The 72,089-nt window shown below is 35.2% G+C and overlaps 3 protein-coding genes and 1 non-coding gene across 5 annotated transcripts in view; 1 reads left to right on the top strand and 3 right to left on the bottom strand.

The window, feature by feature from the left end:
• LOC121425946 (probable hydrolase PNKD) overlaps positions 1-14,999 on the top strand; it is a 21,123-nt gene extending 6,124 nt beyond the window's left edge. The window contains exons 2-11 of the mRNA XM_041622068.1: positions 102-217; positions 1,468-1,580; positions 1,936-1,994; positions 3,767-3,859; positions 5,032-5,108; positions 9,262-9,339; positions 9,779-9,865; positions 10,456-10,523; positions 11,087-11,134; positions 12,375-14,999. Coding sequence (XP_041478002.1) covers positions 102-217; positions 1,468-1,580; positions 1,936-1,994; positions 3,767-3,859; positions 5,032-5,108; positions 9,262-9,339; positions 9,779-9,865; positions 10,456-10,523; positions 11,087-11,134; positions 12,375-12,551 — 916 coding nt within the window. The 3' untranslated portion in view covers positions 12,552-14,999. The remainder of the gene's footprint in view (positions 1-101; positions 218-1,467; positions 1,581-1,935; positions 1,995-3,766; positions 3,860-5,031; positions 5,109-9,261; positions 9,340-9,778; positions 9,866-10,455; positions 10,524-11,086; positions 11,135-12,374) is intronic.
• A 1,940-nt stretch (positions 15,000-16,939) lies between these two features.
• LOC121425945 (dual specificity protein phosphatase 19-like) lies at positions 16,940-27,660 on the bottom strand. Of its 2 annotated transcripts, XM_041622066.1 has the most exons (5): positions 27,584-27,647; positions 27,511-27,526; positions 22,995-23,243; positions 22,388-22,538; positions 16,940-21,730 (listed from the first exon to the last, which is right to left on the bottom strand). In XM_041622066.1, exons 3-5 carry the CDS (start codon positions 23,230-23,232, stop codon positions 21,463-21,465), a joined length of 657 nt encoding a protein of 218 aa, XP_041478000.1. In that variant the 5' UTR covers positions 23,233-23,243; positions 27,511-27,526; positions 27,584-27,647; the 3' UTR covers positions 16,940-21,462. The 2 variants fall into 2 exon arrangements, with proteins under 2 accessions (XP_041478000.1, XP_041478001.1); XM_041622067.1 differs by having other exon boundaries at positions 27,511-27,660.
• A 13,601-nt stretch (positions 27,661-41,261) lies between these two features.
• On the bottom strand, positions 41,262-57,146 carry LOC121425944 (ELL-associated factor 2-like). Its single transcript, XM_041622064.1, has 8 exons — positions 56,619-57,146; positions 50,608-50,741; positions 49,932-50,026; positions 48,820-48,950; positions 47,736-47,875; positions 45,668-45,901; positions 43,429-43,506; positions 41,262-42,099 (listed from the first exon to the last, which is right to left on the bottom strand). The coding sequence occupies exons 2-8, from the start codon at positions 50,726-50,728 to the stop codon at positions 42,050-42,052; spliced, it is 849 nt and encodes a 282-aa protein (XP_041477998.1). The 5' UTR covers positions 50,729-50,741; positions 56,619-57,146; the 3' UTR covers positions 41,262-42,049.
• Positions 56,989-57,061, bottom strand: TRNAK-UUU. Its single transcript has one exon. It is a non-coding gene; the product is annotated as a tRNA-Lys (tRNA).
• Positions 57,147-72,089: the final 14,943 nt, after the last annotated feature.

Genomic DNA, 72,089 nt, shown 5'->3' with positions numbered 1-72,089 from the left:
TCTCTATCATCTCACATGCCTATGAGTGTACATGTAAATGTCATTAAAGATATTTGAAGAGAGTCCTAAGTGAATAGTTCAAACTTTCTTTTTATCTGTAGGTACACTGTGTATGCAAAGACAAGAGTTGGGAATTATTTAAACAGGCGAGACCTCACTAAGAACAGATTGCAATTCCCAGATGGACATTCTCTGGTGGAACAGACTGAATTACAAGGTAACCCATTAGTTCTGATTCTGGTCTGTCACAACCTCTTCATCATTAGTCAAATGCACTTACCTTAGACCATGAGACCCCTCCCCCATTTTTTTTCTTCCAGTTGACACAGACTGCCATTTGTACTTTATCATATCTGTGCTTGTGAAAATCACTTTAGGGTAAATAGTGCAAAAGCGCAACTTCTGTGTTATGTGCCAAGAAGAAGCTACACTGTATGAGACTTATAATAGCTGTATTGTTCTGCTTTAAATAATATCTGATAAACTCCACATGTAAAGGATGTATTGTTGGTTTACTACATGTAGGGGAGGGAGGCTCATAAAACTTCTTTTTAACCTTCCAATATCTTTTCTCATATTCTGTAACTTTTTAGTCAGACTTTGTTTTATAGGTCATTCATATATTATGGATTTTATGTTTACAAGGCATTCTTACATAAACAACAAATTTACCCTCTAGATAGGTTTTGGTGCATATTAATTATGGAGTGCATATCAAGTTATCAACCAAAGGGATGGCAGAAAACTCTTTTAAAATAAGAAGGATGATCAGGATAGGATACAAATTGTATTTCATAGCGGATATATATCTTGCTTGACATTAGGGTGATTGCTAGATATTTAGGGTTATTTGTTTCATTTCAAGTGCAATTTTTATGTGGAACAAGCAATGTGGTTTATGGAAATAATTATTATTTGGTACAAGTTTATAGAATATTGATTTTTCCATTGTTAATAAATGTTCAGTTGTTTGGGGACATCTAGAGAAGATAGTCGCCCCAACGCATGCAATATTGGAATGTTATTGGCATTTTAGGCCGTGATAAGAGCGAAATCATCCAACACCCTCATGGATTTCTAAGTTGATAAAGGATGTGTAGAAGAAAATATGGTAGGATTCTCTACTTCACTCTATAATACAGGTGTAATATTTCTTGCTGTCCCCTACCTTATAATAATTAAGCAGTATACCTGTGGGGTGATTCACAAAGATTGGAGTGTAACTTTATAGAGTCACAGTTAAATTGCCAGTTACATGCATTATAATGCATCACGGCATTGGTCAGATCATGTGCATAGGATGGGCCCTGCCAATCAATCAGATTTCTTGTTAAATAAGATGTGCTCGTTGCCAGCGTTAAAACATGACTCTAAGTCACTAATTACTCAAATAATTGCTCTTTTTGAAACCTTCCCCAGGTCATCAATATGAGTCATAACAACATTCACTTTATCTTTATCATACAGGTGTGATAATTCTTCCTATCCCCTACCTGAAGGATAACTATGCATACTTGATCATTGATAAAAGATCAAATGTAGCTGTTGTGATAGACCCTGGTGATGCAGAAGCTGTGCAGGTATAGTCTATTCACTTGTTCAGTGAAGACATGACAAATCTCCATGTCAAACACCAACATTGTTGTCTGAAATACTGTAACGAGATTAATGCAAAACAAAATAACTTGATTTGAAATAATGATTTGCGTTCTCAACTAAAACATCAGAAATTCTATCAAATTGTCAATTTTTTTATTGTTGGTATGCCTTGTAATATTTCTATAAGGCTTTATTCTGTATAAACATCAATATATTTGGCTAAATCAGGTTCTATGCATGTATACTGCTTGTACTCTTGTATTTGAAAGCGACTTTATTGTATCAAAGTGTTTTTTTTATTTTCTTATTTGATTACTTTCGATTTCTTTGAAATAGAAGGTGATTGAAGAACAGAATGTACAGCTAACAGCTATCCTGACAACACATAAACATTGGTAAGATATTTTATGTATATGTTAGTCATTCAGAAATATGATGTGACTCAACCCAATGTACTTTTCAAATTTTTAAATTATACTTTTGAAAATTTAAAAATCAGAATAATAGACAGGGGCTATGTAAATCATGTGTGAAATATTTCTAAAAATAATTTATCACCTCTTTATTTCATATTAACTGAGGTAGAACACAGAAACATCTAAACCGAGGATAATGGTTCTAAGCTAACAAGATACAGGTTAACAATACATGACATATATGTGAGCAGAACAATACAACAAATGTACATCATCATCATCGCTGTATGGAAGAAGTAGGTAGTCCTGTAGTGCTTGCGATCATTCCCTCGAAGGTTACTTAAACTGGTCTTAAAAAGAACTAAACGTGTGTTGGGGGCAGATATTTATGGAAGAATTTGGTGCATAGAGGACCAGTGTTTGTCCAGTCTAGTTTTGAAAATGTTTAAAGTGGATGCCGAGATTTCAGAAGAAGGAAGACTGTTCCAGGAGTCGATCACTCTCTGACTAAAGCTGTTTTTTCTTAGTGATGAGTTGCTTCTATATTTGTACAGCTTCATGTGATGACCTCGAGTGCTACTTTGGACTACGGGTGTAAAGTAGAGATCTGGATCAAAGTCAACCAGTCCATTCATAATTCTATAAACTTCAATCATATCAACTCTGATTCTTTTGTATTGTAGAGAGATTATGTTGAGTTCCTTCAGTCTTGTTTCATACGTTAGATGCTTCAATTCAGGCAATAGCTTGGTGGCTCTTCTCTGGATCTTCTCTATCTTGATGGCATCCAATTTGAATCTTGGATACCAAATAACATTGCAGTATTCAAGTAGAGGACGAACTATTGACTTAAACAAGACAGGTAACGTTTCTCTAGATAGGCATGTAAATGTTCTCTTTATGAGTCCCAGCATCTGGTTAGCTCGATTTACTGCTTGAGCTACATGTGCATGATAGTTAAGTTCATTATCAACAAGTACTCCTATGTCTCTCTCAGCCTTGGTCTCTTCAAGTATCTGGTCGTCGATGTAGTATGTAGAGTTTTTGTTGTTGCGACCCATATGCATAACTTTGCAGGAGTTTGCCCATTTTGTGGCTTCATACAGATCTTCTTGTAGTGATAGATGTTGGCTATTTGAAGATACCTCTCCATAAATCTTGGTATCGTCAGCATAGATCTGAATATCGTTGAAAACTCTGTACGGAAGATCATTGACATAGAGGATGAAAAGCTGGGGCCCGAGGATGCTACCTTGCGCTACTCCACTGACTACCTGAGACCAGTCAGAATACTCTCCTCTTAGGGCGACTCTCTGGATTCTTCCTACAAGAAAGGCCTCAATCCATTTCAAGACATGACCATCTATTCCATATGCTTTCAATTTCATGAGTAAACATTGATGAGGGACTGTATCAAACGCTTTTCTAACGTCAAGGTACAGTATATCAATCAGTCTTCCATGGTCAAGGAGATCAGTCCATTTTTCCATTTACATCATGAGAAAACAGTCAATTGAATAAGTTTAACAATTAATTGATTAATATATCTTGTTTGAGGCAAATAAATTTAAGTATGCAATTATGGTTATCAAACAAGAGGTTATCCTTAGAAAAGAAAAAAGGGAAACTTTGAACACAAATAGAACCAAAATAAGAACTCAAGTCCCATTTTTATACATGGATTCAATCAATTAAAAAATGATAACTTTCTATGAATATATCTTTTATCATTAATTTCTTTGCACAAATAGGGATCACTCAGGAGGCAACAGGAAGCTCAAATCTTCATATTCAAACCTTTCTGTTTATGGAGGTGAGAGAGATGGTGTTCCTGGTGCTACTCAGTGAGTATCAAATCTTAGCAGACCATTCTGAATTTGAAAAGAGAATCTGAATTTTGACCATTCTAAGCACTAAGTTCAAGACGATTTTCCTACATTTCCTGTTCAATTTATCATACACTTTTATGTATTGTTTTCACTGAGATATTTGATTTTATCATGTTTCCTATATAATGGGAGTTCAAGGAGGGAGAGGGGGGGGGGGTGAACTTGTTGGTTTTCAGAGATTAATCAGTAAAAAAATATCTGACTTGAACCATAATTACATGTTTGTTGGTCATAATTAGAGGGGGGGTCCCTTTGAATTTCAAAATTAATAGAGAGACCGAAAAATCTTACAAAATTACTGTGCATGTAAAGAATTATCACACTTGATGTATATAAAGGATGATGATGATTCAGTTCACAGGTTGATGGTATGATTGCATTCCTTATTGTTTGTGCTATGAGCACTGTGCAGAGTGGGTTTGATGCATTCAAAATCCCAATGTATTACCGGTATTATGATTTATTATTACAAGGAGATGGATATTTACATGATCAAACATCAATTGTTATAGTGGAAATGTAGGCATTTCCTAGATCTAAACAGGAGGACAGATTAGCTCTGTTTTTGTTAAAAGAAAAATAGTATTACTGACCTATGCTTACTGTATGTATATAATCACAAAAGCCCGTATTCTGAAGTCGGGTTTAACTTAAACTCAAGTTTAAAGTTGTGGTTTAAGTATGGAAAGCCAATTGCTACATAAATCACTAATAATAAAGATATCATAATCAGCTCATTCGGCTCTCAAATCATTTATATTTGTCTAGGAAGTATAAATAGATAATTGTCTTCACCATCGATGAATCAGGAAAGAGCACAGTGAAAAATTAGAAACATACAACTTAATAAAAATTTTGACACTTTTGGCTTCCCATAATTTTAGCACAGAGTTAGACCATGGTCTAAGTTAAACCTGACTTCAGAATACGGGCCAAGGAATTTTGAAAAATGCAAATATCCAATTGGTGACTATTTCATCACTATGTGATATGTATCACCCCCCCCCCCCCTCCCCCAAAAAGTTATTTTTCTATTTTATTTGAATTTGGTGATGAGACAAAAGCAAGAAAGAAAAAATGAAATAAGCTTGTATTTTCCTCAACATTTTTGTTCTTTTTTTTTGCAGTAATTTAAAAGATGGAGAATGTATTCAATTTGGAGATTTAAAGTTCACTGCACTATTTACACCAGGACATACTGTAGGTAGGTCATTTTCAGAGAGCTGTCTTATTATTATCGGCAGCTATTCTTTGTCTAGCATTTTTTCCATTTTCTGAGTTCGTACAAATGAAAAGATTCCACCTATTTAAAAAAAAAATGTTTTATTTCTGAAGTAAAAGAAGGGCTGGCATCCAAGAACACAGTGGGATGCAATAGACTCATACTATGTAAGCCTGTATTCTGTACTCGGGTTTGAATTAAATTGTGGTTTAAAGTTATGGTTTAACTATTGAGAGCCAATAGGGGTACGAATCCCTAACAGGACACATCCAATTTATTAACTCGTTTGACTCTCAAATTATTCATATTGTCTGTGGAAGAAAACTAAAGTATTTTGAAATATTTCCTTCATAATGAAAGCAAAGGGAAACAAAAAAGTAAGCAAAAGAAATATACATTATAAAGAGAATTTTTGGCTCCCTATAATTTTAGCATAGAGTTAGACTGTGGTATAAGTTAAACCTGACTTCAGAATACGGGCCTTTATTCTAGACTCTGGTTTAATTCAATCTTTGGTCCAAATTTGTGGTTAACTATAGATAACCAAATGTAACACATATTTCTAACAATATTTGAGTCTTGATTTATCAGCTCAATTAACATCCAAACCACTATTAACTGTCTGGGAATAATAGCGTAAATAGCTTTTTCTTCACCATTGAAGCACTAAGAAACATGAAACTAAAAACAAGAAATGTACATTGCAAACAAAGTTTTAAACTTCCCATGATTAAGTACAGACTTAGGTTATGGCAGCATGGCCTAAGTTTAAACCAGAGTTTAGAATACAGTCCATACTCTGTATGGTACTCTCATGACATATATCCTTTGGCAAAACAATTGAAAATGAAATATAACGTTGATTGAAAATATTTGATCTGCTTTGGAAAATTGGGTTGTTAAGAGGACTAAGTCAAAATGTTAAAAATACTGTTCAGACAACTCCAACGACTGTTCAAAAGCATATGCCCTTCCCTAAAAGTTACTGAAATTTCACATTTAATATCTTTACATTCTTGAAATAGACATTACTAGATCTAGTAGCAAACATATGGGACTAGAATGCATGAATTTTGGCCATTTGGTGGCCGAAAAGATCTGAAATTTAAGCAAATCTTGATGAAGTTTTTTTTCTTTCTTTTTTCCTTGTCTTGTCTACATAGCAGAGGGAAACATTTGGTGCCCCAGCTGCGGCGATAGCGGCGTTATCAACATGGAAATCTTATTGCCAAGGTTTAAGTTTTTTGAAATGTCATCAATACTGAAATTATTGGGCCTTTTTCATGAAAATTAAACATGGTAATCAAGTATCACTGATCATCCTGCATAAGTCACATGATTGTTATTTAGGATCATTGAAATCTTAAGCATGGTTAAGTTTTTAAAATGTCATCATAACAGGAGTAGGAGTGGGCTATAAATGGGTGATTTTTGGTTTTACTGTGGCAACAATTTTTTTGTATTCATTTTAATATCTCAACATGAAATGACATTATTTGTTGTCTTGGGTCCGAGAAAAAAGTGTGCCGGGCCAAAATCCCCCCAAAATCATATTTTTGGCCACAACTTCTTTATTTGGTGGTCCTTATCTTTGGATTTGGTGTCTATTCATATGTTTTTGGATTTGGGGGCAGGCATTTTGTTTTTCCTAAAGTTAGTACTTTTAAACCATTATTTGTAGAGTTAAAAGGTGAATTTACTTAACTTTTCCAATTTTTAGAGCCTTTTTTTCAATCAAAAAGTCGGTTTCATCGTCTTGTGGTTCTTGGATATTAGACGATACCAGTTGAACAGTAGTAAGCAGCTTCATATAGCTATATTGCTTTTATGCAAGTTACCCATGCAAGTTACCATTGAATGGCAAAGTTACCATAATGGTAAATTTTATGCAACGGGGCCCAGAATAGCTACAATGTAAATGCCATAATATGGGGTTGACTATAATCCATTGTTAATAATATTTACCTCTCTTCGACCCCTGAATATGCATATTTGACAAGAGATATCTTCAATTTCTGAAACAAACCATATCTTTAATTTCTGAGGCATCTAATTTTAAACCTAAGAGCTCATTTCTATGACACTATAGTTTATTGTCTCACCTGCGAAGCAAAGTGAGACTAAAGGCGCCGCTTTTCCGACGGCGGCGGCGTCAACATCAAATCTTAACCTGAGGTTTAGTTTTTGAAATGACGTCATAACTTAGAAAGTATATGGACCTAATTAATAAAACTTGGCCATAAGGTTAATCAAGTATTACTGAACATCCTATTAGAGTTTCATGTCACATGACCAAGGTCAAAGGTCATTTAGGGTCAATGAACTTAGACCATGTTGGAGGAATCAACATCGAAATCTTAACCTTAGGTTAAGTTTTTGAAATGTCATCATAACTTAGAAAAGGTATGGACCTTGTTCATGAAACTTGGACATAAGGTTAATCAAGTATCACTGAACATCCTGCATGAGTTTCACGTCACATGACCAAGGTCAAAGGTCATTTAGGGTCAATGAACTTTGGCCGAATTGGGGATATCTGTTGAATTCCCATCATAACTTTGAAAGTTTATGGATCTGATTCATGAAACTTGGACATAATAGTAATCAAGCATCACTGAAAATTTTGTGCAAGTTTCAGGTCTCATGATCAAGGTCAAAGGTCATTTAGGGTCAATGAACTTTGGCCGAATCGGGGGTATCTGTTGAATTACCATCATAACTTTGAAAGTTTATTGGTCTAGTTCATTAAACTTGGACATTAGAGTAATCAAGTATTACTGAACATCCTGTGCACGTTTCAGGTCACATGACCAAGGTCAAAGGTCAATGAACTTTGGCCGAATTGGGTGTATCTGTTGAATTACCATCATAACTGAAAGTTTATGGATCTGATTCATGAAACTTGTACATAAGAGTAATCAAGTATCACTGAACATCCTGTTTGAGTTTCAGGTCACATGATCAAGGTCAAAGGTCATGTAAGGTCAAAGAACTTTGGCCATTTGGGTTTTTTTGTTGAATAACCATCATATCTCTGTAAGTTTATTGGTCTAGTTCATAAAAAGTGGACATAAGAGTAACCATGTATCACTGAACATCTTGTGCGAGTTAGAGTAGTATTCAAAGTCAGCACTGCTGCTATATTGAACCCCTGATGCAGGTGAGACGGCCAGAGGCATTCCACTTGTATACAGACCTTGTCATGGTGGTCTATGCATGGACATACATGTGTATGCAGTGCAGTATGTACAGTGCATTGTATACTGTATAGCCCCTTTGGATAATTGACATTTTTTAGAATTTATAGATATATTTCGCAAATATTCGTAGAACCCAAAGTAGAGGAATAAAAGCAATATTGCTATAAGAATCTGCTTGCAATTGTCTAAAATCCAAGAACCAAAAGACGATGAAACATCCTTTTTGGCTGAAAAAAGGGTCTAAAAATTGGAAAATTTAGGTAAAATCACCTTTTAACTCTACAAATAATTGTTTAAAAGTACTAATATTAGGAAAAACAAATTGCCTGCCCCCCAAAAAACATATGTATAGACACCAAAACCAGAGAAAAAGACCACTTAATAAAGAAGTTGTGGCCAAAACTGTGATTTTGGGCACATTTTTTCTCAGAACCGAGACAAAAGATATTGTCATTTCATGTTGAGATACATTACAAGGATTAAATAAAAACTGTTGTCACATTAAAATGACCAAAAAAGTATTTTTGACCCATGAATAGCCCACTCCTTATAACAGTGAAAGCATAATGACCCACTTTATGAAACCTAGACATAAGCATAATCAAGTATTACTGTCTGACATGAGTTGCAGGTCACATGATCAAGGTCTTGGTATCAAGGCCTCATCTGGAGCAGAACACCAATAGTTGATACAATTTAATTTGAATGATTATATTCTTTTTTTTTGTTACTTAAGATTTATATTTGTTTTTTATTGCTGACAATTGTAAGCGCTGTGATACTTAGTCAAAGTCAGATCTTTCATAATTAAAGATTGACTCAAATCTGTTGCAACTCTTTGTAATATGGGTCTCTTATAGATGCTTTCAATGTGTGTTATGGTGTACTGCCTTAAATGTATCAATAATGTGGCCTCATTCTTTGTATTTCTGCAGGTCACATGGTTTATCTACTTGATAGATCAGATAAGAGCTCTCTCTTCACAGGTGATATTCTTTTCTTAGGTGGAAATGGTAAGTTCAATATCTTGATTTTTCAGAAGCACTTGTACATTGAGCGTAATGATAATTTTCCACTTATACCGCACACAATTGAAAGATGGCTTAGTGCACATTTTGAATTTCCCTACGCCCACACTCAAATTTCCATTTGCTTTTGTAGAATGTCACCCTTTGAAGCACATATCAAGTTCCTCCTTTCACAATCAGTAAAGAATAATTGAAGAATTTCTAACAATTAAGTTCAAATATGTTTACAATATTTAATTTCAAGGTTTTGAACAAATTTCAAATACAAATTGCCATTTAAAACAATTCAACTTGTAGGGCAAAAACTATAGAATTTTAAATGAAATTCTCAAATACTCAAATTTTTGAAGGGGTTAAGGTATTGAAAAAATCTGCAATTCTGATGATACCATAAATATATTTGAATACTTTCTTTGTCTTATAGGTCGAATGTTTGAAGGGGCTCCATCTATCATGCTTAGTAGTCTTGATAAAATCTGCAGTCTTTCTGATGATATACTGATATGGCCAGGTAAGGACAATTGTTTGTAAGTTTGTTTTTTTTTCATTCCACCAAGATAGAATTAATGAAGTATTTTTAAAAAATCATTGAAATCACTTGAAGTATAAAAAAAGCAGGTCAAAGTGAGATCAAATGAATAATTAACAAGAAAGTTGTGAGCATTTAAATGTTATTTACACTATGGAGATCCCATTGGCATTGGGACAAGGATGTGTGAGGTCCCACATGAACAACTTTGCTATTGTTTGTACTTTTGTAAATCACTTCAGTTGTCTCTTTTATCAAGTCTCATCTGACCAAGTTTTTTTTAGAGGACATGTAATGAAGATTTCACAAAATATATTAATTGACAAAGAATTTACATGCTATCATAAAAAATGAGCACAAAGTGATGTTTGGGGTATATTTTCAGTTTCCAAAGGGGAGAGATGTTAAGGGTGAGAGGGGTGAGTATGGGGGCACTTTAATAGAAATAGGGAAAACCTTGACATGCAAAAAAAAATGCACAAAAAAGTAATCTCCATTCTCAGGGAGTATTTTCCAAGGGTAAGAGCTCATATTAATACATTGTATTTGTTTCACTTTATCTTCATGAATAGGTCATGAATATGCATTAGATAACCTCCAGTTTGCTCATAACTTTGATGCAGAAAATGAAGATGTCACAGTAAGTAATAGCAGGGTTTTTGTTACCAAAAAATGACAAGTGAGGGGAATATAGCAATCCTCATTTTGTGTTTAAAAATTTTTTACTGAGGAAGAATATCATTAGATCATGTACAATGGACTGTTGTTGAGATGCCCGTACAATCATATCACAAATTATAGCTGAAATGGGTTGGCTGATCATTCAGTGGGGGGGGGGGGGGAAGGGGCCACTTATCCAGTTAAAAAATCTGACAGACCCCCCCCCCAAAAAAAAAAAGTTCACCGCTTCTTAGGGCAACTATCTTCCCAGTCAGTCCCCCCCCTCCCGTAATGTTGTTGAAATTAATTAAACTGATCATATCAATTGAATGCAGCAAATTAAATATGCTGTACACGTTGGGTTGGCAGTTCAGGTTTTAAAGTAAAGTAGATAAATTGTAGAAATCCTATGTGATACATAAACAATCAATCAATCAATCAATGTAGTGAATTTTTATCTAGTATGTATAAAGAAGAAGAGAGATAATTTAATGAAAGTGATGTCCATGTGTTAGTTTATTTTTTATGTTATATCTTTTGCAGAGAAAACTACATTGGGTGGAGGAGAGGAGAAAAGAAAGGAAAATTACAGTGAGTTGTTGTGACATAAGTGAAATGAACATTGATATTAAAGAAAAGAATAATTGTTATTGATTTTACTCTTTTCCTAGGTTTTAATGGTCTAGTGTTCATGATCCATACCTTACACATATTTCACTGAGATGAAAAGATTGCGTGCATTCTGCCTGGAGATATTTTCCTTATGAATGGTCTAGGGCTTGGATGGATTTTTTAGCCTTAACATTTCCATCTCTTCTTAAATAAATCAGTCAATCAATCACCTTAATGCATTGAATTCAAATTCTAAGCATTTTTATTTTTTTTAGAATAGAGGTTGTCTACATCAAAGCTCCCCAGTAATAAATCCATATAAATTATCATTGTTCATTCTGAAAGTGGCGCCCGGGGCATGTGCCCCCTGCAAGATATGCCACTGTTCCTCTGTATTCTTTCTAAACTTGAAAGTCTTGTGAATTATCAAAATCAAGGAGTTTTCTTTAGTCTGCATTTTATTCCAGAATAAAGAACAATTGATTTGTTGTTTCACATTTGGAATTCTTTTCCTTGATTTATTACGGCATGTACAAGAATGTAGTCTATTCAAATATTTTTATTATGAGTTCAGGGGTTATGCAGTTTTGATGGACCCCATTATGATGAAAAGTCAGAATTTGTATTTGAAACTGGAAGATTACTTACAAATGTATTAACTGATTAAACCATGAATTTTAACATGCTGTTTGCCTACATTCAAAATTATGTCAAGAATAATTATATTTGTTTCAAATGAAAATACAGCTTCCCATGAAACGATTCTTTCCTCCACCTACTCTGTTTCTGTTCATATTAATAGAATGTAATGAGTTGAACAAACAGGCCCACAGATGACTATCCAATGTTTCTTGTCACCAGTCATATGGATAGTTATAAAAATAAGAAATGCATTAGATATTCAGTGTCAAAAGCCTTGAAAATCAACCAGCTGAACAATATTTCATCAAATTAAGTAGGACTATGAACAAACAATTTAATTCCAAGCAGGCATATTATTTGTTTTGTTTCACTTGAATTTATCGGCCTGTGACTTTATCATCCTGTATCATGGACACTGCCATATTGTTCTGTCTGTTTGCAACTTTTAAATAATCCACTGGAATTCTACTGTGAATTAGCAATATGTGTCTAAGCACTGAATGCTATTTCCTTGGCTATTTACCCTGATTATGTACTCTAGCATTCAAAGAATTCATACAATTTCTCTGTATTCCAGAGCCCATCAACCCTTGGTGAGGAGAAAACCTACAACCCATTCTTGAGGACTTCAGAAGACAGTATCCTACAGAAGGTTGATCCCGGACACCAGACCACATCTGACAGACAAGCCTTGAGGGCTAAAGCTCTGGCTTTCCTTCGCAAGAGCAAAGATTCTTTTAGCTACAAACTATAAGTAAGCATTAGTTAAATTATGAAACTCATGAACTGAGAGGTTTCGCATGATTTGACGAGTCAAAATCGGTGCCTTCCTCTCAGCTGTAAAGTGCAGTTCTCATTGACTTCAGGTTGGCAATTCATGTCAGATAGACATGCTTCAAGGGAAAAAGTCATTGCTTTCATCTGCAAAGACTATTACAAATTATAGGATCTATTAATTTCAAGGTTAATGAGCATTATAAATTTGGAGGTTTATCTTGTACTTTCTAAAGTTGATCTCAAGTACCTTGTAACTTCATGGCTGAAGCTCTCACTTTCCATCTAAGAGCAAAATCTTTCACAAGAATTTAGTAATCATAAACTTTTAAAATTTCAAATATCAGCAAGTGGTGTTTGTATTGTACATGTACAATAAAATTTTGAAGGAGTAAACAAATGTTATTCATTTTTTATTATGGTGATTGGTAATGAATTTGTATAGGACTGCTTACATTCCACATCAGAAAGAAGACGAATAATTACACATCCATTAGAAGTAGGAATAATCAGGCTTGCCAGACATAGCAACAAGTATGAAAACTGAACTGTAATATTCAATTCTTTATATTCATTGATGAATGGTATGAACCACAGGTACCTAATTTATTCTAAAATATATGTTGGGATAATACCAGTCAACATGTAACAATGTCACACATGTTATGAATTATCACCATCATCATCTGTTATAGAATAGTGCTAAATTTATCGATCTTTGAGTTTGATCTCTACTATATGTATTAGTGCCAGAATTGAAGGTTAAATGAATATTGTTTTTTTCTTTGAATGTTATATCATTCAAGTGCGCAAAGATGATGAATGCTTGCACAAAGCATCACTCTAATACATCTAGGCTACTGAAGGTCAATCGAATTTTAGATTTTTGTATTTTGAAAAAAAAATTGTATGTTTACTTGTACTTATGGAGTTTTGTGCATATTTTAGAAAATGTAATTTTATATGTTGTTTATATTATAAATACATGTATTTTTTGTAAAGCAACTTAAAACTTGTATACCTTTATCATGTCAAATCCTATTTTTGTATGCCGTTATGTACATACTATAGCCAAGCTATCTAATTATATGAACTGCCATTCTCTTTGGAATTCTCAGGATTGTGAGATGCATTTGTGGCTTGTGTAAAGCGGCATGCCATTGACAAATCATGGGGAAATTGAATCAGTACGAAATTTGCAAAAGGACAGTTGACTTGCATAATATAATCCATCCGTCATGAGAGCCTGTCGGACTGTGATAAAGTTTGGACAGCACAAATTTGACTGAATTCGTGATTGTTATTGGGTTGTCTCAGTTCTTGTTTCAAACAATCCCGATTCCTATAGAAGAAGGTTTCTTGATTGCTAAACCAAAATAAATATCCTCTGTGAAGTTAAATGTTTCAAAGTGAAAACCTGCAGTTTACTTCCAGTTGGTTAGTCTATCGCTCTCCTATTAGACCTCCCAGACATGCTGGCATCTATTACATAATACCCCCAGGCATGCAGCCGAGTGAAAGACTTGAATCTTTTCTCTGTTCTGAGATTGGCCTCGATTTCCCCATGAATTGACAATAGTAGGTCACTTTAAAATGTTTCAATTTATGTGAAATTGTTCAGTTATTAATAACATATATGTACAGTAAGTTTCATGTGCAAATAAGCTGACATGTATGTGGGAATGGGCAGATAAAGACACAATGTCAAAAGAATATTATGGTGTATTATTAAGCTGAATTCAAACTGTATTCTTTGAACCCTTAATTGCTTGGGATGTTTGTAACCCTCATCCTAAATTTTGTGTGCATATCAAGCATACTGACATGAAAATAATCTCCCATTCCCTTGATTTGTCATCTTTCTCTGCTGGTACCTGGCCCAGCGCTGATCAGCTGATGTTTTGCAGTTCGTGTCTGTTTCATCCTCTAAGTCACTACTTTGATTGTAAAGACTGATCAATAGCTATATCATACTTAGCAGATGATTTGCAGAGTACTATCGCATGAGCCTTGTCAGTAGAGTAGTATCTTTTGGCCATTTGTTATGTTAAAACATTCGAAATCAAAGCAAAGCAAAATCAAAACAAATATCCCCATACCGTATTAGCAAGATGACATTATTTTGAAAAGATCACCTTATATTAAGACCAGTGTTTGTCAAGTCACATCACTTCTGGTGGGTGTTTTAGAAAGCTGTAAGTTAAAGGTAAAAGACAGTAGTTGCAGCAAAGATAAATGCCAGGCTGAATATTTGATGATGTAAACATCTGTCCCCCTTGAATAATTTGTGTTTATTAATACATGAAAAGATACTGTTATTGATTACAACACATAGTATATATGGTTTTTAAATCTGGGCCCTGTCTTACAAAGAGTTACTTTTGATCCAATTGATCTCAACTGTATGGAAATCCATCCACACCATAATTTTTTTTCTTACAGGAAATTTGAAAAATCTCCTTAGTAAGCAAAGAGAATCACACTGAATCTTCAAGAGAACAATAAATGTATGAATATATACATCATATCTCGAAAATGTTGTGAACAAATTTGCATTTTAGATGTTGATGTTGTTGGCCGTCATAGTTGAGATTGATCAAATCAATTGTTACTCTTTGTAAAATGGGGCCCAGCTTACATTTGTTATTAAGAGGAAGATTGATTGTATCTTCCATGGTGCATACCATGTGTCACATGCTGTACAAGTATGACTTGTATGTTTGTCAGATGATATGAAATATGATCAAAATTTATTCACAATTAAAATTTGTAGTGCTTACATATACTCTTCTTTTAATGTAACATTCATGCTAGTACTCTCCACTCCAATCTATTTCCCTCTTCTCTCACTCTGACCTTTCAATTCATTATTCATCAAATGATTTTTTTTTAATAGACTTTTTAGTTCTGCTGTTATCCATTTTGTTCCATCTCTTTCTCTCTCCATCTAACTTGATCATGTTCTTCCTGCACTTTTCCCTATTTATTGAGTGTGTATGCTATAAGTTAGCAAGATTTGAGTGAGGGGGGACTGAAAGACCGAGTGTGGCAAAAGTTGTCATTTTCTGACAGTCGGTGGAATAGCGAGTACAAATTTTGGAGATACTGTATGGGGGAAGCAAAGAAAAAATTACTTCTTCAAAATAAATCAGTAATTTTGTGACAGATGACATAATATCAATGCTGGCAATACAATTGCACCTAACAGGCATTGAATGCAAAAATTATTCTGCATAGATGACCCGTCACATAATGCAGTTAAAAGGTATCATGTGAGTAATTAGTGTGTACTTGGTATAGAACTTGGTAGCTCTGGGAATAAGTTTTAAAATTTGACCAGTGTTGTGTCTAATATGCTTTTCACACTTCTTTTTGTCCTAAATTGGGGGGGGGGGTCTTAGCCCCACCAATTTCCCGGGGTTAAGCTTAGCCCACTTCGTTTTCACACTACGTTTTAGCAAAGTGGGCTAGCACGGTAAATAGTAAGGTACTATCTGGCCCTGCAAAAAAGCAGGGTTAGCCGGCTTATTGTGGAAGTCGAATTGCACGTTAATCACGCTCTGTATGGTAAAATCATCAGTATTCATGAGCTGAGGGATAGTCCGGGTTAAGGCATTAACCACGGTTGAGCAGATAGTATGGGGTTAAGAAAGACAGTGTGAATTGAAAAAAAGATAGTATGGGGTTAAGAAAGACAGTGTGAATCGAAAAAAAGATAGTATGGGGTTAAGGATAGTCCGGGGTTAAGGAAATGCAATGTGAAAAGCATATGAGAGTCTCAGAGGAGATAGTTCTGTCACAATGATGTATAGAGGATTCAAGAAGTGAAAATGTCAAGTCCCCTTCATGACAAAAAAAGTCTGTCAAAAAGTGGTGAATCAAAACAGCATTTTAAATGACATATTTGTCGTTCTGGTTCACTTATTTTCAACAAAAGAACTCCCAGCTGTTCTTTGTCATTTGACAGGCATTTTCAATACATTTACTGTGTTGTTGAATCCTCTACATCGTGAAGTGACAACTACCCACTGACTGAGACACTGTCTTATAGACCACATTTGACAGATGAAAGTAAAGCTTTAAGGTTAACTAGTCAAAATTGAGATCTTATTCAGTAGTGTCTTGGTCTGAACACTGGAGTTAGAAGATGACACTCATATTTCAACTAATTAATCAACTTTGCAGGTGTCAAACACAATCTTTAGTGGAATCATTTCAATTGGGCAAGGTGGGGTCCTTAAACACTGTTATATGAAGGGGGAAAAGGCAATCTTATAAATCTCATATAACATCATACCTACATAAACATGACAATATTAGAGACAATTCAAAGGATTTAAATTTCTTTCTCTTTTTTATTTTGTTAAGAGCAATTTATTGTAAAATCCTTCCAAACAAATCAATAATGAAAATAGAATAGTGTTGCATTGATCAAGCGCAACTAAGAGGTCAATTCAAAATAATATATATTAATAAAAAACAAATCAACTTGCTCCTATGTATTTGCATTGCTAGTTATTCATTGTTGAATTGATTTAAAATATGGACAAAATGACAACACAATAGACCTCTACATCGGGCTGTACAAAGATTGGATTGTTCGAAGAAAAAAAACAGTGCTTTACTGGGGGCGATGTATCTTATACTGTGGATGGTCTATCAACTGATTCTGACCAGGCTTTTACTTCATTCTATCTGGCATCAACCAGCTGATGAAGATACAGTATTAAACATGTGGAACATATACAATGGAGATCTGCAAGAGTGCCTCCTACCATGGACCTACTCTTTTTATAATTGATGTAGATTACTCCTCAAGGTTGTGAAATTGTACAAAATGAATTCATCACAGAAGCGGGTTTAATCATACATGATATGCAGCATAATGTGATACATGAGTACATATGAAGTCAATGTATTACATATTTACATTAATAAAATAAATCATTAGCAGCATGATGTATTCACATGAAAGTATGTGGGGAGTGAAATAGAATTGATCCATGATTGCTGATTGGCTGAACAGTATTCTTATCTTGTGCTTTCGAAAGTTCAAATTCAAACAAAAAACATATTGATAATGGCTACCCCTACATAATCTCCACAGACATGATCATCAAAGTAAATGCACATCTTCATCTAAATACAGGGCTGTGTCTGATCATAAAGAGCTGAACAAAGATAGAAATTGAATAAGGTTGTATACTTTTGAACAGAAGAAATATGGGGAAAAGCTATTAAAATAGCTGAAAGCCAATTCCAAATCCCTGACAAACCATCAGTGTCAAATTCAAGAGCATTACTAAAAAAAAAAAAAGGAGGAAATAATTGAAATTAACTGAGAGTAACCAAACATTTGATTCAACCTGCCTTGATTCATCTGAAGACATCAGCAGGGCTGTGACAGGAATATGTAAGGATTAAGATTATGGTTTACATGTTGGTTTTGGCTTACGTTGGCTTTCTTTGCATATTATACAATAAATGAAACAAAACTTGCTAGATACTTCAGCTCTTTGATTCACATATCTGCCCTGAACACTAAGTAGTTTTAAAATCTTAAAAAACAGACACCATAAAATTCCATTACCTTCCATTAAACTCTTTTGTGTGGAATGCCCCATTGAAAATTGAAAGAGAAGAAATGTGAATCATGTATCAATACTTGAAATCTAAATAATAGGCAATGATGGAGTGGTTAGATTTCTTTTTGAGATTCACAAACTTTAGATTCAGAATACATCAGTAAATGTGTTTTACCATTTGCCTGATATCGTCAACTTGCCTCCAAAATTGAACTTTACAAACATGTTCTAAATTTAACAAAAACACTTGTTTAACCTTACAACAGAAATAAAAACAGAGGATGATAACAAGCTTGACAAATTCAAATTGTTAAGTGTAAGTTTACTTCTTTCATTATCCAATATACTCAATGAATGGAGCCCAGGTATTATTTCCAAGACTAAAATCTCACACATTGCTCATCTTAGTACCAGAAATGCAGGAAGTCCAAATGAATTCATGAAATTGAAACCATAACAGATTATGGTTCTTATTATATTACACTTTATTTTAGTTTGTGTGAATGTCCATGTTTCATATATCTTGATCAAATTTTTACATGTAACACTGTCTAGAAACTATTTGTATGTTAACTGCTCTATTGAATTCATCACTCTCATAATATCAGACATCATTTAAAAAATTACTTCTTTAAATTTTCATAGCAATGAAATCAATCTTTGTAGGATCGTTGTTACTGGTTTACATATAAAGGTTCACCCAGGTGTAGTAAAAAAGACAACTGGGAGAAACTTTATTAATCAATTAATAACAGTGAAATTTTGTCATGTGTGAGTAGCTACACGATACATGTATGCCATGTAAATACAAAAATATAATTTTCTTAGAAAGTTTAAAAAGTTCATGTTTTCTTGATCAAATCTTTTCATACACACTATGAAATAATATAAAAGGACGGGGTACTTTTTAGAGTTTATATTTCATATCATGGGTAGGAGTGGGGGCTGATCATATTCATCACTCTAGCATTTAATGATTAGCGATAAATTTTGATGGTTGTCAATATTTTCATATTATTATAATATTTTTACATAATGTATCTGCGTTCATTTAAACCAATTCAAAATTAGGATGGTCTTCCACTTGAAATAAAAATGAGAAATTTAAACAAAGCAAAGTTTTGAAAGAAAAATGTCATGAACAGCCATTGGAAAACTGAATGATAGACTGAGTAATAAAATACAAAAAAATAAACTTATATGACAAGGTCATGAAGTGTAAAATGAAGAGCTTCTTGTTAAATCATAGCATAATATCACTAGACACACACACTCTTCATGCTATCACTCTTCTAGTACATGGCTAACATTAAGGAACATGATTCAATATATGAAGTATGGGGGGGATTAAATCCTTGTTGATTTATTTTGATGGCAAGAAAAAAATAATGAAGTAATGCCCCCTTCATCCATTGCTAGGAGACATCAAAGATACACAATGATGAAGCTATTGTACCTGGCCACTAATGCTTTGTATCATGGAAACATACTTTGCATTGCAGGTCAACAACTTACATAGCACACACTGTGGATCAGAATTTAAAAAAAAAACAACCAGAAAAATATTTAACAATGAATTCCAAGCGCAATTAGGATCAAATGATTAAAACTAGCAGAAATGGGTTAATGAGAGCTGTTATTTCAACTGACAAAGTATGTTTTATGTGATAGTTACAAAATTAGTTCCTCAGCCAATCAAAATAAAGGTAAATAAAAGGTAAACATTTTGATGAAACAATTTCAAGATAACTGTAGTGTTCAACTGAGGTTTTGAATCACTTATAAAGAGAAAACTGGATTAATGGGTTCTATGTAAGTAATCTTGTTGACTAATCCTTATTCCTTTTCTGTGCATGGAATTCATTGTGAAGCTGAATATTCAATTCTCCCTCATACTATACATGAGGGGAGAGTAGGTCTCTCATGATGGGGGAGGGCACATAAACACAATGTAACAAACACGAACATGAAATCACAAACAAAAACCTGATTGAAAGGAAGAGCATGCAAGGTAAAATGATCAAGATAATATATTACTCTTAGCTTATCTACTTCTTAGAGCCTGCTATTCATTGAGAATGGTTGAATACACAACAGTATATATGGCCTTATTTGGAAAGAGCCGTCATACCTGTATGATTTAGCTAGAGGTAGACAAGCCATTGACTGTAATCTTGTTTCTTTTTATTAAGAATACATTCATGGTATCAAGAAAATTTCTCTATATCAAGAATTTCATTTCATAAAATTCTATAAAAAAAAAATTCTTGATAAAACAAGTTTGGAAATATTAAAATCAAGAATTCAAATCTTAACATCAAGAATCAGCAATTGTTAGCAACAAAAAAAAGATCTCTTGATGAAGAGTGGAATTCTTGACATCATGAAAGAAGAATGAGAGATAAAATAGCTTGTCATACATATGATGGAATACAAACAGCTCATCATACGTATGTTGGCATATAAGCAGCCTGTACGTTGGCCTATGCTGGCTAAAGATTTGTGACAGCCCACAGCAAATTGCTGTCTTTATGGCAACCAAAAGCAACATGATTTATGAGCAATTAAAAGCATGCATTTGGTGCTAAGTTGTGATTGATGGTATACATGTATCTCTCAAGTTTATTGCCCTGGAAGCATGTTTTATCAAAACATCTTTTCCAAACAGACACTTTTTCATGAGTGATCAAAGGTTGAAATATCTCAATATGATTGGCACTCATTATCAATCTTTGAATAAGTGTTTGTTCGATATGAAATAATATGCTTTATAACACAGCAAACGTCCTATTATGGGAACACCCTTAGAGCTATTATCGTACATGCAAGATGATACTTCAAATATGTCATTGTACTTTGACATTACTGCTCAGGATTTATCTAGAAACATGTAAAATGTATCAATGCTACCTAATAATTTCATTGTTAGGTTTAGTAGGTTTCATGTATAACCTCAGAAAGAAGAATTTAGTGTTTATCAGTGATTCAAGAAAGAAGGTACTCTATTTCACATAACATCTACCTCATTAAATCCATTTTCAGTGTTGACCCTAAGAAACTATTTTTTTATTCCTTGTTCCTATTCTTTGCTAACCTCAAAGTGACCATAAACCTCATTTACATTCAGTTGTTAGCTTCCTGTACAAGACCAAATGATCTAGTATGAAATGATTCTATAAATCTCATTTCAAGGCAATACATTGTCCAACTCTAATAAATAGCAGGCTCTGATCAACCCATACACACAACACACACCAAGACCATTACTGCTGGGAAGCACACTACCCCAGCAGCTAATCATTAACGTTATGTTGGTGCCCCAGTAGCCCCACCCTCAGCAAGAATAGACCTCTCATATTCTTCCAGTTGTTGCATAAAGCCATCATTTGGTTTGACAAAAGGACGGTGAATGCGAATCTCTTCAAGGGTTTTACTAATGCGGACGTGCTCATCTGCCAGGATATAACCTACCACAATGGTCGTTGAACGAGATCTACCTGCATTGCAGTGAACTAATACACGACCCCCGCTATTTCTAGCTTGGTTGATGAAATCAAATGCATACTTGAAAAATCTAAGAGAAAATGGAGAAATAAAACTGAATATTAATAACAGCTACATTTACAATGCTTTGTGTTTCTCTGTGTAAGCAATGATATGCCTGTTATTATATCTGTCTGGCCAGGCAACATTATTTACCAGTGCACACATGCCAACCTAACCACATTGATGTTCACATCCTACCCTTGACTATCTGGGTGCAGAATAAAAATGTTTCCAAAAGTGCCTTGCCATGGGACATAAGAGCCAGGTGAGATTCAATCGTCAACAATTAGATTGAAAGAGTCCAAGTCTACACCATGTCATGACATGTCAAACCAATGATACTGCAGGAAGTCTGCTACATCGTGATTAGAAAATAAGACTTAACATTCGACCTGATCATTCCTCCACAAATCATAATGTACGAACATTACACAGAACAGAGTTTAGAGGGCTAGAAACTACAAAATTAACGACCATGGTGGAAAGTTGAAGGTGAATACCGGTATTAATATACAAACTCATTTGAAATCAGGGAAACATTCAACATTTTCACTAAAAACTAAAACAAAGAGGAAGTAATTGAATGATGAGCCAGTTACACAATGAAAAGTTTTAGTTTATCAGATTAGAATATCAGGGAATTTCACAAGAGTTAGATGTTGCAATTCAAAGGATTTTGACTTACTTGGTAATTTTAACTTCAGGAAGATCCCAGATTGGTAGATTCTTATACGTAAATTGATTTGGATAAACGTTATTAAGATTAGCAACGTTGAGGATATGAGTGATGTTGTGGAGCTTCAGGATATCAAGATTATATGCTACATCACATGATGCTGAAATATTAAACATACAAATATATCAAAATAATTATAATGAGACTGTAGTATTGAACTGAAATCTTTATAGAGCAATTGAAGTTATTCACTGTAAAGTCTTTCAGCTCTCAGGAAATCTTACACAAATCTCAAACAGTAGGGTTTTCATTTAATTTTGTGGAAATATCACATTTGTTATCAGAAATTTGTACTAAACTAGTATCCAAAATTTGTAATGAAAAACTCTTTGAGACCGAATACACATAGACGCTCTACATAACCATAAAATTATCTGCTATAATTTTCACAACTGGGAACTTTCCCAACAGTGTTCAAATCAAACCTCTTCAACTGTCTGCAATTCCTGGCGCCAAACTAATCAAATAATAATGGAACTGGAAAATGGAAGTTAAGTAAAACAAAATCACTCCTTCGTAAAACGGTCAGCATTCACTTGGCGGACAAAGTACTTACACATATACAGATAAGGTCTGACTTGAACAATCTGCAAGTCTGGCTCATAGTCTGGAACAAAGCCATACTCCATGTCTGATCCACTGCTACTGTCTGGTTTCTTATCTCTTAAAATGGAAAACTCTCCTGATGCATCACGTGCCTCCAAGACACGGCTCCCGTCTTCTCGTCTCACACAGGTTTCTACACTCTTCAAAGCTACCTTTGAGAATGAAGATATGTCATCCAAGAAACTCATTGGGTTCAATTCTGGAGAGGCAAATGAGAAAAGAAATTGTTGTTTGCTTCCATGTAATTTCAAAGTACTTCAATGTATGCACACACACAGAAAATCAACTGGATGATGGGGGGACCCAAAGTTACATGAAAGCACTTTGTTTTCAAACAATAACTAGCACATCAATGATGTGGAGCTCATTGGGCATCTTGCAACAAAATTTAACACAATTTTCAATTCAGCCCAGTTGACACTGTTGTGAATTATACTGATGACTTGAGGAAACAGTATTGAAAGTGATGAAGAAATGACATAGAAGCATTTTTGTGATTTATCTTGTCTAAAATACTTTTAGTGATTTGGATGAGATATTTTCATTTAAAAAAATCTGGTTGTAGGTAGACTGTAATGGAAAATGTATGGAATTAAAGTGAGTTTGCGTAGGAATTTTAGATTGAAATCTCATTTCCCCGAAGACTAGATTGAAAAAAAAACACAGTTCTCTGCAAGTGTGTGTCCAGAAAATAGAGAGATCCGGATAAGGGGAGGCTGGATAAGAGAGGTCGGACTGTATATACATGTAGGCCTAGCTTTATTTTAGTTTCTTGATTTCACCTAGGCCTACCGTAGTTAACTTATTTAGTGATGATGTAATGTAAGTTTCCTTAACCAAGGTAAAGACTGAATTAAAGTCAGTACTTGCCCCTTTACTGTATATTTGAAGGAGTGGCCAGTTTTTCCTTTCTCTCTCTCTTCAATTTTATTAACGTAATCAGTTTAATACAGATCCTGCTTGGCTATTCTTATAGGCTCAAGTCAGACAAAGTACATGGGAGCATTGGCGGCGGAAGCATAAAAATTTAGGGGGGCGGAAAAACATTTTCACCTACATTTACCCAGTCAGCTGCTAAAATCTGATTTTGTTTACCGTATATTTTTGTTTTCCGGGATAGTCCACACTAAAGTCTGAAGTTTTAACATCTCACTTTTTTACAAACAAGATGAGATATCTAATAAGGCAGGCACATTACAGGAATTTGCACCCAGTGGGACCTACCTGATTTTGGTGCCATGTACTTTTTGAATGACGCCCCCCATGAACATGAATGATGAACAGTCTAAACAAACATATTATGCAAGCGGGAAGCGCAAGATGCAACAATTGATATTCTGACCTAAAATTTTGACATTCTAAGCACTTTTGGTCAAGCAGAATGGGTATTTAACTAGAAATTTTATGCGAGTGCGTGGCACGAGCTGAAAATTTTTGTCATTCCAACACATAAATGGACGTTCTTTTAAAGCACCTTTGTGACCATGAACAGGATGGATAGGCTTAAGAAATTGATGCACTCACAAAGCCCGATTGAGCTGAAAAATATTGACATTCTGACCTAAAATCTTGACATTGTAAATTTGTAAGCACTTTTGGTAATCATGAACATAATGGGTATCTTTAACTAAACAGTTTCCTTCAGCAAGAAATTTATCCACATTGTAGCTGCACTCGACCCAGGTGAGGTGAATGAATGGTATCATTGTAGGATTTTTCCTTCAACGCTTTAGCATCTATGGCGGCTCAGCTACAGCAAGGGTAACAATATGATACCAAGTATCATAATCAAAGTGCAGTTGAGTATATGCACATACATTTAGTAACTGCGCTATACAAATGGACATAAATATCATTATTTATGCTAGAGCATAGCGTGAGCTGAAAGTTATTATTCCAAGCCAAAACTGGACATTCTAAGCACTTTTGTGACCATTAACAAGAGGGTTATCTGCCTAAACATTTGATGCAAGCACAAAGTGCGAGCTGAAATTTTTTGGTATTCTGACTTAAATTTGCACATTATAAGCACTTTTGGTAATCATGAACAGAATGGCTATCTAAATTATGCAAGCACGAATCGCGAGCTGAAATTTTTTTATATTCTGACCTGAACTTTCAGATTCTAAAGCACTTTTTGTGACCATGAACGCGATGGGTATCAATCTAAACAACTTATGCGAGCGTAAAGCTTGAGCAAAAAATTTATATTCTGACCCAATTTAAATTAGAGATGAATATATTTCAGAGGTTTCTGGGAAATAAAGTGGAATTATGCCAATGCGCCTTCCTTGAGCCCTCTCCAAAATTACCACTCATTTTTCCCCAAAAGGCATACGACACTGAGTGCCGATCATGCATCGATGCGAGTGTCCTTCTACATGAGAATTAATTGGGCGTTTCAAAAATCGCCAAAGTGTCCAATCTTCCCCTTGGACTTGTAACTTTTTCAGTAACATTACTCATAATTAATTACACAGTCATGACAGTGAACGAGTGACTGAACATGACAAACCTAGCCCTAGGGCCTAGATCACGTTTAACTTAAAAAAATGTCCTAATATAAAACCCTATTGCAACTTGAATCCGAGGCTAGATCTAACGTTATCATGGTCGTTGTGCAGAGATGCCAAGTTCAAAGATCAGCTATGCGTAAGATTTTTTGTGAATCTGAGTGAGATCACTGACATTGTGTACAATGTATATGGGGATAGGCTGTGATACATGGTTATATCTTAGACGAAAATCTAAATAAAGACTGGAGCAGCAACTGCGGTGGTGTCACCATTTTTAAAAATCTGATTTCTAAAAAAATGAATAACGAAGGTATGTTGCAAAAGCGCACACTAGGTGCATTCTGAATGAGGCATTGAGTGTGCTGGCTAGAATTACAGGGAGACTGACTGTGGGGGCATCAGAGATACCAAGTTCAAAGACCAGCTATGCGTGAGATTTTCTGTGAATCTGAGTGAGATCACAGACATTGTGTACAAAGTATATGGAGATAGGCTGTGATAATTGCGTGAGACGGAGATTTGAGGGGATGAACAAGAGTCCAAAATGCTCGAGTCTCACGCATATTAATGCGTGAGAGTGAGACTTGGTAGCTCTGGGGCATTGCTTTGTATTGTGTTTGCATGTGCAAAGAAAGGTTATTCTCCATGACATCACTGTTTTTATGTAGTTGAATGTTTATGGCAGCTGTTTAACTTTAAGACTTGAAAAAAAATCTCACTCAGTCTTGTGACTCTGTGCTAGGCCTACTGGAACTTTTGCCTTGCTTTCAACCTCTTGCTATTCACATTTACAGGTATCAGCATCCCACTCTTAAAAGGTATTCATTCCGATAGAGCAACATTTTCACTATATTATGGTGAAATTTGAATGAAATCTACTGACGCTATATAAACAACAAAAATTACAGATGTCCGTTTCGGCGGCATCTGTAATTTTTGGGAGTGTTGTTGGGCACTTCCATATGCCAATGTATGAGCATTCTTGTTTTCTATTTGTGCACCTTGGTCCCAATTAAGATCACAACTTTTGGCTTAAAGCAAAGGAATACAAATATAGTGAGTGATTGTATTACCGACCGGCCTTGTATTACCGAACGCGCGCATCATATGCGTCAGAAAATAATCAAATACGCTCAAACCTTTGCAACTTCCTCAAAGGGAACTTAAATAGAAAAATGATGAAAAATTATCAAAAACACAATTTCGAAGTCTATATCCTCAAAACAATAAAATATGGTCAAAATAGCTCATCAGTGACTTTGTTTTCCCAACTTTTCCCATAGAAAACACACGTTCGGTAATACGATACCTTTTGAGTTTTCAAGTGACCAAAATATTTCACTTGCGAAGAGGGGTCCGATTGGAAGCTAATGTCGTAAAAATGAAAAACAATTTCGGCAAAATTTCCGCATGTTTATATTTTGTAGGTATTTGTGTATTTATGGTGAGTTTGGTGAATTTTATTGGAATAATGTGTTTGATATGATCAAATTCATGAAAAGTGTTTGGTAATACGATCCACTACCATACCTATAGGCCTAGGTCTATCCGCATGATAAGAATTGAATAGATCTAGCATTCTAGGCGATTTCCTTAAATTTTAAACTACAATAACTTTCTTATTTCTAGGGCTATTGAGATAAATGAGGTGTTAAATTAAAGGTCTTGATCAGCTCTAAATGATGCCATGAAGAACACACTTTATTTCTGAGTGAGACTGAGATTTATTATGTTTTTGCAACATACCTAAATAACGTCAATACCGGTACGCTGCGGGCAGGCTTTGTCCCGGTGCCATACCGGTACGAGTGTAGCTGTAGAGTGCTCTGCGTACCACGAATACCGCGCGTGATTTTACACGAGTGTAGGTCCTAGATAAATTCTAATGCCGATTTTATAAAAATTAAAAAGAAAATAGGAAATAAAAGCTACTTGATCGTAGCAATCTACCTTGTATTTTCCTATCCAGTACGACAATACACCAGACGGTGGACTGTACTGTTTCCAGAAGAAGAAGAAGATCTTCAGGCTCAGTTTACATAATTTACAGTCAGTAGTTCTTCTCGGATTCTTCGGACGGTCAACATAGCTCGCCATTCATATACCGGTACCGGTACGAATTACGATACGTACGTACACGTACACGTACGACATAAATGCATAGCGTACATTGTGCGTGCGACTCGCAACGTCAAAGATGTACAAGATCCGAGAAACACTACGTCATCAAGCTGCATCCAAATACAGTGCTTCCACTCTTCCAGAAAATCCAGGAAATTCCGGGAAGTTTTGCTATTTTCCAAGATCATTTCGGGTAGTGAGAAATTCCGGGAAGTTATCATTTCCAAGAATTATATTATTTTATGAATAGTGCATCAAAATCTATCTCAAACTGGATCTGAAAATGTCAATATATCTAGTATCCCTGAATTAGACCTCAAAATAGCCAATCTGGAATAAAATTATTGGAAATGGTTTTTCAACTGATTTGAGTAGGTATGGGTGTCAACATTTACCAAAAAAAGTTAGGAGGAATACGGGTTGGGGAAAGTGGGTTTTTTCAAATACCGTATAATGATATCTCTGAGATGGAAAGGCGCAGGTTCGTGATAATGGTGTCAAAATGCACAAATTTTTACCAGAATGTCAAATAAAATGAAATCAAGCACCTAGCATGCACATTCACCGATGACATTCAAGGTCAAAGCCTTTCAAAGGTCAATGACCTTTTTTACATTATATACCATACTGTAGAATGGTATCTCTGAGATGATAAGGTACAGGCTGTGATCATGGTGTCAAAATGCACAGATTCTGATCAGAAGATCAAATAAAATAAAATCACATAGAATGCATATTCACCCATAAAATTTAAGGCCAAAGGTCAATGACCTTTTATACATATCATATACTGGTATCTCGAAGATATACGGCGCAGGTTGGTGTTCTTGGTGTCAGAATACACAGATTCTTACAGGAAGATCAAATAAAATGAAATTAAGTATCGACAATGCACATACACCCTTAAAATTAAAAGACAAAGGTCAATGTCCTTTTTGACATTAGATAATAATAATGGTATCTCTGAGATAAAACACCGCAGGTTAGTGATCTTGGTGCCAAAATGCAAAAATTTGTACAAGAATCTTCTGAAAATGGGTAGGATAGGTCTAACTCTCATGTCACAGCTAGCATCATCTGAGAGCATTTCCAAACAGCAGAGGGATGATAATGAAGTGAAGGCCATCATTAGAGTTGCATGTATATCAACTTCAACAAAGATGAATTCCCGTATTATTATTAATTACCTCTCATTGCGAGCTGCCAGAATCTCTTGAGATGCTAATGTTGCAGGACAAAACTTCATATCTGCTCTCTGCCGTACGTCACCCATGATGCTATTTCTACTAGGTATCAGTTTGTACAAGGATCATTATTTGGTCCAGAATAACTGAGTGTTATCATGCACAATGCAAATTAGGCATATGATATGATAATGAAATTCAAAAGGAGATAATAGCTTAAAAGTACACATCCATTGACCTAACACAACTCCTACAGCACCACGTCCAGTTCTTGAGAATCAAGCTATGCAACATATCAGCAATAATATAGACCCTGGTCTGACATCCCTTGACAGAACGTTATTAGGCTTTCATTGAATGGGCCAGATCAAAGTCCTGAAAATGTCAGGTTTTCAAAAGTTTAATTACTCTTTGCTGAAGTTGAGACACTTAACTTCATTTACTATGACAAAAGCTGCAGCTCTAATGATTGCCTTATTTTAATTCTTCATCATTGCCCCTGGCTATATGAAAATGTTCTTAGATGATGCATGCCATTAGGGTTAGGCCTATCCTTTCCATTTACAGATTAAGTTATAGTTTATAGTATTGATTGTAGCAATTGAGGTTAGTGACCTATTGCTACAGAAAAATTACCCGGTAGTACTTTGATTTAGATTTATAAAATGCATATGTAAATGCTGCTACTTTAGACAACTTCACAATTTTAGATCATACCATACATGATTTTTTTTACACTTTTGGCAATGCATTACTACAATATATATTAAAAAGTGCTATTTGATATCGATTTCACCTCGAACTTGTATTTTGACGTCATCATTGGTCAAGGAATCAACTATTAAATTTGTGTTCATTTTCCATGCAGGTCAATCTTTTTCCCATCAGAATCACTATATACAATGAAGTTATCAAGTTATCGACCTATAGTTGATTGACTTCTAACCCTTAAATATATTTTCCATGGCCGCCATTATTTATCCCTATTTCAGAGTGAAATTATTAAATATCCAAGTTTTCATTACAAATAGGTATCTTTCTTTCTATAATTCACAAATAAAATGTGAATATAATATTTATGAATTACAATCTTTTGTTGGGGGGATTCATGCATGGATGTATGAATATTAATTAACTTTTGACCTTTGACTCTGGATATCAAAGGTGAAGGTTAATTCTTTATGATTATTTTGTGCCTTTTCATCTTCTTGCAAAAATTGCTTTTTGACACCAAATTACCAACCTGCGACATTTCATCTCAGAGATACCATTATACCGTATATAATGTAAAAAGGTCATTGACCTTTGAAAGGCTTTGACATTGAATTTCATTGGTAAATGAGCATTGTAGGTACCTTATTTGATTTTATTTGATCTTCTTGTAAGAATCTGTGAATTTTTGACACCAAGATCACCAACCTGCGCCTTTTCATCTCAGAGATACCATCGTACCGTATATGGTATATAATATAAAAGGGTCATTGACCTTTGAAAGGCTTTGGTCTTGGATTTCATTGGTGAATAAGCATTTTGAGTACTTGATTTGATCTTCGTGTAAAAGTCTGTGCATTTTGACACCAAGATCACCAACCTGTGCCTTTTCATCTCAGATATACCATTATACCGTAAATGGTATATATTTTTAAAAAGGTCGATGACCTTTGAAAGGCTTTGACCTTGAATTTTTTTGGTTAATGTGCATTCTGGGGACTTAATTTTATTTTGTTTGATCTTCCTGTAAGAACCTCTGCATTTTGACACCAAGATCACCAACCTGTGCCTTTTCATCTCAGAGATACCACTATACCGTATATGGTATATAGTGTAAAAAAGGTCATTGACCTTTGAAAGGCTTTGACCTTGAATTTCATCGGTGAATGAGCATTGTAGGTACTTGATTTGATTTTATTTGATCTTCTTGTAAGAATCTGTGCATTTTGACACCATGATCACCAACTTGTAGTAATTTATCTGGGAGATACCATGATACAGTATATTTAAAAAGGTCATTGACCTTTGACCTTGAAAAAAAGCACTTTCCCCAACCCGTATTCTTCCTAACTTTTTTTTGGTAAATGGTGACACCCATACCTACTCAAATCAGTCAAAAAAACATTTCCAATAATTTTATTCCAGATGGTTACTAATTATGGGATACTAATCGTTTCGCTCCGGCTCTCAATTAGTTTGCCCGATATTTAGCCCCTCAAAACACTTTGGCTCTATATGGCACTGTGCCCTGTATTTCATCTTTTTTGTGTGTAGAAGAGAAGTATAATACCTACTGAAGAACATTTAAAAATTCCGAAAAGTATTTAGTAGGAAGTTTCAGATCAATTCCAGGAAGTTTCGTTTTAAAAAGTGGAATCACTTAGGCCATTTGACTTGTTTGCTGTACACATTGAAATTTTGAATTTTATTTGATGTATTTTAAAGCGCTTTCAATGTGAAAGTACTTACCCCCCCCCCCCATTAATTCAGGACGTGTAATTCTGGCAATGTAGTACTTAAAGAAAAAATGGGTCTTGTTAGGCAGATAGTAATCCGTCTTCATTTCTCAATTATTATACCGCATTTTGTTTAAATAAGAAATCACTTGTCTTACATTCACCTCGATTGATATATAAGTATTTGGTAATGCTTAAAAATTCAAAATATTTCTTTAAAATGAAATTAATCGGCCTATATATACTCGCATGCATGCAGAGACGTAAATCCGGTCCGAGCGTAGTATTCCCAGTATTTAAGGGAAGGGGGCATGCATGTCCCCCCGGGCAAGGGGTTGCTGATCGAAGCACCCGGCATGCATGATCTTCCTCGGGGGTGATGCGTGTTCTCCAGGTAGCACCCTCAGCTATTCTGAAAGATGATGTGTAAAAAAATTGACAAAAAATGTAACCAAAAGCTGAGGACCTCCATTTTGCAATGAAACCTTTTTTTTTTGAGTGGGGGTGGGCTTTCAAATTTCGTAACCAAAATGACTATACATTGTAATGAAAACTGTTTTTCTTTTCTTTTTTTTCCTTTTTTTTTCATTTTTTTTTTTGCTTTTCAAATTTCCATAACAATCTGCAACCCCATTAAAACAAATCGTTCCCAGGGCCCGAGGAGCTATGTATCAGACATGGGGTACATAAAACGTGTCATTGCTTTTCAGATGATTCACAGATGGAGCTTAAAATATCAAATTTTGAACTCAATGTACAAAACGTATCACAGCTCGTAAATCGAACTTTTATCATTTTGTTTGATTTACAAATTGATATTTTACAAGTGCTCTGTAAAAGTTAAGTATGTTTTATGGTCTGATCGAATATTGAATTATTTTCTCGCGCTGCACGTTCGTAAAATTTGATTTGTCAGGTATCATTTTCCTGTATTCCATAATTAGTTCTCAAAATATCCCTATTCAATCAGGTCAACAAATCGTTGCATGCTCGCATTTCTATTGGTGAATTATGTACATTGTATATCTCAATATTAATTCTGTGACAATCAAAATCCCCATTTCATGACAGGTTTTTTTGTCACTGAATATCTCGAGTCGGCTTGCGATTTGTGCTTGCAAATAGTCGATTGTTGAAATTAACTTATGTATCTTATTCATTACAAAAGTGCTTTAAATGTCCAGTTTTCTAGCCATAATATTAACAGATTTCGCGCTTTTATCAGGCTTATTAGGTTATTAAATAAGATATTCATTCAATATTCAAACTGTCCCTCTTTTTCATCTCGCGCTTAGGAATTAAGATAGTCACATGAAATTCATATGTTTTTAAAAAAACAAAATGTTTTAAAAATGTCCCGGTCCTATAAAACTCAAAGTAATAATATTGAAACATATCAGCTATTTTTTTAAACTGTTTTACATATCCACCTCACAATTTTCCTACAAAGTGCTCGGTAAATTGACCCCTTCTCAGATCGGAATATCAAATATTTTAAGTTCGCGCTAGCTTTATTATTTTTCATGATAAAAAAGGGTATTTAGAACGCCCAGATTCTAGATCGTGAATGTTTATTCACATACCCAGCTTGTTCTCTTTTTAAATCATTATCCAATATCAAGAATTGTCGTCTGGCGCTTTGCGCTCGCATTATTTATGTAGAAAGATTTCCAATTACTCATCATTTTCACGATTTACAAAACATGAATAAAGTGTCCCATTTTGAGGTGTAAATCTCGAATTTTTCCGATCGCGCTTCATGCTCGCAACAATTGTTTTGTTATATACTTATCCTTATTACGATTACAAAAATTGCTTCAAATTTCCATTCTTCAGGTAGAAATGTCAATTTTTTTCATCTTGCGCTTCGCCCTTGCATTATTTGATTGTTGAAATATGTAAGGTATTAATGGCTAACTGCAAGCAGCCGTTAACAGATCATTTTTTGATCAGATCAAAACGTATAATAAAAATTTCTGCTCGCGCTTCGCATTCGCAGTAATTATTTAGTTGGATACACATCTTGTTTAGGATTACAAAAATTGCACAGAATATTTGAATTTTAGGACAAAATACTTAAAATACTAGCTCGCGCTTCGCGCTCGCACCATTTGATTAATTTAAGGCTCATGAGATTATTATATATGTATGTTGATTTATAAGAATTAAGCTTAGAAGTGACTATTAGGACTACCCTTTCAAAGAAACAAACAAAAATCAACTTCGAGGTGCCGGCCGATCGGGAAAATGTGGCTGAAAAAAATCCGCCGCCCCGCCCTCCCCCCCCCCCTTTGGCAAAGGCTGGATCCGCCCCTGTTTGATTAATAAATAAGATAACAACATTTTCATAAATTCCTAATAACTAAATTGGCCCTTTTTCAGAATGGAATATCGACAAGCTTCGATCTCGCGCATATCATTATGACAAAATGCCCGATGTCCCCGGCCGGTCAAAATGATTAAAAAATATGTCAGCTCGCCCTTCGTAATCCACTTCCACTTCGGAATTTTCCTACACAGTAATTGACTATTTTTCAGATCGGAATATCGAATATTATTTTCAGCTCGCGCTACGAGCTCGGCGAATTATATTGAACTTCATGATTAAAAAAAAATGTATTCAGAATTCCCAGATTCTAGGTCTAAATCTAAAACGCGCGCACGTTTGTTTATCGAGCTTGTTCTTTATTTGAAACGTGTTTAAATTATCCATTTTCAGATAGGAATATCAATATTCACACTCGCATTATTAGGATTTTTAGTTCTAAAATCTGAATTTTCTTCCGCTTGCGCTTCGCATCTACTGTTTAGGGATAGATACCTACCCCTTTCATGATTACAATAACTACTTGGAATGACCCTATTTTTAGGTCTGAATGTCAAAAATGTTCAGCTCTTCACGCTCGCATTATTTCATTGTTAAAATATATGTATCGTCTCGCAATCTTATCAGGCCAGAACGTTTATCAAAAATTATGCTGCGCTTGGCGTTCGCAGTAATTATCTAGTTACATACGCATCTTGCTCAGGATTTCAGAACAAAATAAATTAAAGTTTTATAAAAAGCTAACTTTTTTTAAACTTTGATTTATTTTTTCTGAAATATTTCACATTTATGTTGTTTTATAAGAATGAAGCGCAAGCTTATTTTTGTAAAACTTTCATTCCTATATAAAAAGTGCGAGCGCGTAGCGCAAGCTAACTTTTTTAAAAACTTTAATTTATTTTGTTCTGAAATATTTCACATTTATGTTGTTTCATAAGAATAAAATGACTGTGAGGAAAACCCCTTCAAACAACAAAAATCAACTTTGAGCGACCGATTGGGGAAGATAATAGGTGAAAATAATTTCGGGCCTCACCCCCTATTGACGAAGGCTGGATCCGCCCTTGTTTCACATAGAAAAAAGTCCTTGCTATACACCACCGAGTCAGCGTAATTTGAGAGTGGGTTGGGGATGAAGACAGTCTTGAGGAATGACCCAAACCTCCCTTTTCTCCCTCTTTCATCTTGTTATCATACTTAAAATGACCCCATCCTGTATCGCCGCCCTAAGCACATAGAAATCTACAGTGCGTACAAAAAAGGACAGTTTTGAAAAGTCTATCAAAATTTTGTTACAAATTATGAAGTCTATATTTTGATGCTCTTCTGTCTTCTCTCAAATGCCATTTTTTAAAATGAGTTTCATTCATGCTTGAGCGAACACCAACAGTTTTTGTAAGGTGAGGGGTTAAAAAAAAGGCTTGCGCCAAAATATTGATCATCAGACTTGCTAATTGCTTATTCTTTATGTTCTGTTGGAAATAAATCTGAATCTAAATGTAATCAGCAAACATTCTTCAAATTTTTTTCATCATCTTTACCATACATAATCGAATTATCCCTGTCAAAATCCATGAACAAATCTATTCATTTACTTGAATTTTGCTGTTGTCTTTTTGATATGGTTTAAGCAGTGAATTTTTTTTTTTCATAGGTAAAAGGTAAAAAAATTGTCAACCCAAATAAGGGGATTCACATTATAAGTAGGAGAGCTTGTCATTTAATCAAAATCTTTTTATTGTTTTTTCAAAGGCACAATAATCTTTGTTGCACAGAATAAAGGATATAAATAAAATTACAAACTTTCCCCATTAATAATGGAAATCCCCTTGCTTAGGTTTTAACATAAAAGTTATTTTTTCTTACCAAAGAATATTCAATGCTAAGAGTAACATATCTAAATGTAACAAAGTAGTTTGTGAACCACGAGTCTCTCCTGATTTTGTGGTAATTAAAATATGCAATATAATCTTTTGACCCCATCATCTTCATGAATACACATGTAGTATTACCCAAGGATCATAATTATTTACCAAGTATTTGATGCAGAAATAAAGAGATGAGAGCAAGTTGAACAAAATCTTCAAAAACGGATGGACATGACTACATATCATTTGACCTTTTGACCCCTGCACGACCTTCGACCTCAAAGTAAAATGAAAACTAGGAAGAGATCTGATGATCAATATTTTCTAATTTGATACCACTTTGGCGCAATCCTTTTTTTTACCCCTGACAAAAACGTTTCTTGTTCGCATGAACAAAACTATTTTTTTAAATGGCATTTGAAAGATAAGACATCAGGGCATGTTTTAACATAAAAATATAGCCATTATGATTTTTAAAAAATGATAGACTTTTCAAAACTGTCCCGTCTTTTTTATACGCACTGTAGTACTATTAATCTATGAAAGGATCTTATCATTTCATAGGACAAAAATATTTACAAGGATACTCGATCTATATTACTTGTATAATTTTTATTTCCTATGAAAAGGAAAGATAGACATAGCTAGACATAGCTTTTCTCATTACATTATCAATAAATCAAAATGGTTTGTTTCGTCGTATCAAGGCATATCTAGAAATCGGTAAATTGCCAATTCGTCCACTGCCAACTCCTCCACTCACCACATGGTCTACCTTCATTTAGTCTGATGCCACTCCATCCGTCAACATTTTGTCTAACAACCATTTTGTCCAATCATCGATCGTCTGATCACCATTTGGTCCATTACCATTTCGTCTAATAACTATTTGGTCGAATACCCATTTTCTTTTCATTCATTTTGCTAAATTAAAACTTGAGTTTAATAATATCGAATGGTATATGGACTAAATGGCTAATGGACCAACGGGTTATACGGAATCGCATTAGACTAAATGAAAGTAGACCATGTGGTTAGTAGACGAACTGATGATAGACCAAATGGTAGTAGACGTGTTGGCAATTGGACGAATTGGCATTAGACAAATTGGAAATAAACCAAGAAATAAGATAGAAGAGGGTCGGGGATAAGAAGTAAATGGGCCCTGTTAAAAATTATTGCAAAAAGGAAAGCAAGTCAAAAATGTCACCTAACCATAATGGGGCAAACCCGCAATGTCTTAAGCCTGGGTCTTCAAATGAGTTTAAATAGAGGGAAATTAAGTTTGGTAACATCTGTTCAAATTTTCTATAAACCTTTTAAGTGTACAATAGTTATTCTTCTCAAATGGATTCAAAATTCATCTAGTTGCATGATTATAAGATTTACATAAACTTTTTGTAACACAAAGCTTACCATATGTATCTATATACCCTTATACTTGCTGTATTGTATATTGCCCCAATTAAACAATTTATAACAGGTAAAGAAATGAATTTTTTTATTGATTTTAGGTTATATGGTTTGAGAAATTGGAAGGTATTCACCTCCCTTATACACACAAATTATGGCCACATTTGAATGATTCAAAACAAAGTTAACGCTCTAATAAAGAAAATTCAATGACCAAAAAATGATTATTCCTGAATCAATGTAAATTGGACAACATATCAGTACTAGTATATGGCCAGTGAGGGTCTACAGTATCTTCAGTTTGATAGTGCATTAATTAGTTTTGGTGTAAATTTTACAAAGTCAAGTAGGTCAGCATCAGAACAAATTATGTAAAAGACAGAACTTGAACAGAGGGCACTTTAGGAGCCATACCCCACCCCATTTTCAATAAATGTGTACAAAAAAGTGAACATGACCATTTGTCTGCTTTGGCTTGATAATCCAACCCCCCCCCCTCCCTTTCAAAAAAGTTTTGCGGCCGTTGTAGCAACAGTGTTCTCACATACATCGGATATCTATGGGGGAGGGGGGGTGTACCATTTGGGCATGAACAGTAATCAAGAGAAAATCACATTCTCAAATCCCCCTTGTATACAGGGAACACAAAATCACTATTGAAACAGAAAGTCTTGTTCAAACATTGCTCCTGATTTTGCTGTATTTGATATCCTTTTTCTTCACTGCTGTTTTTTTTTTTAATTCTCCAATCAAGAAAGCCACCCACAGCCAGAAAACTGCCCTTTGTATCAGTTTTCGTGTTTGCAGTTCCTCTGCAGGGCTCAATTGGATGTTTGTACCCCCGAACCCCACAGATGATATTTTGTTCACAGTGACTAATTATTTGTGGAGAAATTGAGTACAACAAAGAATTTAATGAAATAAAATGATATTTATTATCCTGCAATGTACATTAATGTATTGAGCATCTTGTTTACAACTGTATAACAGACTACACCCACACACACACTCCAGGTATGCTAGTTTTCATTGCACAAACATTCCACCCTCTTTATGTACATGATGTTACATGGCCTAAGATGGTCACTCACTCAGGGGACAAGCGAGCTGGCTGGAGGACATTCATCACATGCAATCATGTGTAATTCAAATTGATATCAGATGATCACAAGTGTGTTGGCAAGGATATTGTTTGACCTATTCATGGCATCATTATTGGTTGATAAGTTTCTGATGATTTCAATGCATGAAGGTCTATTACTATCAAAGGAGTCTTTCTTATGGCTTGTTCAAAAATGGAAAATTAATCAGTCAAACAGGTTGTTTCATAACTTTGCCATTTGTAATTCACACTTTTTTTCTTGTGTTAAAGGACACATATCAAAATTATTATTGGTGTTGATTTAGCTCCTAAATAGGGTAACTCATTTCATTGAACATGACCTATGACATGTATGGCCCCTCCAAATATAGAGCAACCTATAAAACTTCACTCAGCTTTAGTTATTCACATATACCATCCATTCATTATCAGTGTATTATATAACCAACAATTTGAACATTTGCACACCCCTATTTTATAGTGGAGCAACCCAAATTCCCCATCTCAGTGGTCAAGCAATGTGGTTGGTCATCATTACCTTTTTGATGCCCATACAAGCTACATGTAATTTACCATTGTTTCTCTCTTCATTATTATTATTTACAGTTTAACGCCCATCCCATCGAGGGAGGGATAGCATTGTGGCGATCCTGCCAAGACAGCAACTTTAGATGTAAATCATCACGACTGCTGTCTGTGGATGACCACATGGAATTGATCAGGATACGAACAAGCTCATTAGGAGTTTGAACATCTGAACTCAAATCATTGATGCTGTGAAGGTGACTGGAGAAAAGGTGTGGACAGGGAACTTCTACCAAAAACGTACTACAAGGGCAGACCAGTGGTAGAACCAGTTAGAGGATCGGTCTGGCAGTACTGAGTAGTCACAACTGCTAATGGTTTGCACTCACCTACCTATCCCGTCATCAGAGGGGAAGCCCAAGAAGTTTCTGGTCTGCCGACTTCAACAGGTAGTGAGGGAGCTCAGAGATGACGAGGAGGCTGGTGCAGCCACGTTGGCTTTATTAAAGGAAAGTCTGCAAGAGTTGAAGAAGGACAAGGGTCCAGAAGGGGTACTAGACCAGCCCACACCAGAAGTAAAAAAATGCAGTGGTAGAGAAGTCTACGATTCCAGTTCCAGCCCTACCCTTGCAGATGATTACAAATGAACTGCAAATCAGCTGCCAAGTGGGCATTTCAAATCACAAGGACAGGTTCACTCTATCTAGCCTCGATCATCCTCCAGAGAGACATAGCCCTGGTGAACAGATACTCAGAAGCTGAGGTGGTGGAGAGTGTGTTAAAGGTAATTCTTCCCAACCTTAGGCTTTGATCCTACTTGGAAAGCTGCTCCAACCTTTAACTGGGGACTAACAAAACGTTCTTGAAAATTATGTTATCAGAAGGATACCACCAAATTGTACCAAGAGCTTTCACATGCGACCCAGGGGAAGACTGAGTCAGCGCAGAGCTTCATGATGCAGGCCTTGGATCTGTGTCAGCGGATAATCTGAGCATCCGAGGACACAACCAATGGATTGAAATATGACATCAGCCTTGTGCAAAATATGCTCAGCCACACGATTATCACAGGGTTGGGTAATGACTAGATCAGATGAGATCTTAAATCATCCTTGTCTGTCACAACCAGTGATGAGCAGCTCCTGGACATTATGCATACTGCAGTTGCCTTTGAATCAAAGCGGCAACTGAAAGCTGTGATCTGACCTGCAGCACGGGTGAACGTCATTGCGGATGACAATGTTGAACATCCTGCAAAACATGAGAATAAATGCCAGCACCCTGCTGGATTTAAATTTCTGTTTCAAATCATTCTGACCGACCACTCATCATTCCAAGCCACATTATACTAGGCCAGGTATTCCATGTTCGGTCAGTTTTGCTTGGCTACCCTTCACCTGCCCATGATGAGATGTTCGTCAACTCTAGCTCAGTGTCCAGAGTCTGCCGATTCTTAAAAAACGACCAGACATTTCAATTCCCCCATTTTCCTGAGGAACAGAGATCAGCAGTACAGGAGTTACTCATACAGAAAGAGGCGAGTTTCTCCAAGGGAGACAAAGATATGGGTTAGGCATAAGAGTAAGGCATACCACTAAGGCTACATGGCAGAAGAGAGTCAACCAATGACAGCATTCGTAACTCCAAGGGGATTTCATGAATGGAAACGGATTCCATTTGGGTTACAGAATGTACCAGCAACCAACCAGAGATGCATGGAGACAATCCTTGATGGCTTGAATCACAACATCTGCGAGGTATATCTTGATGATATAATTGTGCATAGCAAGAGCTTTGAACAACATCTCCCCCATCTTAGAACTGTTCTGGGGTGAAGATGAAACCATCAAAATGTAGCCTCTTCCAGAGCAAAGTCAAGTTCCTGGGACGAATTATCTCAGTAGATGGATATCGAGTGGATTTTAAGGAGAAACGTGCCATCACAACCATCAGATAAAAGAAGCCAAAGACGAGGAAACTTCTGGGTCTCACAGGCTACAACTGAAGGTATCTTCAGGACTATGCCAAGCGGACGAAGCCACTATACAAGCTTCATAGAAGCAATGTGGTTAGTCATCACTATCTTTTTGATGCCCATACAAGCTACATGTAACTGACCATTGTTTCTCACTTCATCATTATTAACAGTTTAACGCCCATCCCACACAGGAAGAGGTAACAGATATAAAAACATAATCATATATCATTACCTAACACAAGTTCTCTCATCATGTATGATTGTAATCTGGGCCATGCCTTAATAAAGGTGGCACCCACATAGTTCAAAAGTCTTTGATCAAGGATATAATAACATTGAAGATCAATGATTTTCAATCAAATCAGGCAATGCATAGCAAGTCATATATGGCTTGGTAATGGTCCAATTAAACAATAGTGGCATATGTTGTACATATAAATAAGTTTTAAATATTTATGTTGGTCCCCCGATATGGCTAAAATTGTATGACAAGATAGGGTATTCCTCTTATGGGAGTGATATTGGTGTACAATTGAAACTTAGGATTCACCATCAGTGTATGAAGTAACCTTTCATTTAAGCTGAAAAGTAATTAACTATCCTGAGTGAACTCTTCCATATCTCAACCTAATGCTTGAATGAAACTATGAGTTGCTTATCAATAGGTAAATACCACATCCCCCAAACAAAAAGTTGACTTAAAGAAAAAGAGAAAATCAGCACTAAAACTTGCATCAAAATCGACTGCATGTATGAAAGTTTTGCTTGTTGCCAATAACATAACAACCTGAGTCTCATTTCATATAAAGTTGTTATGAAAGCAACGCTTATTGCAATATCACCTTTTCTTGGAAGAGCTAAGCAAATAGCAGAATTTTCACTGTTTTCATGGAAGTTGACCATCCAGGGACCTGTTGCATAAAACTTTTGCCATAAAAAACTATTTTTTTATGTGTAATTTTCAATGGCATGATTTTGTTTTTGTTTTTTATGGCAAAAGTTTTGTGCAATGGGTCCCAGAATGACTTGCAATGATAAAAGTATTTATACAATGGGTCCCTGGTCAAAAAATGGAACCCTATGATTTCACCTACACACTACTTCTTTTTATTTTTAAGTTTTCATATTTGATTGACTGATGAAGAAGATGATCTTTACCACATCATAATGATTTTATATCTTCCATGAGGAAAGAAAAATAGTTTTACATCACTCGAGGGTAAAATTAAAATTATTCATTTTTCAATTGATGAAATGCAACTATATGATGCCATGAGTTCCCTAATTAGCATACTGCCCATGATGTACATATCACTACTTTATAAAACTAAGCAAAGTTTGAAATGTCATAAAATTCTTATTTCAAAGAAATTTTTTTTTTGTATATTACTTTAAATTGATTTTCTATTTTTCTACAAATCAGCTTCTTGTTGGGGGTGGACTTGACTATTAAACAAAAACATGATAAGAATAATTGCACATTTAATGGAAGCCGATAGATCTCTCTGATAAATAATTCCATGAATCAGTCACTGTCACTGTCACTACCAGATTCACTTAACTGAAGATCTTGACCTGGAATAAGAAAGAAAAATAATGTATGGTATCTCTAAACATAATATCAAATGATACACACTTAAAGGGATGGTCCAGGCTGGAGATACTTATATCTCAAAAAATAGAGTAAAATTCACAGAGCAAATTGCTGAAAATATAATCAAAATCGGATAACAAATAACAAAGTTAAAGAATTTTTAAGATTTGCGTTATTCCGGTGAAACAGTTCTAAGCATGTCTTCATGAATATTCCGTAAGCGAGCTGATGATGTTATATCCTCACTTGTTCTTTTGTATTTTATTATATGAAATTGGGTTGATTCACAAATTTCTACCAAGAACTAAAACAATTGGATTGACAACTAAGTGCATTAATTATTTATTGCTGCAACTTATTTCATTATAATGGAGCCACATCATTTACACATGTGTGAAAAATTGAAACAATTCTGATTTCACGTAATAACATAAGAAAACGGAAAGTGGGGATATGACATCATCAGCCCACCTAATGAATATTCATGATGATGTGCATATAACTGTCTTCACAAAATATTGTTAAACTTTAAAATTCAATAACTTTGTTATCCGATTTTGATGAAATTTTCAGAATTTTGCTCTGTAAATTTTACCCTATTTATTTAGATATAAATATTGTCAGCCCGGACCATCCCTTTAAAGAAACCTTCAAAAGTAGGTAAATGAAGATATTTTTTGGTACAAGTATAAAATTTACAAAATAGCAAAAACTACAGACAGACCCAAACTTTTCCTTAAGTTTACTGTGTTATTTTAAATATGGGTAAATGTAAAGATACAGGCTTACAAGAGATCTACAAAGTTGGCAGAATTGGTAAAGGAAAATTATTGAAGAAAAACAAATCTGCTGGACAAATGCATATTATTATTATCATTACTATTTTTATCAATATCATTATCATTATTCTATGACAATAGGAAATGTGAACAAACCTGCTTTCACAGGATAAGAGCATGCCCTTTTTTCTCCTTTACTCAAGATATCAGAATTTGAAAATTAAAGAAAGATTGAAAGGTTGAAGTACCAAGTAAATCTAATATTGAAATCATTCCTTCTTATTTTACTCACTATGTAAAATTAAAACATGTTTTTCCATATTGTGTGGAATAATATTGCAGAAATGTATTTAGATTACAAGCTACAATATTGCACTAGGTTCATAATAGTGGAAAAGGGGAAAGTATAACCATTGAGTTTACTTTTTAACACCTATGCTGACTAACCATATACACTCAGCAGTGATACACATCATTATCTTTTGTCAAAATGTGACAAAATAGTGAGAAAAAAAACAATAGAAAACTTACTAAGTGTTAATATTTGAGGGCTGACGTTCATTAATCTTGAAGCGGGGCTTGGTTGAGATGGTGAAAATTTACTAGAAACTGAAGAAATAACATAAAAATTGGGATCAACAGTGAGAACAGAAAAATGGGTAAAATCAAAGAATATACTCATTATACTGACCCCTGGTACCCTTTCAAGTTTAAAACTTTTTTTTTAACTTTCACACACAGGGGAACCTAAACTCCCTTGATAATATGCTCAATAATTCAACAAGTGGAATGCCTCTGGCCGTCTCACCTGCATCACGCGGTTCAATATAGCAGCAGTGCTGACTTTGAATACTACTCTAACTCGCACAAGATGTTCAGTGATACATGGTTACTCTTATGTCCACTTTTTATGAACTAGACCAATAAACTTACAGAGATATGATGGTTATTCACCAAAAAACCCCAACATGGCCAAAGTTCATTGACCTTACATGACCTTTGACCATGATCATGTGACCTGAAACTCAAACAGGATATTCAGTGATACTTGATTACTCTTATGTACAAGTTTCATGAATCAGATCCATAAACTTTCAAAGTTATGATGGTAATTCAACAGATACACCCAATTCGGCCAAAGTTCATTGACCTTTGACCTTGGTCATGTGACCTGAAACGTGCACAGGATGTTCAGTGATACTTGATTACTCTAATGTCCAAGTTTAATGAACTAGCCCAATAAACTTCCAAAGTTATGATGGTAATTCAACAGATACCCCCGATTCGGCCAAAGTTCATTGACCCTAATGACCTTTGACCTTAATCATGAGACCTGAAACTTGCACAAAATTTTCAGTGATGCTTGATTACTATTATGTCCAAGTTTCATGAATCAGATCCATAAACTTTCAAAGTTATGATGGGAATTCAACAGATATCCCCAATTCGGCCAAAGTTCATTGACCCTAAATGATCTTTGACCTTGGTCATGTGACGTGAAACTCATGCAGGATGTTCAGTGATACTTGATTAACCTTATGTCCAAGTTTCATGAACTAGGTCCATATATTTTCTAAGTTATGATGACATTTCAAAAACTTAACCACAGGTTAAGATTTCGATGTTGATTCCTCCAACATGGTCTAAGTTCATTGACCCTAAATGACCTTTGACCTTGGTCATGTGACATGAAACTCTAATAGGATGTTCAGTAATACTTGATTAACCTTATGGCCAAGTTTCATGAACTAGGTCCATATACTTTCTAAGTTATGATGTCATTTCAAAAACTTAACCTCAGGTTAAGATTTGATGTTGACGCTGCCGCCGCCGCCGCCGTCGCCGTCGGAAAAGCGGCGCCTATAGTCTCACTTTGCTTCGCAGGTGAGACAAAAACCATCACTTCATGACTATTTTCTTTGGCGTTGTTTCATGACTTTTTTTTCTATGTCTTGTGAAAATTTTGAGACCAAATTTGCAAAATCTGGTTTATACAAGCTTCCAAAAATCATGCAATATTATGTATGTCATGCCACACCCAAAATTGTTCAATAACATGCTTTCATGTATTAATACAATGCAAATTTACTGATTAGAAAACAATTCAATTTCATGTTGTTAAAATTACAATGGTTTCAATTAAAAAGCACAAAATTGAGAAAAACAGAGAAATGCAAAAAATAGTACAAAAAATAAAAAATGGAAAACATTTTTATACCAATTAATTTCTCATTAACATTTGATCAGATTTCTACGAATAGTCTTTTGATTAAATTAGAAGAGTTTTCCAAGAATAGCCTTTTGATTAAATTAGAAGAGTTTTATTAATAGATTTACAGCCAAATTCTAATTTCATGCATAAATTACCACACTTAATCAATTAATTAGAAATAAGTTTTGGAACAATGTAAATATACCATGTTGTAGATTACATCATGACATGCATTGGGGCCCTTTTAAGCCCCTCCCTCTACCACAGATCAACAGCATGCATATTGTAAGTTTGCCAAAATAATACCCTCGAAAAGTAATAGTTTTTATACAGTACCCTAACATAGCAAATTTAAAAGCTGAGGAATTTGTTGATCAAGGAAAATTTTCACATTTGAATCAAGGTATACAGTAAAGGAAAGAGAACTTGAAGCATCCTTCAACTGTGCCTAAATTACCTGCAGGATATATTCAATGCTCTGGAAAAATTGAACAATCAATAAAAATTACATTATGCAATATATACAGAAAATAATATCAATTTGAATAGAATAATTACCTGTTGTTCGTTCATTCCTCTTCGTCTCTGTATCCCTATCATCATCATCATCGTTGTCGCTAGAGCTGCTCCCGCTGCTACTACTACCACTATCATCATCACTGTCACTGGCTGACATATAACTATCTGATGAGTCAGCATCTTTGTCAATGATGCTAGGTACACTGGCTGGAGCAGCAGGGGAAGGCTCTGAAATGGCCAAGGGGGATGGTTGGGGTGCTGGTGATCGCTCAACTGCAGCAGGAAAATATAAAGGAATATAACAAATGCTCAATACTTTATATTTGAAGGCTATACTACATGTACTACTACTACTACTAATAATAATAATAAAGTACTTTCTCACTATGTTCCATAATCACTAGTCTAACTGAAGTTGCTCAATAACTGACAATGTAATTAAAATAATATCGTCATAGAACATGGTATCACTGAATTCTCTATTCTTAAGAGTATAGTTAGACTATGCATAAATCAACCTTCCATTCAACTATAAATCTGTGAAGGGTACAAAGAAATCTAAAAGAGTGGCTGCTGTTAAAGCTAGGAAGACAGGAGTAAATGCCCATAAAAAGAGTATCTTGAGAAGAAAGCAAATGTCGAGAAGGTAATAAAGGAAGCTAAAGTTGACTATGAGACATAACTCATGGATGAGATAAAATTAAGAAGTTTTACAACAATGCAAGACATTTTTCACGATCATCTGCCACAGTTGACGTCTTAGAACATAATGGAAGAAAGGAGATTGATGACAAAAGTAAATCCAAAATCTTGAATGACTTTTTCGCTAGTGTTTTCAAACATGAACTTTTAGATTCTCATCTCATCTGACTGGTAGAAGACAAAGAGTAGTCCTTAGACATGGTATATCAAAATGGAGGATGGTGACGAAGGGCGTGCCCCAGGGGTCAATCCTTGGGCCTCTCCTTTTCCTCTTCTTTGTAAATGACATTCCTGATATTGTATCTTCTACTGCTAAAATGTTCCTTGATGATACTAAGATCTACAACGAGGTAATTACTAAGAGTGACTGTAAAGTCTTTCAGACAGATTTGAATGCACTTGCTGCCTGATCTAAACTGTGACTTTTGGAATTTAATGCCGAGAAATGTGTGTTCTTCGTATGAAAGCAGCAATAAAATATCAATACACCTTAAATTGAGTCAATCTGCAAGAAGTGACAAATCAAACAGACTTGGGTATAGAAAGTGAGTAACACTCTCTCCCTACAAACCACATTGACGAACTTGTGAAAAAGGCTCATCGGAAAATCGCCATAATCCGACGTTCTTTTACTGGACTTGACGAGAATAAATTTACTATTTTGTATCAGTCCATAATTCGCCCAGCATTGGAATATGTGTCATTCGTATGGAGCCCACTAACCAAGAACATTGAGAACCTAGAAAAGGTAGACCAAATGTCTACGTCTTGGCAACAAGAGAATACCATCTGAATCTTTGGAGAGGAGAATTAAAGCAGATCTTATTAATACTTACAAATATTTAAATGGGTACTATGGAAATTCAGCCCAAAGTTTCTTCTCTCAACCTCAAAAATTTCTCAGAGGTCATTCTAGAAAATTGTTCCAAAGACATTCCAGAACACAACTAACCGGCCACTTCTTCAGTAACAGAGTAGTCCATCAGTGGAAAACTTCCGGAAGAAGTTGTGTCTGCACCTAATACAGTGGCTACATTTAAGAAACGTGTGAGAGCCCTTCCCTTAGGAATTGAGGGCTAATCTACCAAGTCTATCTAGTAAGAAAGTAGTTGAATAATCATCTAACTCAAAGAATTATTTCAAACCAGAATATGCAAAGCATGTATTCTTTATGTCTTCGAATTTCACCTATGGTGTATATATATATATATTCCTGTGGACTGTGGTCCAAAGAGATTTTACTCAGGCAGAGTAATTTATGTATATCCCAGAGAACTGTCATTTTTTGTTAATAGACAGCTAGGAACAGCAAAGATAATTAAGACAGAAGCAATTGTCATTAGGGACAATGTTGGCTGAAATAAACTATTCCCCCGAATCATTTTACATTGAGCAATTTTAATACCTTTTCTTTCTGATGCTGGTGAGTGAATCGGAGTGTCCTTTTTCTTGTTAACCTGGCTGTTTGATCTAGGGTTGGGTGAACTCTTGGAGGATGTTTGTTGGGTTCTTGGGGCCATCTGAGCTTTGCTTGTTCCCTCTTGTCTAAATGCAGAAAAAACAAAGCAAGAAATTTGATCCCTATTGTGCTGCACTCAACCCAGGTGAGGTTGCCAGCAGGTTTGAATCAATGAATGCACCAAGCACTTTCAGCAGCTGGAGCTAAAGCTGGGGTAATATATAGTGTGCCACTGAATAGGCAACTAGATATTTGGAACCTCATAATAATATGCAATATTTATATAGCGCTTAATACAAATGTTTCTAAGCGCTGCATACTATTACCCCGGCTTTAGCATGGCTACCCTGATCGGGCGCACAAGCATTCAAGGAATTCCTTCCTACCGGGTGCCATTTACTACACCTGAGTGGAGAGTGGCAAATGTAGATAAACATCCTGCCAAAGGATGTGAGTACTGTGGTGGGTTTTGAACCCCGGACCTTGTGGTTCAAAGTCTGGAGACTTATCTGCTGAGCCACAAAACATCTACATGCTATATCATTTAGGGGAACTGAACTCATAATATGAAAAATTTCCTGTCATAGGATAGTCTTGAAACATACATTTTCATCAATCAGATTTGTATAATCTTGATAATTACATACATAACAAATGAAAGAGTTGTCCTTACCACTTGTTCTAACAAATTTGAGATCACTGTCACTACAATGTAGGATGCTTGTAAATGGGCTTTCAAAATTAAATCCTAAACTTTGACTCTATCATATACCTACCCTCAAGCAGGGTGATATTGCCTCAAATATTGTTTTCCTTAATATCAAACCCTTTCAGAGTTTACACATCCACGCTGAAGAAAAGTAATACTTCATTTTTGCAATTGCAATACCCTTTTCACTACATATACATGTATGTGTGTTTTGATGGGCAAACAAGTTTACATGTTTTTGTGTATGAGCATGGTGTCCAACTTGTAATGGTAGTGCCTCCCCCTACCCCGAGGATACCAATAGATAATAGATGAACTCACCTCTGCCTCTTGACTTGAATGTTACAGCTGAGACGTTCTAGTGTAAACTCACCAGTGCGATGATCAAAGATTAACACACATTCTTTCTGGTATGGTTTCTTAGAACCACCAAATACTGTGCTACCTTTGTTCTACAAAATAAATAAATAAAATGAAATCATATATCATAGGGCTGCATGATTGTGTATTCAATTATGACAACTTTTGATATCAAAATATGGTGATATATAATATTGACCCTCATGAACAATTGTCAAATATGTCAAACAACATTCATATTATAGCTATCTTTTCTTAATCTTATAATTATTACTATCATTATCATTTATTTGACCAAATCATGATATAAATATAAATACTTTTATATATAGTAAAAACAAACAATACAGAATGGAGCAGGGCTACAAGCTGGTAAGGGGTGATGAAGGCATGATAAATAGCTGTTGCTCGGAAGCATATCACCCCCCACATGTAGCACTGTGTACATATATCAACTTACAAAACATACAAATTACAAAAAAATAATCTAGCTCAGCGTTAAGTTAAATTTTGAAATTTCTATAAAATAATGAAAATGAATAAGTTGATTGACATTTTAGATTTAGCTGGAGAATGATTGAAAAGTGATAATTACAAAGATTCTTCTAAGGCTGTCAATCACAGATTAGGAAAGTGTGAAGGGTTAACATTTACATGAACCTTATAGCAAGAGATTTAACCAAGGGATACATGTTGTAATTACAAGAATATCAACAGATTCAATACCTTTACAAAAGCTGATCAATGTTTATTCAAAATGTTTTGGTTTACTTTTAGAAACACCTCAAAGAATATCATGTGAATTACACAAGTTTACACAATTAATTACATAATGAATATGGCAGACTAAGACTATGATAATTTCTGGGTTTATGAAATTTTGAATAGCCTGAATTTGCGTATTCAAGGAATAAAATCCTGCAATTTTTATGGAAATGGTTTTTAAAAAAGGTGATTAATAAGTTACAAAACTTGTATTAACAGCAACACACTGCAACATTTTAAGTTTTCACAATGCACATTCACAAAATTAGAGGCAAAAAAGGAGGGTTACATACATAAGAACTACTAACCTCTACATTTGGAAATGTAATATTGACTTCATTGCTCTCTCCGACATCTAAAGCCGCCTCTCGAGAATGATCAACTGATGCTGGTTTGAAATCATCTATTGGCAGAATTGAGGAAAAAAAACAATTCATTTACTTCCACTTCAAGATAAAACCATTTCAAACAATGTAATAAATATCTTTGGTGGAAGAATCATACAAAATGCATAGATGGTTTGTTGAAAAGGATTCTCACAAATATACAAAACAACATTTTGATTGAAATAAAGATATATTAACATATATGATTACAATCTGAGTTATCTGACACAAAATAAAGAAAATGAGAAAGAGGAACATGTATAGAATACTGGAAAAAACAATGGATTTTTAAAAGTAAAGTAAAAATAGAAACACTATTGAAATGAAAATAAATAAAATATTGTGGGTGCTCACAATGTGGAGAGGGTGAGCATATTTCTCTATGCAATGATATTTCTCATCCTTAAACTTGGAATTCAAAATTTAAGTTGAATGCCATACAGACGGATGAAGATAAAAAAAACAGGAGAATGCTTGATGCTTATAAGACAAATATTATCTCTAATTTTTCTAAATATCTTATTCCAATCATATCATGTAGATCAGAATTCAAATGTAAATAAGGAGGAAAGAGGAGAGGGTAATGTTGGTAGCTCACATCTTATAGTATGAAATCCACAACTGTTGTCCTCTTGAAAGCTTTTTCCAAGCTTTAGCTCATGTTTTCTGCTTCCAAACATCTGACCAGCTGGTTGGTCTCTGTCTCCTTTTGTTGCCATGATGCATCAATTTCTGCAAAGTGAGGAATAAAAAGAACATAATGAATGAAATAAAAATACCATTATCAAGTTAGGACTAGTGCACCAATAGCACTGCACTCTACATTGTATGAACACATGAAAAGGGTGCAATACACTGTAGATGCAGGATTTGTTACAATGGAAAACACTCTGTCCCCTGGATAGGACATTAAATGGAGGCCCCATGTAGAGGAGAGTCACCACCTTTGAACGTTAAAAACCCACTGCACTATTCGTATAAGAGTAGGGGGAAACCCCGGTGTAGTGGTCCACCTGCATTCCCCCAATCAGTTATATCAGGAGAGACCTGCAGGTCATAGTGATTCAGTTCGCTTTTCACCTCCCAGGCACAGGTGACGCCAAACAAATAATAATAATAATTATCAAGTCACAAACAATACTCTCGGCCAAAATCAAAGTTTTTAGACTCTATAGATTAAGATAGCATATAAATCAAGAATTCTAGAGGTTTACTGTATATTACAATTCACAGTATGCCTAGTATTTTGAGTATTCATGTTGGATTTTGGGACCAAATGTTGGGTCACTCATTACCTCACACACCCATGACATCAGAAGCAAATCACACTAACAAACCCAGCTAAAAAAACATGTGCTGTGCTTATCTGATGAAGATATCAATATGCTTATAAAATCACACTACATTTCCTTAACCCCATACTATTTTTTTTTATTCACATTGTTTTTCTTAACCCCATACTATTTGCTCCGGGATTAAGGCCTTAACCCAGGACTATCACACAGCTCATGAATATTGATGATTTTACTATACAGAGCGCAATTAACGTGCAAATGTGATTGGCTAATGCTTAGCCCCACTTTTCCTTAGCCCTGTTTTGTTTCACACTGCATCTCTTAGCACTGCAATTGTGGTGCTAGCAACACAATAAGCCAGCTTACCCTGCTTTTTTGCAGGGCCAGATAGTACCGTACTATTTACCATGCTGGCCCACTTTGCTAAAACGTAGTGTGAAAGCGAAGTGGGCTAAGCTAGCCACCGGGAAACTGGTGGGGCTAAGACCCTCCCCCCCCCCTCTTAGCCCCACCAATTTCCTGGGGTTAAGGAAAATTTTGATAAAACTTTCATAAAATGTTCTCAAATATACACCAAGTTTTACTAAAATCTGATGATACGAGAAGGCGATCTCAAGCAAAGAAGAAATACCTTAAAGGGGAATAAAACCCTTAGAACAAGTGGACTTGTGTGTAAAGAGAAAAATACAAAATAAGAACAAAGAAAGTTTTAGAAAAATCGGACAAATAATGAGAAAGTTAGGAACATTTGAATATTGCGATTATTATTATTATTATTATTTGTACCGCGCTTTTCCCATTAGGCCCAAAGCACTTACAATGAATTAATAAGATGTAATATATAAAAAATTACAAAGTATGAAAGAGATGAGTTTTTAATGACTTGATTGCTAATGATGGAGACTGTCTAATTATTAGTGGCAGGTCATTCCAGGATTTTGAAGCCGACACCGGAAAAGTTCTGTCACCAGCTAATGTACGAGTTAATGAATATGTGAGGTGAAGGTGATCACTGGCCGATCTAAGAGCTCTAGTTGGTGTATAAAGATTCAAGCAGTTACTTAAATACTGTGGAGCCTGTTTATTCAATGTTTTGTAGACCATCAAGAGTAATTTGAACGTAATTCTCTGTTTAAAAGGAAGCAAGTGAAGAGAATTAAAGAGTGGTTGGGAAGGATGATCCCGGGAAACCTGTAAAATTAATCGTGCTGCCCAATTTTGTAGTCGTTGAACACGGACTAATTGATTAGAGGGAATTGTAGAAAGGAGCCCATTGCAATAATCAATACGAGACAGAACCAATGAACGAACAGCATTGTGACAGGCAAACTGGTCAATAAACCTTCTGATTCTAGAAATGTTCCTTAAATAAAAAGTGATTGTGCTACAGATATGGTACGACATGGACATGCGGGAATCAAATATGACACCAAGGTTTCATATTTTTTCTGATGGTCTAATGAGTGTACCATCAACATCAAGTTGAACATTTGGAAGATTGCGCAAGTTATAAATAGAGGCCGCAACAAAAAAATAAGTTTTATTGTCATTTAGTTTTAGTTTATTCACTATCATCCACTGTCTTATATCTGTATACAATTCTGGAGTTTAACCAGTGCATTATTGAGAGCTCCAGGAGTCTTCGGATCAAAAGAAACATATAATTGTATGTCATCAGCGTAAAAATGATAATTGATACAGTGATTTCGGATGATATCACCAACTGGAAGAGTATATGGGCAGGTCCAAGCTATTGTCCCCTCTGAAGCCAAAATTAAATCTTTGCCTAAATCTATTGTATGTCATTTTAAAGCTTATACTCTGAAGTTTTTTGCCCTATATTTTTTCTCTTCTGAAAACGTAAAGTTAATGAATGCCAAGGTCACGATTCCAAGAAATCATTAATTAGCGTGACGTACGGGACATCACATTTTTTGATCGATAATGCAAATTATATATTTGAAAATATTTCTGTGGGGACTTGTTTTGCTAAGTTCATGCAAACATTTGAGAAAAAAAATGATTTTGAAAACTAATTAATTAAGTTAATTATCTGGTGTCCAACAGGCAGTGTCCCGTACGTCAAGATTTAGTACATGTTTTTTTAGATTCTAATTAAGAAAAAGTTGAACAGTTTCTTCAAACTTTGAAGAGTTCTAATTTATATTACTATACATCCAAAAATTAAAGTGAATTTACTGAATGAATTTCATGTTTAATTATATCAGCTAATGAATCTTTGTGACGTACGGGACAAATGTGTGATGTATGGGACACACCATAGGATTTCTATGTAATTTTTAATTAGGGTTATTTTTTAATAAGGAGCAAAGATAATGTATATTGAGATAAATAATATTATTTCAGTGGTTGAATATTGATAAAAGGCTGATAATAAAGTTACAATTTGTAATAAATAACATTAATTAGTGATGTTATTAATTAAATCTTTCATAATTATAAGGTCATAAAAGTTTTTTATGTTTTGTTTAAACATATACTATAATAGAAGTATATATAAATCATAATAATCCATGTAAAACTTCCTTTGGTTTACATCCAGTTAATTATGAATTTTGATGAAATTTCAATTTCCCCATTCGTTTAACACATGGAATTATTTGCAAGACATCTTTCATAATATTTAATTATAAGGTCGTAAAGTGTTTTCTATGTTTTGTTTCAGTGTGTGCTATTAAAGAAATATATATCAGTCATGATAATCCATGTAAAACTTAACTTACTTTGGTTTGCATCAAGTTAATTATAAATTTTGATGAAATTTCACTTTCCCCATTCGTTTTACACACCGTACGTCACATGTCCCGTACGTCACAGCGCGGTTGTTTATATAACACCAATGAGTTCTATCATTTCTTTCATGGCTAATGAAACCTGATAAGATACAAGATGAAAACATGATAATGAGAGATTTCTACCTTATTCCAATTCACAGAGTTTTAATGACAAACTTTTTTTCAAAAAAATCAACTTTCGTCTGGTCCCGTACGTCACAGTACATATTAATTAAAATATTACATCGTTAATGGAATTGTAGATCACTAACTTTTTTCATGAATAAAGAGGGCATGACTGGCCTTCCAAAATCCATGAAAGATTCTCTGGTGTGCATTTATTTCTTATGTTACACAACTTTAAAGTCTCTAAATGTCCCGTACGTCACAAGTCAAATAGCTTGGACCTGCCCATATATTGAGTAGCCTATGGGTCTGACTATTGACCCCTGAGGGAGTCGAAATTCTAGAGTTATGGGATTTGACAATGTGCCATCAATATCAACTTGCGAAGTCCAACCAGACAGGTGTGATTGGAGCCAGAATAAGACTGTGGACCTAATGCCTATTCTATTGAGTAACCGGGATATGAAAATGTTATGATCTATTGTCAAACGCAGCAGATAAATCTAACAGCACCATGAAAACTACATTATTATAGTCGAGAGAAAACATGATGTCATTTTTTTACTTTGATCAGAGCAGACTCGGTGCTGTGACCTGGCCTATAGGCAGATTGGAGAGGATCAAGAATATTATTAGACTCAATATGATCAGCTAGTTGAGTACATGCCGCCTTCTCGATGAGTTTACCTAGAAATGATAAGTTTGAGACCGGTCTATAATTACTGATATCATTAACATCTAACCCTGATTTCTTCAAAAAAGGTATATGAAAATGTTATGATCTATTGTCAAACGCAGCAGATAAATCTAACAGCACCATGAAAACTACATTATTATAGTCGAGAGAAAACATGATGTCATTTTTTTACTTTGATCAGAGCAGACTCGGTGCTGTGACCTGGCCTATAGGCAGATTGGAGAGGATCAAGAATATTATTAGACTCAATATGATCAGCTAGTTGAGTACATGCCGCCTTCTCGATGAGTTTACCTAGAAATGATAAGTTTGAGACCGGTCTATAATTACTGATATCATTAACATCTAACCCTGATTTCTTCAAAAAAGGTTTGATGATTGCTGAATGTGCTTGATCAGGGAAAATGTTGGAAAGAGATTGATTGATTACATTTGTGAGCAATGGTAATAAGTGAACAATGTTTTCTTTCAAATTCCATGTAGGAATGGGGCCAAGACGAGAGGTGTAGTAGCAGAAGACATAATGATTCTGGATACATGTGACTGAGAAAGCACCTGAAATTCTGTGAAAAGTGGAATATTTTGGTTTTCAATATCACTAAAATGAATGTTAACAGGTGCAGTACATGAATCAAGTTCAGCTCTTATTCTCCTTATCTTGTTGACAACAAATGAAGAGAATTGATGAGCTAATCTGGCTGCATAAGGGAAGTTGATTCGACTTCTTGTTCAAAAGCGAATGATCTGTTATACCTACTTGACAGAACACGAACCTAACTTATCTTTCAAGAAATCTTCTTTAGAAATCTTCTTTAGCGGTATCAATGATTTGGCATACATTCCTATTAGCTTCTATGAACAATGTGCGATCTGACTCTAGTCGTGTTTTACTAATCACTAATGCTATGGAGTATTGGAGATCCTCCAATTGGCAATGCGACAAATATGTGTGATTGTTGATGTGGTTTACGGTACACCACTACACCAGCAGTGACAATGTGGAGTGTTATAGAAACAGAAGGAATGTTGAGTGAGAACAGCTTGAGTAGCTGTTCTCACTCAACATTCCTTCTGGTTAATGGTTCACCATGTTTACAGTCCTTTTCAATTTCAGGACCACTTTGAAGAAAGAATATAGACCTACTCTAGATCTACTCCCACTTTTTCGCCTATCCATACAGAGCTACCAAGTCTCACGCATTATCAGACTCAAGCATTTTGGACTCTTGTTCATCCTCTCAAATCTCTGTCTCACGCAACTATCACAGCCTATCCCCATGCCATATACATTGTACACAATGTCTGTGATCTCACTCAGATTCACAGAAAATCTCACGCATAGCTGGTCTTTGAACTTGGCATCTCTGTCCACATTTCTTCTCTTCTTCTTCTATCCACATGATCCACTGTTTTTATAACATATATCACACTCCACGTGGTGTAGGCCTAATTTGTAAACCACATCAGCAATTGTACTTGCCACCATGCAAACCTTCATCTTCAAACAACATCCAAACGTGAATATCGGCCTACCGGCTACATACACTGACTGTCATGACCATGTCAATCAATGATGACTGTACTTGGAATCAGGCAACTTGGATAGAGTAATTATTTGAGTATATAAATAAACATCGTCAAAACTAGTACCAACACTATCTCAAAGTGGAATACACGCTTATTTGTCGTCACTAACCTTTATGTTACGGCGATTCTGAAGGTCTGTATCTTGTATATAATTCACTGAATTCTGCAATTCATCATCCATAAATGAGCAGTCCACGTCGACAGACAGTTGCTGAACGTCTGCGTTTGTTGTTATGATGGTACCGTACCGTATACGTATCAGTATTACGGTACCGCACTCCGCGCACTCGTACTCACGCGAATGTAACCATATGGGACTGTTTTCTTGGCAAGCCTTTATTTTGGCTTTCAGTGAGTTGACTCTCGGTAGTGTTTCTTCGTATGGAGTCGAATTTTTCGTGGCACTTGGAATAACACCGGAAAAATAACATTCATGACATAAAAAAAACTCCGAGAAATTAAAAAAAAAAAATTGCTCCCGCCCGATGAGGGACTCGAACCCGCGACCCTCAGATTAAAAGTCTGATGCTCTACCGACTGAGCTAACCGGGCTTTGGCTGCAAGATGAGGTGTCTTATAGTAGATAATCGTTAGGTGCATGCCGGGCATGCAATTTGGAGTCTCGGCATGAGAGCACGTACATATCAGACTCTCAAGTACGGCAGCCAATCAGCACCGTATCTGCGCCATTACCTCTATCGAAAATTAACCAATAGAGCGAGGGGATTTTATCGCAATATGACTTTACAGCTGCTGCTCAGCTTGCTCGCTCGAAATCCACGACACTGCCGATCGGAAGTATTATATGGATGGACGCGACGAGTGTCCTTGACATCGCAACTCGGGTAGTCTGGTCAGTTAGCGAAATTATGTGGACACGGTGGACAAAAGCGTGATTTTTTCTCCAGACCTTTGTTTATGTATAAGAATTAAGAATGGGGTATGCTCCAAAAAATCTGGCTGCAGGAACAGTGAAAAAATGGGTGAAAATGTCAGAATTTATGAGTTCAGATTTGTCTGATATATAGACTAGCGCTTGTGCAAAACTCAATAACAGTGCATTATTTTGCATTGGATTAGTTCTTGAATTCAGACCCTTTTTGAACAGATCTTCTGTTTGTCCTCGCATCTCAATGCACCAAATATTTAAAGCAGATGCTAAACAAGCCGAAGGGTGACGGTGGAGGGGGTTGAATGTTGGTGTGTATGTACATATTTTGGTCTTGGGGTAAAGGTGTGCAAGACACATTTTTTGCATGTGTTGGAAATTGTGTTGCCATGGTAACAGTGTATTATTGCAAAAATAAGGTAAAAATCTTGCAGTTAGAACCACTTCCTCTGTTTTTAACCGATTCTCATGAAATTTGGCACACACATTGGTCTTGAGGTGAAGATGTCTAAGACACACTTTTGTGTGTTTTTCAGAAATCTTGTTGCCATGGTAACAACATATTTTATGGTGAAAATTGGGAAAAAAACTTACAATTCAAACTGCTTCATCAGTTTTCAATCAATTCTCATGAAATTTGGCACACACATTGGTATTGAAGTAAAGATGGACTAGGCACTTTTTGTGTGTGTTTCAGAAACTGTGTTGTCATGGTAACAAAATATCATATGGCAAAATTTAGGTAAAAAACTTGCAATTTGAACTACTTCATCAGTTTTGAACCAATTCTCGTGAAATTTGGCTCACACATTGGCCTTGGGGTAAAGATGTGCAAGAACCTTCTTTTTTGCATTTGTCAGAGAGTGCATTACCAGGGTAGCCACTTATGATAGCCAGAAATGTAGGAAAACTTATTGTGGATCAAACTTCTTCCCCTGTTTTTAGTCAGTGCTCATAAAAAATTGGAAGAAATATTCATCTTAGGATAAAGATTCATATTAAATTCTAAATGTCTTCTCTGCATTAAAATGTGGGGGTATTAATCACCTTCATTAATATTTCTGGGTTTGGGGGGAAGGGGCAGGATTAGTCCTTTAAATCTGACATCAAAGAAGGTTAAAGGCAGTGGCCATTAGGAACATAAAAATTATAAACACTCTTAAAAAACGCATCCCCTTAAGGGCATATAGGCTGGAGGTACACTGGGTGAATATGAAACCTTCCGCTGAAGCAGAGGAGTTCCAACACTGGCAAGCAAAACAAAATGTGTACCCCTTCTACTTTCAACAGCTGATTTTCCAAACCTTAGTTCCACCTCCCCAAGATGTGCACCCCTCCCCATACCACTTTTAGTTCTACTTCCCCATGCTCAAACCAGTCTACACCTTTGTCCCTCAGGGGTCAATGCATTTTTAAAGCTAGACATTACTCTTTTTTTGGGGGGGGGGGTCTTTAGAAAATGACCTCATAAAAATTACAGTTAAAGGATTATGACTAGGAACTTAACCCCCCCCCCCCCCGAAAAAATAGGGGGATGATATACTTTTTAGCAGAAAATGCCCCCCCCCCCCTTCAAAGGTAAGAAGAGTCCTTTGCACTTCTCACCATTCATTTGAAGTTTAATGCATTCTGATTTGATAAAAAAATTGTTTACAGTACCCAATTAACCATTGTTTATTTATATTCTCCTACTCAGTCTTTTATTCATATTCATATTCCGTTCCTACTCTTTCTTTTTAACTTTCACATCACTCTTGATTTTGAGCTTCACCATGCCATCTCCTTCTGTTTCCTGTCTCTCTCTAAGTATATTTTTTCTGACATATTTTAAAGTGTACCTTTAATCATGCAACTAATTATAGAAATATAAATATTTTCAAAAATCTCTGCACTTTTAGAAATTCACTTGCAAATCCATGACTCAGTACATACCATATCAAAAATATACCTATGTGCACAATAGATTTTAGCCTTATATTTTCTTTCATTTATTTTTTTCAGTATATTTCTGTGACAGCCCCTGCTTCATGCTTCAAATAAAACATTGATTAATTGGACACCGGAAACATTTTTTTTCAAAGCAGAATGTTTGAGGCTTTAAATTAATATGCTGAAGTGTAAAGGATTTCCCCTTTTTTTTTTGGGGGGGGGGGGTTAAGTTCCTAGTCGTTATAATTTCCTTTTACTCTTTATGTGGCAATTTTCTAAAGCCCCCCCCAAATGAAAAATGTAAGGGGTGTTTTTTTTAAGAGTGTTTAAGTTCCTCATGGTCATGGCCTTTAACCTTCTATATTTTTATGTTGTCAGTTTTTAAGGACCTTCTCCGCCCCCCCAAAAAAGCCTATAAATATTATTGAAGGTGATTAATACCCTGCGCTATTATATGACGTTATAAAGGGGAATCAAACCCAAATAAACACTTGTTTTTAGAGGAAAATGAAAAATCAGACAAGTTTATAGGTCAAAGTTTGAACAATATCGGACAAACCATAACAAAGTTGTGAACATATTAAAGTTATAAACATTGGTAATCACTATACCCATGAAGACTTCAAATTGACCGCATATGTGATGTCATAGTGATGTAAGAAGGCAAGGACCACTCTTCCATGTACTGGAATAATTAATTAGCTAAAATTTCTTTTTTTCAAAAGTTTTACTTCAAATTATATCTTTCTTTCATGAGGACATAAAACATACTACCGGGTTTATATTACGGCCCCATGGAATGGGGATTTAGGAGAAAACCAAAAATCCTGATAACTAAGTACTAGTCTTATGGGAAAGTTGTCCTTGCGGCCTCACCCCTTGTCATAATTTACTTACCCAGTTGCCAATTTGAATTCTACATACTAGTAGCCTTAGGGATCTTAATTTTAAAGCAGCCATAACTTTATTTTGCTTGTCCGATTTCTTTAAAACTTTCACCATTCTTATTTTTCTCCTTTTCCATGCACACAACATTATGACCAAGGCTTGATTCCCTTTTAATACTGAATATGAATCTTTACCCAAAAATGAATATTTGTGTCAACTTTTATGAGCACAGGCTGAAAACTGAGAAGTAGACTGATCCACAATGAGTTTTCCCCATATTTCTGGCTAAATGTGGTTACCAAGGCAATGCACTCTCTGACAAAAGGTTCTTGCACATCTTTACCTCAAGGCCAATGTGTGAGCCATAATTATTTCATGAGAATTGGTTCAAAACAGCAACAAAAAAACTGATGAAGTAGTTCAAATTGCAATTTTGCCATATAATATGTTGTTCCCATGGCAACACAATTTTGGAAACACACACAAAAAGTGCCTTGTACATCTTTACTTCAATACCAATGTGTGTGCCAAATTTCATGAAAATTGATTGAAAACTGATGAAACAGTTTGAATTGTAAGGTTTTTTCCCCAATTTTCACCAGATAATATGTTGTTACCATGGCAACAAGATTTCTGAAAGACACACAAATATAAGTCTTGGACATCTTCACCTCAAGATCAATGTGTGTGCCAAATTTCATGAGAATCGGATGAAAACAGAGGAAGTAGTTCCAACTGCAAGATTTTTACCTTATTTTTGCAATGATACACTGTTACCATGGCAACACAATTTCCAACACATGCAAAAAATGTGTCTTGCACATCTTTACCCCAAGACCAAAATATGTACATACACACCAACATTCAACCCCCTCCACCGTCACCCTTCGGCTTGTTTAGCATCTGCTTTAAATATTTGGTGCATTGAGATGCGAGGACAAACAGAAGATCTGTTCAAAAAGGGTCTGAATTCAAGAACTAATCCAATGCAAAATAATGCACTGCTATTGAGTTTTGCACTAGCGCTAGTCTATATATCAGACAAATCTGAACTCATAAATTCTGACATTTTCACCCATTTTTTCACTGTTCCTGCAGCCAGATTTTTTGGAGCATACCCCATTCTTAATTCTTATACATAAACAAAGGTCTGGAGAAAAAATCATGCTTTTGTCCACCGTGTCCACAAGTAGGGCATTTTTTACGCTAACAGACCAGACTAGGGTGGGTGGGGACTTTTATGCCCCCCCCAAAAAAAAAATAGAGGGGGATCGGGGAAGAAATAGAGCCCTTGTTGTGGGAAAATTCTCTGTTGAGGCCCGTGTTGAGATCAGTGGCGTAATGACCAAAAAAATATTCGGGGGCCATGCAGATGGAAATGGCATATGGGCAAAATGCAAGCGATCAGCGAGCAAGAATTTTGACCATATCCAATTTTGTGATATATTTTTAAATCATTATATTCATAAAACATTATCATAATACACCCTACTATAATTACCTTTTTTCTTGGTCGACGTGAAATTTGGAGCACACAAGCATATTGCATCCCCAAGTCCCACTAACCCATCTGTATACATGAAGTTTGATTTTATTCCTTAATATTAGGGCTAGCACTTGTGAATATATGGGCGTCCAATCTGCTGGCAAACAAAAAGCAAAACAGAAAGGGATGAGAAACAGAAAAAAACAATATCTGGGTCATCGGATATACATATGAATTTTTATGTTTGTAAATAATCAATAATCTTTCTGCTTTAATTTTTGTTTCCTACCACACCCGTTTCATCAAAGTTATTTGCCATGATGGAAACTTGCATATGGGTGCCGATCGGTATTTTTGGTTGGGGGGATGATTGTGCTGATGATGGGGATCTTTCAACATTACCCCCCACTAAAATCACAAGTTAGGACATTTGGGAGTAGCTGATATGCGTGGTGTTCATTGTTGCAGTGTACTGTACTTATATATTTTTATTTGAAAATTCAATTTGTGCTACAAGTAAGCCTATTCTATGCTCATACGTATAAGAAAGAAAAAATGAGAAAAATTGTCTGGACAATGTACAAAGTAATCTGTTTATTGAGCATAATGTATACAACTTCTCTCTTAAATCCAACCCGACTAGCAACATCATTTTTCTTCTTAATGCATGATGATAAAATGCAGATTCGGACAAATTAAAACTAGCACAAATTACAAACTGTGTGGCTTCTCGTGCGCCATCGGACTTACCGTCATTCCTTAGACGATTTTAATCCTGGATTTTAACATGTTTAAATGCTTTATAAGTGCATGAAACAAAAACAAACAAGTTTAGTTATTCAAGTCCATAACAATAACAAGAGTAACATGGGAAAAAACATCCGATGTTCATATACTAGTGCATCATTGAAAAATGGTCCATATTTCATTACATCAATGAGCTTTTCTGAGGTATGCCCTAATGCAAGCATAGCAGCAGTAATGGATCCCACGCTAGTTCCTCCGAATCGACACAGCTTTCCAACGTGCTCCAAACGCTCCATCTCCTTTATACAGAATTTGATAACAAAATAAAAAAAATGATGGCAACAGTTATCATGGTAAATGGTAACAATAAAAGCGATAATGCAATAAATAAGTTGATAAATAAATAGATGGATAAATGATAGATGATTGAATGATTGAATGAATGAATGAATGTATGAATGAATGAATGAATGGATGAATAAATGAATGAATGAATGAATGAATGGATGAATGAATGAATGAATGAATGAATGAGTGAGTGAGTGAATGAATGAATGAATGAATGAATGAATGAATGAATGAGTGAATGAGTGAGCGAGTGAGTGAGTGAGTAAAAGAATGAATGAATGAGTCAGTGAATGAATGAATGAATGAATGAATAAGCACCGAAAAATAAATATATATCAATAAAATAATAAACGAATAGATAAATAACAGGCAGAGATTAATAGAGCGCAGAATTTATTCAGCTATATTTTTCGGCGCAACATAAAACCTTTGATAATTATGCTTGTTATTGATGAAATAGATGTGTTTTAAGTTTTGATTTAAAATTGTTTACGGAGTGGTGCTTTCCCAACTTAAGTTATTTCAGAAATGCTGACTTGAACTATTACCCGGGCAACCCAGATTTCCATGTAGCTTGAAACTCATGGAAGTCTGATTTCCTTGGCTAATTTTGACCCATAAAGGTCTGCAAGAAGGTACATAATACCTAAAGAATGTTCTCATTACCAAACATTAAAAAAATGGCAAGATTCGTCCTCGGATGCAATTTTTTTAACACCATGGACCTACTACAACACCAACTATTGATGTAAATCATGCAAATCGTATTTCCTTTATGCCAATCTTATATATTTTTTAATTATCATGTTATTTTACATTATTTATCATGTTTAGCAAAGATATAGGTAAAGTAAATGTAAATAATATCTTGTTTTCGTGTAAAGGCAAGAAATGATTTATGGATAAAAATGTACATAGAGGTTCCTTCAATTCAGTATTTGTTTAATATATCGATTTATAAATTCCCCTTTCACTCAATCAAATATAAGTAATTTACATTCCTATATTTTTCCTTGATTTCCTACTGAAAGCCTGCTAAATAATGCTTATTTTATCAATTTACTCATATTATTTCACTCTGTTGTAATTATATTGCAATGTAATGATAATGTATTTCATATGTTTTGTATACAATGTATTATGTTTGTATTATGAATATGTATTTGTGCAGGGCCCTGATTAAAAACAGTGTTTCAATCACTGAACAGGCTACCCAGCCGGAAAATAGGACAAATTTTAAAAGCAGATTCATTGTTTCCTTACATTAGTTTTGATCTTTGTATTTCTCTCGTCTTTGATTTGTTTTCTGTTTGATTGTTTATAGAAATAATATTAAGTTCCCGCTTCGTGGCATATGTAAACGTTAATATACTGCTTTGGAAAACATTTGAGAGTTTTGCTTTTTAGGTCAATTGTTGTTGTTTTTTTACGTTGTAGATCAAAAAGTAATGGAACAATATTTAACGTTGTCCAAATCCGTTCAGGTTAATGGCCTGTTATGTGGATAAGTATTCTCTTAAAAACATACTTTACTTGGGCCGCGGAATCAAAGTGGGGGGGGGGGGGCTGAGCCAAAAGTGGGGGGCTGACCCTAATCAACCCTACCCCCCCCCCCTTCCGCGGCCGTACTATGCTTTAGCCATGGTCTGTTATGTGGATAAGTATTCTCTTAAAAACATACACTATTGTGACATCTATTATTCCACATCGTATGCAATCATCATTTTCATTGTTCGGATATGATACGTCTGACTGCGTTGGGAATAATGGAAACAGGTCCAGTTTCACCTCCACAAGTATCTCCATATTCATGATATTGGAGACAATATTTGGAATATCACGAATATAGACCCATTCGAGGTTTTCATGTCGCATCCAAAATCACTCTAACCCTAACTCATTGCCACTTTTTTTTATTGATGATAGTATTACCTATTCAGTAAAGTGTAATAGAGGACCCCATGCCATTTCGGGAACTGTTTTATATTGTTTGTTAAAGGTCAAGTCCACCCCAGAAAAATGTTGCTTTGAATCAATATTAGAGAAAAATCAAACAAGCACAATGCTGAAAATTTCAACAAAATCGGATGTAAATTAAGAAAGTTATGACATTTCAAAGTTTTGCTTATTTTCAACAAAATAGTTATATGAACGAGCCATTTACATCCAATTGAGAGAGTGGATTGATGTCATTCACTCACTATTTCTTTTGTTTTTTACTGTTTGAATTATACAATATTTCAATTTTTACGAATTTGACGATTAGGACCTCCTTGCCTGAAGCACAAAATGTTAAAATAATGGAATTCCACGTGTTCAGGGAGGAATGAAACTTCATTTCACATGACAATGACGAAAAAATAAAAATATTTCATATTTCATATGATAAAATAAAAAAGAAATAGTGAGTGAGTGATGTCATCAACTCTCTCATTTGGATGAAACTGGCTCGTTCATATAACTATTTTGTTGAAAATAAGTGAAACTTTAAAATGCCATAACTTTCTTATTTTACATCCGACTTTGATTAAATTTTCAGTGTTATATGCTTGTTGAATTTTTCTCTTTTTATTCAAATCAAGTTTTGTTGGGGTGGACTTGTCCTTTAAGTATAAATTTGCTTGATGGAGGTATAGTGTTATAGAGGATCTCATAACATTTGCGGAGCTGTTTTTATTTTGTCTGTTAACTACAAGTTTGCTTAGCATGCTTAGTGGTTCATATTACCCCTGTGCCCCGGCCCGTTGTACCCTAAACCAACAAGGCCACGTCAAACAAGGGTAGTCGTTTTGAGTGAAAAGTAGCGACATTAAAAACTCAGTCAGAATCGGATGTATCATCATTAATTTTGCAATATATTATATTGTCCCATTTACACAATTTCTGACATGTTTAAAGAAGTGAACTTGTATTGATTTTTGTGGTACATGATTGAAAAAAAGTGTGCAGTTTCCAGTTCGAATTTATACCGAAATTACGGACATCATTTGGGACAAACACGCAATAACTAAGAAAGTTAATCTACCATTTAGAAGTTTTGACTAAATTTCTTATTTAGGCTAAGGTTAAAAATAGATTTAATTATCAGAATATCATTCATTAAGTTTCGCTTAGTTTCATTAAAAATCTTTGATATTTCATTGAAAAAAAGATTAAGAATAAATAGGGAATGAGTGAAATCAAGACAATCTCCTTGAAAGGTAAACAGAGACTGCACAAGGGTATTTTGATGGGGGAGGGACAAGAATATGGTGACGTCGTATTATTCTCATTTGAATTTAGTGCATGGTGTTACGGAGTTGCAATTCCTATAGAGTTTTCATTTTTACTTTGTTATCCCTTCTTTCATTCTTTTTCCCCTCTCCTACTTTTATTACTTTCTTCTGTTTTTTTCACTATTTGAAAAATCACAAGGATTGGTGCCCCCACCCCCATGTGGCGTCGCCCTGTAGAAATGTCTCTTATAATATACAGTATGGATGTGCAAAATAATTATTTGATAAACTAAAAACAACATTTTTAAAATTCAATGGACGTAAGTTATACATTTTTTTTTTCAGTTTTGATAGATTTTTTTTCATTGTTTTGATCATGTTGATATGATTTTTTATAAGAAATGGAGAAAAAAGAATACGAGAGGAATAACTCACGATAATCGCTCCCACGGAAGCAGTTCCCTGGCTGCCTCCACCCTCAAACACGACGTTCTCATACGGAAAGTCAACATCGGCCAGGAAAGTGGACGCACTCCCCACCATATCGGGCGAAAACGACGACGACCTCGGCTGACAATCTAACGCATGCTCACCGTTTTTGTTGACGTCGGGTAACCTGATGCATGATTTTCGAAGTCGACACTCGGCATCTTCAAAGCTGCAGTGACTTGTGCGTTGTTTTCCTCGACTTTGTTTAAGTGGAACAAGATTTGATTTGACACCTTCAATAAGTGGAATAAGATTTGATTCGACACCTCCCATTTGGACGTTGTTAACTTGAGGAGGCAACTGAAGAATTATACTAGAAAATGTAATGGTATCGGAATATAACTATAGGTTGGGTGCATGGGATCCGTGCACTGTAAAAAAATATTGGGCACAATTTTAACCAGCACGAGGGTAGTTATGAATCCAACCAATTTTGGGCGGTATTTTACCCAATGCGGGAAGCATATTGTCCAGTAAGGTTAAAAAATAAGCAGAAATTACTTAAGAATGGGCAAAATTTTCATCACACTGGATAAATAATAATGCCCAAAAGAAATGCCCAATGTTGGTTGGATACATAATTACCATCATGGAGCATTTTGCCCAATATTTTTAAGAGTGTTTACGCATGGATAAACGAACAGTTCTATGGGCGGCCATAAGTGCCAAAATTACCGATTTGAGAAATATATATGTACCGTTGAAAATAAACTAAAATGCAGAAATATATCTAAAAATAAAGAAATTTTTAAAATAATTAAGATAACAAAAAAATAGAAATTCACAGAATCAAACATTAGTGCAGAAATAAGGACAAACACAAAAACAAGACAATCGCAAAGAATAATAAATGATAAAAAAATACGTAGATAACCATATAATTGAACACAATCACAGAAATATAGGTTCATGCAGGAATAGAGAAAGACTGAGAAATGTAAAGACATTCATAGAATTAAATACAACTTCAGAAATATAGACAACCGCAGAATTGAAGAGAACTACAGGAATAATAGAGACGTCAGAAATAAAGACATTTTCAAAAATATAGACAGCCAGAGAATTGTAGACAACCTAATAAATATAGACAATCTCAGAATTTAAGAAAACTTCAGAAACATAAACAACAGAAATATAGACAACCTCAGAACACAAAAACTTCAGAAACATAAACAACAACAGAAATAGAGGCAACCTCAGAAATACAGACAACCGCAAAATTAAACAAAACGACTGAATTATAGTCCATCGCAAATAGCGCTACCTCGTCGAAAATAGAGACTGCAGAAATTCTGGAGAGCACAGAAATTCTGTAGAGCTGAGAAATAAAAGTACAGCACGTCAAACATACTGGAAATGAGAGGGCAATAGAGGGCGTACTACCACCACGCACGTGTATGATGCATGCATGCGACGAATGCGATCGAGCATGTGCTATGGTTTTCATCGTTACCGGTATTTTGTATTACATTATCCCACTTGTTTTGGGATTTAATTTCAACCTCTATGGTTGATTACGTTTGTTGGGCCTGAACTTGGTAAAGAGGACTTCGTGAAACAGCGGACAAGTAGCTCACTATCTCCGATTCAGTCAAGAAGTTAGACTTATAACGGTGTTGAGAAACGGGCCCCATGATGTCTAATCTACGATGACCGGCGTGAAGTTGGTTGGATATTCGATATTCGATATTCAAACTGTGAAGTTGGTTGGATATTCAGGTTCGATATTCAAACGCGTGTGAAGTTGGACAGATATTCAATATTCGATATTAAAAAATTAGGGGTTTTGAAAGCTAGCTAGGGGGTTTAAAAGGTGGAACATGTCTCGGGCAACCATAAAATAGCTGGCTTGCCCTAATACGAGGATTTTTTAGGGGACAAAAGTCAGTGAATAAAAGGGTTGGAAATTTCTAATTTAATTGTTTTTTTCAAGGGGCCCCCAGGGATATCCCGACGGCCTAGCCAGGGTAACCACCTATCCTAACTTGTAGAACTCGATTCGGGTAACAAGATAAACACCTGCTTGACCCGGCGCATGTACATTAAGGGGGCTCAAATTAAGAAAATTAAAGGGAATAAAGGGCTATTTAGACCATTTTTTAATTTAAAAAAGTATTTTTTTCAAGGGGCCCCCAGGGATATCCCGACGGCCTAGCCAGGGTAACCACCTATCCTAACTTGTAGAACTCGATTCGGGTAACACGATAAACACCTGCTTGACCCGGCGCATGTACATTAAGGGGGCTCAAATTAACAAAATTAAAGTGAATAAAGGGCTATTTAGACCATTTTTTAATTTAAAAAAGTATTTTTTTCAAGTTGCCCCCAGGGATATCCCGACGGCCTAGCCAGGGTAACCACCTATCCTAACTTGTAGAACTCGATTCGGGTAACAAGATAAACACCTGCTTGACCCGGCGCATGCACATTTAGGGGCAACTCGGTAAAGCATCTCATCAGCAGATTTTATTCATTAATGACACTCAGTCCTAATTCCTCCGCCACTAACATAGTTCCGAAAACCGAGTGATACATGTATTTTGTTTTATTCGCACAAAGTTTGTTTAGTTGTTAACCATATTTTTCTTCTCGAATCAGTCTAATCATTATACATACTTACTTTTTTGTAATCAGATTACAAAGTAAGAAAAATGAGAATGGGTTGGGTCGAATGATTATCTTTAGCCTTTTGTTGTAGATCGGCTGTCTCTGCATGCTCTTGCAGAAAATAGGCATACCGAAAAAATATGGGGCCGTATATCGATACAAAACGTCTTGTTGAAAATATGAGTTTAACGTTCTTCTAATCTTCAAATAATTCTCAGGAAACATTTTCTATGGCACGTGTAGCCTTCAATTCAATTAATCAACAAGGACGGAGTTATACCCCTAAAAAATAATTGTATTATGAATTAACATGTCTCTTTTATACGATATCGCGTGACTAATTATTGATTGATTGATCGGCTAAATTGCCAATGCGACCATCACATAATTTGAATTTATATTTAAAATCTTTTTAAAAGGCCAAGATTTTCTAGCTCGCTTCGCTCGCTGGTGACTTATACAAATTTTCCACTTTTGCTATGTTTTGCTGCTTTAATATATTTCGTTTATTATCCGCACTGAACTGCTTTGAACTTAAAGGGATAGTCCGGGGTGAAAATATTTATATTTTGATACATAGAGTGGTATTCACTGAGCAAAATGCCAAAAATTTCATTAAAATCGGAAAACAAATACTAAAGTATTTGTTATTAATTTACCCAAGCCAAATTCTAACAATTGTAAAAGGACATTTTTCTATCGGGGATATCAAGTTATAATCGATTGCTCAATGAAATTCATAATGTACCAACTTTAAGTTGCTTTCATACTCTATTATGATTATTTAGATTGAGCATTTGTATTTTTACTTCTTTCTTTTTGTTTTCATAGTTTTAGTAAGCTTTTTTTGAACACTTTTCTGTCAATGTACTTTACTTGGAAATGTTTTTCTTTTAGTATTTTTATTGGTGTATATTACTTTGTTTGGTAAATGTAGGACCCCAAGGAAGAACAGCAGTATTTTGCAAATACAGCTGAATTGGGCGATCCTCCGTTATTGTATCTATATTGTTATGAAATAAAACAAACAAACAAGTTTAAAGTTTAGCAATATTTTGTGAAAACAATCATCATGAATATTTATTAGATGGGCTGTGGATGTTACATCTCAACTTTCATTTTTCTTAACGTGTTAATACATAATTTTTTCCCCGTTATTTCATACTTGTGTGAATAATGTCTCCCTTATAGTGAAATAAGTTGCAGCAATAAAATAATATCAAATGCAATAAATCAATGGACAATCCAATTTTTCTAGCTCTTGGAGGAAAAAAATTTGAATAGACCTAATTTCATATAGTAAAATACAAAAGAACAAGTGGAGATGTGACATCATCAGCCCACCTAATGAATATCATGACCATACTGTTTTCACAAAACATTGCTAAAATTTAAACTTCTTAATTTGTTATCCGATTTTGATGAAATTTTTGGCATTTTGCTAAGTGAATTTTACTCTATTTATTAAGCTATAATACTTTCAGCCCGGACCATCCCTTTAATATAATATGTGGTGTATATACCCGCGATATGATAAAAAAATGTTGGCCATCTGCAAAGTTTTAAAATATCACGAGGTTCCGGGGGCTCCGCCCCAGACCAGTGGTGGCACCAAAGGATGAGGCCCAGTGAGTTGCCCAACCCCCCGAAATTTTGAAGAAAAAAATGTTTAGTAAGCATTGTCATAATTCTCCAAGACTTTTTTTTTTGTTCTTAAAATTTTGAAAATTTTCTCATCCATTCACCGTTAGCATTTAGCTCCCGACAATTTTGGTCACTAACATAGATCTTTCAGGTCATTATATAAAATTCACGATGTCGCTCGCGCTACGCGCTCGCAGTAACTAATAATTGAAATAAGTAAATTATCTATTTACATGGGTCTTAAAAATCCAATGTCATTAGAGTTTTCATTATTTGTTTTAGCGAGATACATATCCTGCGTGTCCACAATTTTCATAACTGAAATATTTTCAGCGAATTAGATACCCATTCAGTTCATGATGACAAAAAAGGTGCTTAGAACGTCCAGGTATCATCCCTTCGCGCTCACACTATTTATTTGGTGAGATATCATCTTCATGACCCAATTAATGCAAACAGCTAGTCCTTAACAGGTCGCTTTTCAAGTCAGGAGGGACACCATTATTTTTGAAATAAAATTAGCTCGCACTTCTCGCTCGATTTAAAGAAATTGTGTGTCACCCCCCCCCCCCACCGAGAATGTTATTTTGCCTCCTTATAGGATAAAAACCCTTGTGCCATTATTGTTCCGGACCCCATCCGATAACACTGCCCCAAGCCCCCCAAAAAGTTCTGAAACTGGGAACAAAAAAGAAATGACAAAAGGAAAGAAAGGAAAGGAAGATGAAAGATATATGATGTTCATTTTCTGCACACCATGCATGTCTAAAACAATCTCAAAGTTGCTCGGGGCACAATCCTAAAGTATCCTGTTCATACTATTATGACCTCTCCGTTCTCCCTATTTTTCTTTATATTCCCCCCTCCTTTTCTTTGCTCTCTCTCCGAGTCCCTTTCCCTTCTCTCTCTTCTATTTTTTTATCTTTTAAAGTTTTTATTGTTTTTTCATAATTTTGTGTAAAAAATCAAATATAATTAATACAATATAAAAGAGTAGAATAAATGATATCTTCTATTTCATTTTCTCCCTTTTCTTATTGGTTTTTTTTTTCTACTCTTCCCATTGCCGGCACTAAGAGATAGGGAGGAAGTCGGGGCAGTAGTTCCCAATGCTCTAAATAGCCCTTTATTCACTTTAATTTTGTTAATTTGAGCCCCCTTAATGTACATGCGCCGGGTCAAGCAGGTGTTTATCGTGTTACCCGAATCGATTTCTACAAGTTAGGATAGGTGGTTACCCTGGCTAGGCCGTCGGGATATCCCTGGGGGCCCCTTGAAAAAAATACTTTTTTTAATTAAAAAATGGTCTAAATAGCCCTTTATTCCCTTTAATTTTGT

This window comes from Lytechinus variegatus, chromosome 13 (assembly GCF_018143015.1).
Source record: "Lytechinus variegatus isolate NC3 chromosome 13, Lvar_3.0, whole genome shotgun sequence".
NCBI classification, from domain to species: Eukaryota; Metazoa; Echinodermata; class Echinoidea; order Temnopleuroida; family Toxopneustidae; genus Lytechinus; species Lytechinus variegatus.
This window is presented reverse-complemented; position numbering and strand designations above follow the sequence as displayed.

What these genes read in the sequence shown, in the direction of transcription:
- LOC121425945 (XM_041622067.1), bottom strand. Translation starts at nt 23,232, where the DNA reads ATGAGTTTCTTGGATGACATATCTTCATTCTCAAAGGTAGCTTTGAAG. An exon ending in CAGACCTTATCTGTATATGT is followed by an intron (nt 22,539 to 22,994) that starts GTAAGTACTTTG and finishes TTAATATTTCAG; the next exon opens with CATCATGTGATGTAGCATAT. An exon ending in CCTGAAGTTAAAATTACCAA is followed by an intron (nt 21,731 to 22,387) that starts GTAAGTCAAAAT and finishes ATTTTCTCTTAG; the next exon opens with ATTTTTCAAGTATGCATTTG.
- LOC121425944 (XM_041622064.1), bottom strand. Translation starts at nt 50,728, where the DNA reads ATGGCAACAAAAGGAGACAGAGACCAACCAGCTGGTCAGATGTTTGGA. An exon ending in ACCAGCATCAGAAAGAAAAG is followed by an intron (nt 45,902 to 47,735) that starts GTATTAAAATTG and finishes TTCCTGCTGCAG; the next exon opens with TTGAGCGATCACCAGCACCC. An exon ending in CCCTCAAATATTAACACTTA is followed by an intron (nt 42,100 to 43,428) that starts GTAAGTTTTCTA and finishes TTCTTATTCCAG; the next exon opens with GTCAAGATCTTCAGTTAAGT.